Here is a 72,089-nt window from a genome sequence, read left to right as displayed (position 1 = left end):
CCTCGGTTGGAAAAGGGTCTAATCTTCCGTCTACGAACATATTTAGCCAAGAACAATATAAAATCATGAGTTGTATAAAGGTCCGCGTTTACACACTTCGTCCTTGTTTCGTAATTTTGGAGTAAGTCGCTTTCATCTAAAGCTTAATATACACAGTCGCGAACTCTGCCCTCGATTACCCAGTGGAAAACTTGGAAAGATATGAGTACTATCAAAAACGGTTTTCCTGAAAAGTGGTGACAGGACAATTACCCCTGCCCCCCCCCCCTTCGGTCATTTACTCCCCAGTCAGATAACACCCGTCAATTACCCCGAGTCAATTACCCGTTGTCAATCAGCCGCTGGTCAATTACCCACACCCACTGTCAACTACCCCCTGTACAACTACCGCCAGGACATTGTTATTCCCTTGTATAAAATACTGGTTCTCGTTTAATATCTATAGAGCAGCATACCTGTATTACTATTAATTCAATTATGTCAGATCACTTCAGGCTTTAAATAACATCAAAGGTCACAAAGCTTGATTAACTAAAAGCTTCTCGAATTATGTATATGTGATATCAAGCACTTCGACGCAAAATACTGGAAGTACTTATATCATTAGTACCCGTTAAGTATTATTTTCCCAGCAGCATTATAACTAAAATAGGCACATTAAAGACATAATACCTAGACAATTACAGTTTTGGAAGTTATCCAAACTGTAAGGAAGATCGCCACATATTAAGGTTATATATATATATATAAGGTTTACAAGGTACGGTACATGTATATTCAATGAGAACATTTTTGTTCACAGGTAATAAGAATTTGTTTTGTTCTGATGGCGGTGGTTTATTCAGAAAAGTATTTACCTTTGCATGTGAAAATTGTTCACACTCGAGCAATAGCTCACCAAACAGGATCAATTACTGTGATTACACAAAACAATCTAATCTCTCAAGGACATATCTTTAACATGACACAAGGTCCCCGTGATTTATTCAGAAATGTTTGCCTTAGCGTGTCAAAATAAGTCGAATGCACGAGCCAGCCCAAAAATAGTATAAATTTTCGTAACAGTTCAAATATCCTTACCAACAAGTAGGTCCCCCAGGAATTGTCATGCAGCCAATTAACAAATTACACAGATATACGACCTGGATACGATTGAAATCAATCTTCTTTATTAGAATATTAACATTTTTCACGTGACCGTAGCATTGACATGTAACAAAGGCCTTTGTTGTGTAGATCTGATAATTTAGATGAAACAACTTTGGGATTGCTGTGGTATTGTTTCGTACTGCAAGATGTATGTATATGACCACATCACAAATCACCACGTAATCGTGCGTAAGGATTTATTGCTATAAATACGCACTCCACCATATATGTTGTACGGAGAGACTGATAGGCTTCCTACAAACATTTGTCTCTAATAAAAAGCTGTAAAATGTGTGGGCTTGGCTTGTTAGAGGAAAATAATGAGTGAACTTTTACAAATTTATATAATATATATTACGTAAAATTTCTCCATGCATCGATGGACGCCAGTTAATTAGTAATATATGTAAGAACTCTCTCTCTCTCTCTCTCTCTCTCTGACTGCCTAAAATATGTTAGCATGCATATACTTTCTATCCCCATGTGCAGAGTTATGTGGTTACAGTGTTGGTGGTGAACAATGTTTAGCTTAACAAAACTGTTATCTATTTCATAAGGTGATGTTAACAGAGCAGGAAGCTGCCTGTTTAATTTGGGCCGACTTAACTATTTGTGGCATATGAGTGTGTTACAAGTAAGAATGGAGTAAGTTATAAATTGGCACTCGATGCAAAATTATATTGACATGCAAAATTATAGAAGAAAAAATACAATGGAGGATTTTAGTTGCGAGTTTATTTCAATTAAACTCTATGAACAAACAAGTTGAATGATTCAATACACGGAAAAAACTGAAACTATTTAATGTATTTCATACATTTCCTTATACATAATCTCAACTGTAAGTTAATGGTATATGAATCACATGATAAAAGGTACCAATGATACTCAGTATGAACCGCAAAAATAGCATAAAACTGACTTGAATTTACATTCTGATGACTAGTCATCATGTCTTACCCTCATATGTCACCATGCCATTGTTAGTTATGTGACTAGGTGATACTATACGTGCGTAACATTGAAAAAAAAAGATGGGTTTATGGATCTAGAATATAAATCACACAGGTCATGTGTGCACATTTACTCGTTTTAAATTTAATCTAATTTGTTCTTTTAAATTTTAATACTAATTTACATTAAACAATGTATGTTCAATCCTGATTATTGAATTTTCTGCACCTTAACTGTCATCAAGAAACTTCCAGACGAAAATTATCGATCTCAATGGTCTCTCACATTGGTGACCATGCGCTAAACATGGGTCAAGAAAGGGCACTTCGAGTGGAATCGTCACCAGATAGGGTAAAGCGAATTTGTATATCAATTTGCGTAGCGTTCATTGTGACATCACAGCGCGTGACATTCAATCCGGATTATAATGGATCACATCTTTAGCTTCATTTCGTCCAAAAATGATTACGTGATTTACATTGATGTTGCCTTATGCACTAAAGCGTCTAAATAATGACCTTCCAAAGGAATGGAGACGTATAAGAAACTAAATCAAGTGAATACTTGCAACTTAAAAGTATGTAGAACCAAATTCTAAATAATGACACCTATTACTGAAATAGTCGATGTTGAATGCCTAGATGACCTGTGTGACTATTACAATAAATAAGAACGGCCGTGGTTCAGTGGTGAGATTCTTAGTCCCGCGACCAAAAAGGATGCGGGTTCGAATCCTACCAACTCATCAGTCTGTCTTAGGCACCGTAGTACGTTCTGGGAAAAGGAACTTTACTCTAATTGCCAGGGTATTAAACAACCTATATGCGTTTATGTGACCTCAAGCACCAACCAAACACTTATAAATCTAAATAACGCAGTAGACATGTGGTAAAGTCGTATCTTTTTTAAAATTCTAACTGTATAAACTATTTTAAATGTATGTATTCTAAAAGACTCAGTTATCCCTTACCCAAAAAAGCTAAACGCAATCTATTTTAAAGCATTGGCTAACATTTTATTTAACTTTTGAACTGAACAAATTAATACTTTGTATCTACCATGGTTTTCATTGACACGATGTTTGCTTTCACTAAACAATCATTCCTTGCATACTTTTAAACAAATCAATCTCGATGTTCATTTTAGTTTCTTTTATGATAAACTTGTTGACTATGTAAGCTATCTGTCCAATCTACTTTATTCAATACAATCATGATTTGTACCGTTATTTATGTTATCCCAAAAAGCCAAGGCCGTTTACTGTCTTCATGTTCTAACTGTTAAAGGGAACTTTGTCGATCTAAAAACACCCCCATTTCTTACTGGTCTGATAGGTTTCTAAATTTTTATTTTAATGTCCTTATACAGAATGTGAAATCTCACAAATATGAGTGGACCACACCTCTCAATAGTATTCATACTATCCTAGTTGCACTAAGCACCTAAACCATCTATAAAAGCTAATAGCTAAATACGGAACATAGTTACTCGGCAATGTCGATCACAAAGATTTGCTATATTGCACCAATCATCGATCCTCCTAAATGTATTGCTGAAATTATTAAAACATTAGACCAGTAATAAAAGACTAAGTCAGATACCGGGGCCTATGGGTCATTTAGTCTATAGCCTTGCTGTTTTGCTTTGTCAACATGTATGGTACCTGCCATCCTTCAACGAAGGGTCGATTTCTTTAAAAATAATTCACACAGAGAGATCCACAAGCATAATAGATACACAGTTTGACGTAAAGGTTTTAGTTTGGATTTCTGGACTTTATCCAGTACGCTAGGTTATCAGAACTACGGGTCGATCAAAGGAACACTGAGTGGCGGTCTTCATAAGGCAGATATAATAACACATGTCATGTAATCAAATGCAATTTGTAACATTATCCACATAATGTGACTTGAATATAATTAAACATGTAGGAGACTTTAAAGAAAAAGGAGAGCAAATAAGACGCTTTTAGGCTTTGAACAACAATGAACCTAAAATTCTCCAAGAATTGATCTTGTGTATTCTTATTCTTATTCTTATAACAAATAAAACATTGCATTCGCTATTCCACTGTCAGTGGACACTGCCAGAGTATACTGTCTGGTCGATATTCAGATTTCACTAAATCATATTGGTACAAAGGGCCATGAAAGGGCAGATAACGCAATCAAAGCTACCAAGCAGCCACCTATTTCCGAATGGAAGATTCCATGTACGGAATTGATAAATAAATTTGTATAAATTGACATGTTTGTCAAATTTGATAAAATATGTAAATGAAAACTCGAAAAATTTATAATCATCAAAACCCCTAACGTAGAGTAGCATCCTTAGTATAGAAAAAAAACTGTTTCCTCATATATATATATATATCGAATTTTCTAACTGTTAAAAAAATTAGGTCTTTGGGTCATGCCTGGACTCTTTCTTAGAATATGACCTGCAAACGGATTCGAAGAACTGTGTGCCACAAATCTCTTCTTCGATCTTTGGATATATTTTAATATACCAAGACAAGTTAAAAGCCTGAAAAGATCTTTCATAAAAACCTCTGATATTAGAAAGCGTTTCTCACTTTCTCTGTGATACTTTTCAGCCGGGTGGCAAGTATGAATGAAAATGTCATAAGGTGCTAAATGCTAATGTTTATATTTAATCACTGAATGATAGCATGTTTTCTAATTTTTACTAATTATTTAGACGCATGGTATGTACGTAGTTCCCAACATAGTGGTTATTCTGTTAAGATATGCGGTCTTAAAATGTGCAACGGAAAGAAGCGAAATCAACAATTTTAGTACCTTCTACAAATAATTTATCTCTTTATGTTACAAAGTGAACAATTAAGACGAACTTAGCATATTGTGAATTAAATTCCTATCACCCTAAATGTCTTATTTGAAATCCAATAGTATTTAATGTTCCGAATGAATGTCAGTTGTCTTGGATGTCTTGAGGTGCCAAGAGTCTTGAATGTCCTGACGTATCAAAATGATATAATCCAGAATATATATGAACGAGTTCTCAAAAATCCCAAAGTACTGTTTTAGTCCGAAGGTCTATGAGTACTTTGAAATTTCTACGTATAATGTAAATAAAAAATTGCTCTTAAATTATATCTTAACACAACAATACAATCTGATCATAGATTCTCAAATACGAAACATGAATGAAAACGTGTTTACCAAAACCTTTATATACATATTTCTCTTGACCTCTGTCACAGGTGAGTGTTCTGGAAAATCCAATTTTCCAGTTCTGGAAATCCAATTTTCCAGTTGGATACTTACACCAAACTTGAACTCCGATTTTAGCAAATATATTGTTTAATTCTTAGAATCATGCTAAAATTCTAGTAATCAGAAACTCCATTTTCACAACCCTCAATCACGTACATGTTAAAATTTAGGCTTACAATATAAAGTAAAGATGCATAGCAACTCATTAAGTACATATACAGTCTGTGACAGGAGATAAATGCCAGTACACTTTCTTCATATACCACATTCATATCTCTTTGTCGTAGTATTCTATGAAATGTAAGAGGAATATTGAGAAGTTATGATTATTTTCTTATACCTACTTTGTTTCTTTGAACCTGTCCGTAAATTTAACAACGATCAAAAGACAAAACGACGTTTTATAAAATTATTTCACCTATACTTGTAGCACGCCAGAGAAATGCGGATATATATATATATATATATATATATATATATATATATATATATATATATATATATATATATATATATATATATATATATATATATATATATATATGAGAAGTAAGATAAATACAAGAGACTAACCTAGAAATGTTGGAGGATGGCAATTCTGATAATGAGGAAAGAGAATATTATAAACTCCGGTTATTCTTAAGTTGCTCTCTGACTGACAGTAAAGTCTACACCAACAACATTCACAGTTGTTATCCTATGTCATATCCTACAATTATGAAGTGACCTTTGCCTTTAAATGTAGTCGAGAATGCGTGGATGATGATCCCTGTTCTAGAAGAACGTTTACAGTGGTTGGTGAGCTGGCTGTCATGAAGAGGACAACTTATTATGATGCTCCATACATACCAAAGTTATTTGTATTATCACGGCCATTAACCCATCACGGGAATGTAATATATAGACAATTTCAAGCTCAGCAAGGTTTGAGGAAGACGAAACCATCGGTTGAAATTATAAATTATTCGCCGAATATGAAAATAATGGACAGAAACATGTATAACAACCTGTCTCAGTGAATGAAACATGGATTCACTATTTGAAATAGTATTATGGGAATTATTCAGGGTACAAAACTGTACACTCTGAGTGCAAGGGAAATTAACATTAGGCTGTCATTTTGGAATGATGGGAATCTGGGTAAAAGGGTGTTACGACTTTATTGTCCTTAACTAAGTAACATAAAGAAACAAAACAAACAAGCTTTGTTAAACTTTACCAATTATTTATTTCGTTAAGTTATGAAATGAAAATTAACAAGAAATAAATCCAAAATAATCATAACATGTTCTGCAAAAAAAAATCCAAAAGAAAAGAGTGTTCCAAATGAACATCAGGTCCTCGAATATACTGATGTTCAAACAATCAATTCATTTTCTTCCTTACCTGAAATCTTGATTCTGCTTTCATAAACATGTTTTTCTCAATCTGAGTCTAGAACCTTGGAAATTTACCATGAAATGTCGGGTCTACCTGTTATTGACTACATTTTATATTCTAATTTTAGGTACAAACTTCTAACTATAACTAAAATTTTATATTGTAAACATTTGGAGCCTTCCAGAAAGAAACATGCCATTATTTAATACTTGTTTTTAGAAAAAAATATTTATAACATGAGGTCATGTACAGGACTATATAACATTGTTTTATGAGAAATTATTAATTTGTGTTATTTTTGTGTCCAGTAGTTCATTGTCCTCGAATTTTGTTTATTGAAATTACCTATCCACTGGAAATACAAAATGTTCTTTAAAAATAACATTCTTGGAAATAGAGACTTGAATTTGTCGTGAAATTTCAAATATTATTGCACTGTATTGTTGTGACCCAACAAAACACTGTTGGAACATCACCACTATACGGGCCACCATAGACACATCAACACTTCCAGCGTTGAATTTTATTTAGATTTCCACTAAAGATTACTCAGAACTTTCATCATGAGGACTTGTGTCTATAATTATAGGATTATTTGGATTGTAATTCGCAATACCGTAAGTTCCTTCAATTATATTTTCACTTTGTTTTTATTTCTTGAATTGAACGAAGATTGTTGCTTCACCATTCTTTTCTGATACTTATTTTAAGACCATAGGGTCTTAATAACCCACAAACATCCATGTAAACAGAGATCAATAAAGTTTGCATAACGTGACTGAACTGCCGCATTGTATTATTATGAGATTATGTAACTGGCAATAATCAAATGTCGGTCTCAGTAGTGTGTCGTGTAGAGATATATGTTTATATATGGCGAAAATCCCCAACCCAATCTCATCGAGTGGAGTGAGATATGTGACAGTCATTGTTTTTCGTTCTATAAACGTTGAAGGTTACTCTGTGTCACGCCTTGAGAAAAGAATATATTATGTAGTTTGGGTTGATATTTTAATAACACGACATAAATTATTTCCTTATCGTGTGTGCCAGCTATTGTCTTGGCCTCTATTTACATTAAATTATATCAATAGCAGCAAATACTTATGACAGTTGTACATTATTATGATCTTTTAATAGACTGTGTTTTAAAGTTTCAGTGTAGAGGTCAAAGATATGATCTGATTCGATATGTATTCATTCACAATTTGACGGATCTGAGAACATTAAAAGAAGATTTCTAATATCATTCTTTAATAAAATATCATGTCACATGCCTTGTTTCGAATCTTCAGATAACCTTTATTTCTTAAATTGTGAATTTAAGTCCTGCAAGTCTTTCCCACAGTCAAATCATTGCCTGCAAATTTTAAGCAAAAACAAACTACTACAAAACTGCTTGTCTTTTGTGTATTCGAAGCGTTTTATACCAAATAGCAGGCATTTCTGCGACTGTTTTCATCGACTCATTCGAATAACGTGTTATTTAATGTTAAATTGAAGACGTCAACAATGTGATTTTACTCGATATAACGCACATACTTATTCAAAATTCGATTCATCTGAGAACTGTCAAATCCCGATTTTTAATATCACCCATTTCCTGACAAATCATCATTGCAAACCCCTTGTATAGGATATCGAAATACAACTTGTTGTAAATGGTTTACTCGAGCATTTTCTCGTGTCGAAATTATCTGAAAGTTTTTCTTTAGAAGAATAAACAAAGTTGTCTACTTAAAGCTGTCATAACATCAAAGCTTGTATAAAGACAAAATAACAATTGCCACTGCAAACGTAAATATTCATGACACGAAGCTTAAAATTAATTTTGAAACATTGTGTCATTGTTATATTTCTGCAATGTTCTTTGAGAACAAAATCGGATCTATATTTTATATGGAACAAAATAAATGTAAAATGATGCAATAATTTGTATAAAAAAGACGATAAAGGTAAACCAAGGCGAAATAATTTTGACTGACTAACCAAGTTATGTACTTCCGTTAGTTGATAAGCAGGCAAAGAGACCTACGTCGACAATAATGTCTGTCCGTTTGACCATTTCATAGAATATTCATAAGGGTATGGTTCACTGGATAAATATGGATTGCAGTGCAACCAAAATGTGTCAAGACGAAACTTTATTGTCCCTAAGAACATGTATATTTAAAAAGTATGTATATCTTTTATCAAATTAGAGTTAATTAAATACGCTGAACTGCTTATGGATGATAGAGACTCCTAAATGTCAGACAGGATACATACGTTTAGTATTGTACATGAATATAATCTATAACAGGTAGTAAGGTCTGAGCAATAAATTGCGGTAATTTTGTATTTCTTAAGATGAATTTGTTTTGTTTGGGGTTTTTTTTGTGGTTTTTTTCGATCATCTAATAGTGGTTTATCAACTTAAATCTAGTTGTTCGGTGCATAGCAGTTATATTTTAACAGGGCAAATAGGTATATTTAAGCGATTTCTGATGTTAGGTACTACGTAGTAATTGGAGTTATAGGAGCCAAATCGTCACTTGAGGTACGGGAAGAATTTCAAATTTTCATGTCATTTTGGGGTACAAAGAAAATTTAATATATATTTGGTATTTGGGTTCAAAGGGTAAATTAACATTACGCTTTCATGCTGAAAACATATATGGATATAAATGGAACTATAATGTTAGAACTGTAAATAGATGCAATATATACTTTTACTTATCAATGCCCACACCTACTTACCAGTTGCAACAACTAGTGATCAGCGCTCACATCTACTGCCCAGTAGAAAATCTAAGTAACTAATAAAGTGTGATACGAACACCTACTATCCAACACCCACTCTTACTAAGCAATACAACAATACTGAAGAAAATTTATTTCTAGAAACTTCCATGGCCATAAAAAAGGATTGTTGAGGTTTGAAATGTTGTGTTTGCTGATACACGCTTCACCTTTTAATGCAACCGTTTGGAATGATGAGGACTAATGTCAATATATTATCCCTCTAGCTGTCTTACATTTGATTTTTTGACAGTGAGAAACTCTCCATCGACGTTTTTCCTGTTTGTTTGCTGTTCTGGGATTCTGGGTGCAAAAATGGCTCTCGCATCTACCATAGTCATCCACTGCAACGACTGATTCTTCAAGAATTTTCGACCTACTTGAATGAAGGACTGTTAAACTCATGTTAGTGTTCTGTGATATTGTTGAATCCAACGTCGTAGAAGCCATATACATACGTTGCTGAGAGTAATTCCTTTCAAAGTGTATTTTACCATAGCTTTTCACGATGCAGTAGGAAACACAATCACCCAAAATGTTTGCTCCCCCGTTATCTTCCTCATAGTAAATCGTATTATGTTCCATTGAATACTAATATTTAACAAGGTCATCAATTCTCTATAGGAAAATTCACCTTGAAACTCTATTTTCGAAAACGATTCTCAAGTGTATTGTAAATATAGTAACGATGATGACAATGCAAGCATTACATTAGGTATAATTTTGTGCGGTTTTTCCTTGACCACCTCAGGTTCTATCGAGATTAAAATCAAACGTCAAATAGAGGATTACATCGATTTGCATAACTGATATTTGCACCTGAAAGTCAAAGTTCCCAAAATCGACAACACCAATACATGCGTAGATGCCAGAGTGACTTCCAAAACCAATAAGTTACTTTCGTTGTTCAGGAAGTGGATTCTCGCCTGAACAACAAACTGGACTTACTGACCTTACCTTGAGAATAGCTTGACGCACGGAAATGAAGCCATGAATACACACCTCAGTTGATCAGTGGTCTGGAAACCTGGTACCTTGGATGCCTTCCGTGACACAGAGTTGACAAACGTTGAAGGTCCTCACAATGTTAGATTTAACGACTGTCAAATTAAATCAAACAATGGCGGGATTTGGAAATGATGTATAACTTGTGCTTGGACATATGACTGTACGACATGTATTTGTCTAATGGTGTGGATTTAAGTCTAAAACTGAATTGAAATAGTACCGAGTTCTATTTGAAGGCTGTTTCGAAGCTATACTCGACGTGCGTTATCTAGAAGTCTTGCCTTGAACGGGAAACGACATTAATCAAGCTATGACCAGAACAACAACCAACTATCGTCTACGACGTTTGGTAGTCAGAAACTTCAACATTGCCTCTGGAATCAGATTCAAGATCGAAGATCAGTTCTTCTAAAGTCAACTGCCTGAACCTTTATTCATTGGCATCGTCACTGATGACGTGATCACAATGCTTTATATTTCCAACACTTCAACGTGTCGAAGATAGAAGTCAACCGAGACGTCCAAACGTTGTGTACCACATCTTGTGAATAGAAAAATGCCCAGAAAAAAGTTTCCTGCAAACTTACATTAATCTGTTTAAGGCCACATGATAATTATGAACCGAAATTACTAACAGAATTGTGTAGAAATCATGTCACTCCAGACCAAAGCAGCAGAGATAGACTTTTCGCCCAATAATATGGGACCAACTCCGCGGGGAAATTCAGTTTGCAAGTGCCCTTTTGAACACAGTGACCTTCCATGCATAATTTAACAATACTTTATAAATCAAATATCTGAGAAAGGTGATACTAGATAATTACAATAAAACATCGACAATGAAGCCGGGGACTTAAGATGCAGGTTATGTTTTCCCTCTTGAGTAGAAACTACATCAGTCATTACCACCAAGAAGAAGAAGAAAAGGAAAATGAAAAAGACGGTAATTATGTCACGATAGTTGGAACATAAGAACACTTAGTCTCCTGATTTGCTTGTCTGAAAGGAACGCACTCTTGACCCGGGAAGATGTTCATGTTAGTAGAATGTATCGTACTTGTCCGGTGCAAAACAGAAATGGTTGATGAGGAGTCAAGAGGAAAGGTTAGAAGAGAATCTAGAAGAAGCATCGACCATGATCTCAGAAGAGAATAATCGAGGAATTGATATAAAGACTTTGGTGACCGCTCAATAACTTTATTGACGTTCTTGAAGACGAAATGCATCGACGCTTTAGTACAACAATGGAACGAGATCTTACCATACTTCTACAGATCATTTACAAAGATAAAGTAATGTTTAAAATCCAGGCCTATGAGAAACAAGATAAATACCTGAGAATTTCAATGACATGTAAATGACGCATCTACTACTTTAACCACATGAAGGTCAGAGCGTATCAGAAAATACATGGCAGTACGTCCCATAATGTAGCTAGACTACATTCCACCGTAATCAAATAACACTAGTTACAGGACGGATACTCTGGCAGTAACTATTCCTCCCTTTCCTCTCCCAGACATCTTAATTAAGTAGCATACAGTACGTGCATTTTAGTATTGAGTGGTGGTTCATGTTTCCCAGTCTATTCATAATTAAGAAGTTGGTATATATCTACTTTATCCAGTAGTAAAAGGCTAGATAGTCATAGCTACTTAAACTACTGAATGATTGATGAATCTTACAATAGATCGACGATCCCGTTCAGAAGATAAATGTGCTAGCCAGTTTAAATAGGTAAAGTGAGGGAGGAATCCTCTTCTTATTTACAAAAAGTAAAACACTTCCTTGGCAGTGTTAAGGACCACAACTCCACGCAAGACATATCGAAAGGGGAAGATCTTCTTCGGTATGGGACAGAACTCAATCGAGACGTAAAGGGCGAAGAAGTGAAGAAAATACAGACGACTTGGGCGGATGAGAAGAGGGAAAGGGAGTGAGACATTCCCACATTTCAGCGGTAGGTGTATAAGGGTACAAGAGATGTTGAAGTAACGGGAGGAAGAAAAGAAAGAGAGAGTAGAATGGGGCAGCAATTTCGGCGCAGAAGTGACCCTAGTTCCGCAGGTTTAGAACTGGGAGCTGTAAGCTGATCAGCCTACTTTTAGGCAATATGTTACCACTAGCAGGTCGAACAACTTTGCATAGATGTACCCTTAATGACGATCCCGGCACGGGAGATGATGTTGTCCTGAATATCAATAACATCAATCACTTAGGACACAACCCAAAGGCCATTTTCAATACCTCACAGCTATCTCAGGAACAGACATATTGTATGTCACTATTGAATCACCAATCATTGTCAGTATTTGTCTTTATGTGTTATGTCTTTCAAAATTAAAACTTAATCCCGTACGCCACTCTTCTATCTTGTATGTGATAGCATGATAGTATCTATGTGTATCGTATGTAAGCACTCCGACTGTTTTCAAGGGTGATGGCACGTTTGTGTATATGTACCGTTTTCATGGATTTTTCTGTATATGTTTAAACACTATCTTTTTTATCATTGAGCTTCATGCGTGATAGTGTATAAGTTAGTTGGTGTGGATAGTGTCTGTATATTTCTATCCTTTTCGTTGGTTGGTTGGTATGAGTGCGTGTCAATTGATTACTGAGTGTTTGGTCAGTCAAAACGGTGTATCGGTTAGAAAGTATAGTTTTAACTTTACACTTCCCCTTGTCCCCAGACAGTTCCATTATACTACTCCGGACTACATGGAAAGTAAAAAAGTCTTAATCGGAGAAAATGAGCCTACAAATCGCTCGACGTGGTCTATGTGTTGTTAAAGTTGTATGTCACTATTGAATCGCCAGTCTGCTCACTGGTACCCAATGTATCAATTTCCTCCATGCCAATGGCAAAGATATTTCATTGTCTTTTTTACCCATGATGTTGTGTAAATTTCGGTTAAGATCCATTTGTCATAGATGTAGGGTCAATTTACTGTTTAACGTTGCTTCTCGATTTTATACTTGATGAAATACTGAGAATACTTTTCTAGTGAATTACTGGTAGCATGCTGGTTTGCATAGATGCGAACGTGCACTGACTATCAGTTGTGGCATCATTATTGTTACGGTTTGGTCAATAAAAACGAAAACGTATCAGCATTTTACTTTTGCGAATATGAAGAAGAAAGGAGAGAACTAGTGTTAATTTCTGACGTATGTAATAAATAGAATAAAGCATTTATGCATAGCAATTATCATGAATATCACTGGCGGATCCAAACATTTCGTAGGAACGGGGGGACGATGGCTTGGCGTAAACAAGTAGGCAAGGGATCTGAGGGACGGAACCCCCGGGCTAAGGGGGTAAAGTTCTCTCAAGTTTCTATATAGCGATAATTTTAATCACGTAAGTGTTAAGAAACTAACTCCGGAAAATGTGCATTTTGTTTTGAGCTGTTTTTCTAGATCATCCCTGCATAATTCACTCGTTGAATGATCGATGACCTGACTCGTTTGCTCCTAAGGTGATATCCGGGATTTTATGAACTAGTTACTTATTCAGCAAAATTGTTTTGCTAACATGCACTATCCTTTATGAATAGAATACATAATATTTTATATCCTTGTGTAGACACTATGTTAGATGTTAAACATATATTAACAGTCTTCCTTTTTGCTAGTTTAATCGACATTTACCGCCCTGACCTATATATCCACGATTCAGATTATAAGAGTTAATTTTACTAGAGTTAGCTTTGCACTGACATAATCAATCCATTTGATATTCTGCTTTTTATGAATTTGTGTCCTCCTTACGTGATAGTGTTAAGGTTATTGTGTATTTTAATACTCTTGCATACCAATGAACCTTTTATCAGTACTCAACATTCTCAATGTAATATCACCTTCCTATAGTTTTGTTTATTCGATAGCATTTGACTAATTCGAAATGTACAGAGTTGCTTTGGTATAGAGCACAACTACTACAACTGCATAAACCTGAATGTGGCTTATATATAGACCGGTGATACATTTAATTTATTCAAGGTAGATTAGCCGACATTCACATACCATATTATTCATCTTATCCGGGCATTCTGAATTCTTACATTTTTTGTAAGTACGGTACTGAATACAATATCAACAACAAACATAAAACAGCAAGTAAGATATGAACTCCATCTCAGCCTACTTTTAGTCCTAAAGTGGTACTTTTGCCTTTAATTTAAATTTAAATTTTAAAAACTTTAATTTTTTGTAAGATAGCCTTTGATTATTATTCAAATATTTTTTTCATCCTTCAGATCATCGTAACTTGTATTTTATAGTTACCTAAATACTCGATTCACCTTTAGTTACTGTTTTTCAAAATAATGCTTTTCCTTGCTTATGTTTCAAGTTATGCGCTATGTCTTGTATGTTTTGTCCAACTGTATTTATGTAGTAGGTAGTGGTCGTATGTCTTGCAAATCATGGTTGTTTTTATTTATGTATTGTTTATGTCACCTTCGTAAAAGAACCCTCAGAGCCTATGTTGAAATGCTGTTTTATATAAAATAGCTTACCTTACCTTACTGACAATTTAGTGGATATTGTTAACCGACGTTTCCCAATGTCTTGTCATTTGGACACAGTGATAAGGCATATAACTCTGGTCTAATTTGTAGTGTGTAAGTTAGATTTATATCCTACAGCTACTTGTTTTTTCCAGTCCAGGGTAATTAGTTTCATCTAAAGCTGACATCATTTTTATCTGGTTTATATATTATTAACATATTATTTTCCTCGTACTTCAAAAATACTCTTTTCGAATATTGTTCTTCATCTAATAATATTATATATATATATATATATATATATATATATATATATATATATATATATATATATATATATATATATATATATATATATATATATATATATATATTAGTTTTTAAAGTTTACCTCGCTTGATGCTAAGTGCTACGCAGTTTTCGATTCCTAATTCCATGTGAATGCCAAGATCTAAAATCATAACTGTTTAGACTAGTGAATATATTACAATCCCAAACGTCGAAGGATTTTATAAGCATGATCGTAAAATCTACAATCTCTAATTCCGTCTTGACATTTCGAACGTAATTTAAGAATCTTGGGTTACATTTTTTGATAAAAGAAGCTATTTGTGATAACGTTTTCTATGCTTCTGGCTTCACAAAAAAGCGCTTATTATTCACAAATGGGATAATGCGTCATCGAAGATATTGTGGATAACTGATGACAAGAAGTGCCTTTTTGGATCCATCTTATAGATCTATCTTCTTACCAAGGAGTATACCTTTCTTATTTAAGTGGCCATATACAATATTTGCGATCACTAAAGTAAGCTTGTGTCATGAATTTGCTAAACAGCCTCGACAAACAAAGTCTGGGTTCGCTTTTTAATATGTCTTGAGGTAGAAGTAGTGTAGATATATGAAAGTTGTGTTGGTACTACTATTTCTGTATAATTAATTCTGGAAGGACAAATGATATCTCCGAGAAGGAAGAAGAAACATAAGTTCTTTATTTAAATAAATACAAGAATAAGTTTTGTTTCACTTTTTAATTATGTTTCATTTTATTTTTGTCTTGTCTACAGATTTGAAATTTAATTTAAATTCAATGATATTGACTTTAGTTCATTACAACATCATAAATTTTACAAAATAAAGGATTTCACAGTAAACTACAACTCTTAAAATAACACATTGGCTTATTACATATATAATGGGGGCTTGAAAATACGTTAACACGATGTTGCCACATTTATAATTAATCTAAATTACATTTGCTAAATGAATAGTAATTTATATTTTGAATAAGGCACAATCATCTTAATTTTGTTTGCTTAAAGATGTTATATAAAGATTCTAAAAATCGGGTTGTCAGACCTTTCAGGGTATAAGAAACTCCACTGAGTCCTACGACTCCCCATCCAGACGAAAAGACCCTTAGATGAGACAAGGTCAAGTACAAATGCAATAATATACGTTACACATGCGCGCACATGAAGTTGCTTGTTACATATTAAATCATTTCTTCTGAACTACTGTAGGAGAATATTATTATAATAACCACGTTCACACAAGAACATTGCACTCTGGTCACGAAACTTGTTCTCGTGTCTCGGCTGAGGATAGCCTATCAAAACTTATGCTCACCACTAGTGAAGACCAGTAACACAATATTGATGTAACACAATGCAAACAATTTGGGTTTCAAAATAAGCTATATATACAATACCGTATAAAACATGAAGACTTTTCATATCCAGTCTATGTTTTAAAACAAAATATCGGTGAAAATATTCTTGTAGTAAACGTGATTATGGTCATTAGCATATCCTAGTAAATTATTGTTCTGTTTAACGTAAAGTCTCTCTGAAGCAGAAGCAACAAAATTAATGGAAGACCTGATTGTTGCATACTACAATCGGGATATTATAATTTGTTAAACATTTCACTGTTGGGAAGACTTGATGCATATTCTTTCAAGGGGATCATGAAATATGGCTATTTAATTACCACCAAAGTTTGACGTCTACAGAAACATCAGAGCGATCTTTTCCATTGCCCAATACGCACACGAGATCTTGTGACGTCAATGGAGGAACTGTGCTCACTGTGCCTTTGATGCCGATTTTTGTTTTCAGGAAAACGTTCGCTGACGTTTATGTTTATAACTGACTTGTATCAAAATCTTACCAGAAACGTCACGAAAGGGTCTATTTATGCGTTCGTCATTATTTTGTTCGCATGAAAGATGTGTAAAGCATTTGCACAACAGTAACAGATAGATACGAAATAAGGAATCAAACAACAAATGATACTCTTATATCGATCATATTTTTGGAGAAAAACTATTTAAATCGTCTTGTATATTCAATAATTTTGTGTTTACTTGACATTCTCATTATTCAAAGTAATCTGGCATGGACCTTAGTATTCAACATCCCCAAGTATATCCCAGTAATTAATCACCATCGGAACATTGATAACTGGACAGTTCACAAATAGATCATTTCAGATTAGACTTGGGAAAAGTGTCATTTATAATATACGAAGCCATATATATCAGTGCCTCGTATTTAACAATCCTAATTGTAGTCCAGCAACTGAAAACGGAAGAATGATAAATGATTGATAATTATCCACACACACGTAACTATGCTTCCTGCTACAAATAGAAATCATGTGAGATTAGTACGATATTTCACCCTGTCTCAATCCACGGTGTATGGAAGCTGTGAGCGTTTCTGCTGAAGCTCGAGGTTTTCGGTTCTAGGTGCTAGATCGCCAACATGACCCTGCCTTGACCTCATCCTCCCTCTCTCTCTCTCTCTCTCTCTCTCTCTCTCTCTCTCTCTCTCTCTCTCTCCTGTGAGGATTTGGCATAGTTTAATTTCCTGTTGACTTTTAACAGATAAAAACTTCAAAAGCTTTTTTATATCTTGTTCTTGTGATGTTGAAACTGTGCGCATCCACTCGTTAAGCCTCCTAGTTTGATCATTCTCATTTGATATTCAGACCGTTCCGCTGGCCTACGTGGTTAGAGCGTAGAACATCCGCTTCGGATGCGGAAGGTCACGGGTTCGAACCTCGGCCTTTTCTTACCAAAGAAAATTAAGAGGTTAGTGTTAGCACGGGATGGCCTAGCGTCAGGATAATGTGACTGGGTGGGACATCATGCTACATGTCTGTGGCATCCTACCTCAGTTCTAGACATCACTATAAACTGGCATAACGCGAACATAGTGATATGACTAAAATTGTTAAAGCTACTTTAGAACTCCAATCACACACACACTCTGATGCCTATTGTACCCAGTGCAAAATGCTTTAATGTCCAGTGGGTATAGCTAGATTGTAGCGGCTTGTTTAACTAGTGCAGTTGTCACCAAACATAAATAACACTAGCTATATGATATACAAAGGTGGACGATACCTAAGATTGACACAACTGTAATTAAAACTGCATATATACATAGGATACAATAGGATTGTCACAGTATACATATCAAATTTTACAATATTGTGCTTTGTCCTAACTTAATGGTGCGTGACTAAGGGTAGATAAGACCCACAGTTAGTTAAATGTCACTGATCTGTATATTATGTATGTATTGCCATTCTTTCTCTTGTGGGGACTAAACTAGCTTGTAACACGATAGTATGTGCAATAAATGTCATACAATTATCAACACAACTTCGAGTTGAGAACCGTGGTTTCTTTTTCTTCCTCCTTTCGTAAAGATAACATTTCGATATATTCATCACTTCCTTCTTCTACTTCAATGCACAGTGTTAGATATCAGCTACTACTCACAGGAACGAAAGGGGAAATACATTGTATATCAGTTTACTTTTTTCGGAGTGAAGGGATTGTGATAATCGTGAGACAGTGATTCCTCGCCACCATTGTTTACTTACTGGATTAAATGGAATATTGTGTCATTCCACTATTATGCATCAGATATTAGTTAGTGTACATGTATATTTCTTGGCCTCGTTCTGCTTGAGAGGGATAACACTAGTAACATGTCTTCAGACATGATATATTATATAGCCTTTGTACTTGACGTGGATGATATCTTCAAACATTCAAAGAAAGTTGAAGTCAATAATGAAAAAATATATCATCCCAGTTCCTAAAATATTAAACCAAAAGTACAAGAAGAATGTATCAAAGGAAACGCAGAACAACTTTTGGTACATTATTACCAGTCACCTACAGAATTCAAACTTCCGAGTGCGCGGAAGAAATATGTGGTTAGTAAAAACTGCTGTAAAGGAGACATTACTTAGTAAGTGAAGCATTGTTTGGTCTCATTATCATGTTTCATCCACAATATCATTTACTCCTTCATCAAGTATCCTTAGTCATATAATTTGCTTTTTAACCTTTATTTCCGACTTATAAGTAGTAGACAACGACCCTCGATTACCAAACGTATTTCCTTATACGACTTCCCCATACACTACATTAGCATGACATCGTTTGAAACATACGTAACCAGATTAGAAACTAATAACTGGAAAGCAGGAGGGACTTCTTGTGCGTGTCTTCTTCTGACTAGTGTGAGCTGGTCACATGAGTATCACCAATAATTGTTCTTGGTCCTTTTTCAATTCTTTTATTTCTTTTTGTTGATTTTTTTGTCAACGTTATTCCCGACATGATGCTGAGTAGCTTGGAAATAATTGCAGGTAATACAAATCTGGGCAGAAGTCAAGATTGACTGATTGTAAGATTATTCTAGATGATCTCAGCAGGTTATATGGTTCGTTATCATGATTACTCTTAAAGCGTTACATGGGAAAGTGGTCAACTGTATAATTTTGATATAACGACTGTCAATATCACTAGTACACTATGCAAGGTGTTTCAAAAGACAAAAGTGTTTAAAAAGACAATCAAGAAAAGTGTTTAGGAATGTTGACAATATCAGACCTAAACAATTCAGTACCGAGTCATGTCAGTTATGAGATAAGTTAGGAAAATGCTTTCAATTCTTAACAAAGAAAATTGTCCTTTCACTGCACAATATATGTGTTAGACTGTATGAGGGTATCATTATCATACTTTGCTAAACCTATAAATAATATACCTAAATATATAGAGAAGCGAACCAGTATGTTACTTGAGGTATTAAAGAATATACACAGTGGTGAAAGATTTGCAGTTTGAACGTGTTAGTTCATTTTCAACCGTCACGGGTTAAATATGAGTTTATAAAAGGTCAACGAATATTATCATCGTCCATCAAAGCAAGTTTTCTGTGGAATTAAAATGTAGGAGATGTGTAAATTTCCGCGATCGTTCGGTTCACTTGGCACTTTGAAGTATATTTTCCTTAATCGATTTTCAACATGAATATACTTTTTCAGGATATAAGATGTATATTCATTATTTAATCCTTAAAAGAACAAATAACTTCCTCTAGCTCAAGTTATATTTTTATATGCTAAATGTTTATAATCAAACCGTAAATGTACGAAAAGGGATATCACCAACAGTAGTCGTTATCCACATACGGAAGCATCCAGTATTCATAAAAATGAATTTAAAATTATATTTCACAGTTCTATCAACAAATGATTATGCGTTCAGATCAAATGCACACTAATTATGACCATAAACTGTGAGTATTTTGGCCGATTTATCATGACAGGTATGTTCTGAAGACGATTATATCTATGTTGTTCTGCTGTTTTTTGGTAGGGGACAGGGATTGGTTTCGTGGAGCTCCCCACGACACTCATCCGAGGAAATTAGGAATAAGTTACTAAATTTAAGAGGGGATGCGGTGTCAGGGATGGATACAGTCTGTAACGAAGGGAACGCTGCATGTTGACGACATAAATATGCTTTATTAAATAAAACAAAAACTTTTTTTTTCTAATATTTTTTATGAAAACAAACATTAAATTATTCCCTATATCATTATCAGCTAAAAGTCAATTCATAATATGATTTACCGAATCCTCAAGGTCCTTTGAGATATGCAGAGAGAGCAATGTGCAGAATTGCTACAGACCGACGACTACCACAGCATTTGAATACTGGACAGGGACGGACTGGCGGTCTAGGTCCCCCATCATCCCACAAAAATCGCTGACATTTTCAGGACCCTGGACAGCGATAGAGACAAATAAGTTAGCTTAAATCATGGCAATCTCAAACTTTTGTCATTTCAGCAATAAACATAATTTCGGTTTTACGGAAATTACCAATCGGTTATAAAACTTCCGTTGTTTACTTCCAAGTTACAAGTTGGTTGTTAAATGTGATGCTCCAGAATCAGATATCTTCTTGTAATATAAATGACACTTTTCCCAAACTGTGATCTAAAGCTAACAATTATTAATTGTCCAGTTACCAAACCTCCGCTGTTAATTATTTTTTGGGCTACAGTTTAAATACCACATTGTATGTCATATGACACCTAAATGACACATAAACACACATGCATTGAATCCTCAAGATTCTTTTGAATAATGTTTTGTCCAAAATATATAATCAACATAAAGACTGTTGGTTCTATATTTGGAATGCGGTTATTAGAAAAGTGCGCACGTCTAATGTGAAGAAAATTATTAAAAATGACCTAACAGGTTTGACACGCGTCAGTGCTATATATAAACATAAGCTAAACTTTATAATGGAAACGAAAGTTTGTGCCAAATGTAGTCAGTGATACTTAATGGAAATTGTACACAGCATTATAATAATTTTGAAAAACAAAACAGTTCAATAGGTACTGTCATTGATTGTTGGATATAATGTGAACAGAACCTCACTGACTTTACATCAGAATCTGATTCATGTTGAAAACTGTTTTTGTAATATGAAGAGTGAACCTCTTTTGTAATATGAAGAGTGAACCTCTTTTCTAATATGAAGAGTGAACCTTATTTGTAATATGAAGAGCAAACATTTTTTGTAAAACATTGCATTTGCTTTGTTCCCAAACTCCTTTAAAACTAATCAACATGTGTCAATAATGAACCCTACTTATTTAACGCCAATCTACTTATCAAAAAGTCTGAAATCTACTGATTTTATGTCCTGGTTCAGCTACATGTATGTGGTCCATTAAATGAATGTCGAGTCTTCTTAGTGTAGGTGCTATGTCTAACAAAATTCAGATTCCCGATTGTATTATATAACTTTCTGGTCCATCTGTATATGGATGTGGTTAGGAGTAAAAGTACCAAAAGTGTTCTGAAGAACGACTGAATGTTGATCATGTTCAAGTAATAGACAATAAGAAAACAAATCTGTTGTGTCTAATAAAAGCACAAAGAACATTTTATTACTTGAGTGAGAGTACATAGATATGCATTACTAATCAGGCATAGGGAGTGGCCAGAGAGAAGGATAAATAAGGTTAACAGAACAGTAATATTTAAAATGCATATATACACAAAATACAGAAAAAATCTTACAGTAAACATTTTTAATGCATTGCTGTAATCAACGGCTGATACGACTAACTGTAAGTAACCAAATGTCATTGTTTGATACATGTGTACAGTCTTTGGCAATGTTTGGTTAGTACAACCTGTCATAAATGGAAAAAGACAGGAAATGAATTACAGTACAGTCTCATTATCATGTCCCATTGGCATAATCAGTTATGTATTGATCAGGTATGTGGGGGCCCCGAATGGCCGAGTGGTCTAAAGCGCTCTCCGTTACGGATCACTGCTATCTCACCTCTGTCTGCGCCGGTTCGAGTCTCGGATTCAGCCAATGTGGGTATGTGAGAAAGCTTGCCAGTAGCTTCTCGTGGGTCGGTGGTTCTTTTGGGGGTTTTCCCTGGTTCTTCATCCACCATTAATACTGGCCGCCATGTATAGCCTATCGTGTGCTTAAAATCGCTTTAGACCCTACAACAACAACAACAACAACAACAACAACAAAGCCTCTGTCATTCGCCCATCCGTAGAAAGACACGCACCTGAACTGGAATCATTTTCATTCGAAGTTCAGAGTATATGTGTTTGTTTCCTATTCAGATTGGTGTTAGTGGAACTCAGAAGGAATACAAGCATATATTCTTCGCTCCTTCTTGCTGGTAAGTACACTGAAGCGAAATACCTCGTGGATTTGATAAATATAACACGTTAACTGACTATATTATTTCGCTGCATTACATTACTCACTCAACCGTGTATAGTCCGTATGTATACGTAGTCAATTTCTTTCCACTTTATTTTCATGTTTTGGATAAGACTCCCGAATGTGCATCTGTCCATCTGGTTGACTTGTATGTTACTGTTGTAATATCTGTATCAATAACATGGTGTCCAATATTGTACAAATTCTGTAGAAGACATAAAAGTCCGAATGTTGTATATGCTATGAAGGTAACATACTGTACAAGTTTGAGAAATTCTGGTGGGGAAAAAAAAAAGATTTTGGCGTGAAACGTAAAAAGTAGTTTTATTTGTAAAATACTTCGACAGCACTTTATATGTCTGTTCTTGGTAATTGTGAACGAAATAAGAGACTTGCCTGGTTATGAAAAGGTAACATGAAATGCGTTCATTGAACACTGATCTCAAATAATAGTTTATGAAACTCGTGCAAACCTCAAAATCTTAATCCACGCGTGACGGATATAAGGATACGTGTAAGCCCAACCACTGTTGTTGTGCGTCTTAAATATGCTCTGGTATAACCAGACAAATACATGTGCTAATCCCGTCTCTCATATAACTTTCTTTGGTATAATAACATTTCCGAAACTAGTTCTCATTCGTTAGATTCATATACAACATACGGGTCTCTTTATTGGATGTATATTGCAGATGTGACACTTTGAGGTATACCTGGGAAAAAGAACTGTCGATAATCGCAGATAATGCACACATTCAGCAAGTTTATACTGTCTTCTACGTAAACCTGAAATCGATATCATAAAAACAAACGTGTGCACACTGGTATTTATAATTCGTCTAGAACAGAACTGAAGAAAATGCAGCACCTCGTTTATTTCATTAGATTACGAACTACACGGATTCGATTTAAATAGTGTCAGGCAACCCTTTATATAACAGTGAAATAAAATGTTCAAACACGCAACATATATGATTCAACCACAGAACAATGTGCAACATAAATTATTCAAAGAAATCAATGAAGCGGCAAGAGTTATATTGTGATATGTTATTTTTTAACATAAGCCAAGTATTCATGAAAGAGTTCTTTCCCTTTGCTCCTTCTGTATGCAATCTACATATACATTGGTAGGACTCTGTGTGTGTGTGTGTGTGTGTGTGTGTGTGTGTGTGTGTGTGTGTAATTTGGATTTTTAACGTAGCTTTAAAAAATGTTCAGTCAAATCTCTACGACGTCTGCACTGAGACAGCTTTATTGTGATGTCTAGCACTGAAGCATCATGCAGCAAACATGTAGCATGATGTCCCACATAGTCACATGATTCTGACACCAGACCGATCAGTCCTAACGCTAACATCTTAATGCTGAGCGCCAAGCGAGGTACTTGTTAGTATCATTTATTGAAGTGTAAACCACTGTTATTTATTGTTTGCGTGCGTTTAGTATCTTGGTGTTACAGATTCAGTACAGTGATGTCCAGTGTCCATATATATAGTGTTCTGCGGTACGCATGGTGAGATTATTTAGTGATTTGATTGCATTACACGTGCCTAACATGCAACAGCAGATTACATTAACAAGTTCCCTGGTCTATTGTTCACTCCTCCAGCGACTCTACAGGAGTCAGCTTCAACTTCTGAGTGCAATATGTTATTCAATACTTTGCAAATTGTATCGAAGAAAATGACTATTGCACACCAAAATACTACACTGCGCTGGTCTTCGTCATGTTATGGACTTCATCTTCACGGTCTTCATTTAGTTATCGTCAAGTCTTATTAAAAATACAAGAACCCACGGAGGCGTAGCGTTGTTATTTCTCCCGTATACTAGCTACACCTACTAAAGAATTCTTTGGTTCGACTCGGCCGGAGTTTGGAACCCGTGACCTTCCGCATCCGAGGCGGACTTTCTAACCACTAGGCCACCGGAGCTGTCACAGTGGTAGGATGTCTAAGGGTTCCTGACATTTTCCCCATAAAAAGGGACACAAAAAGATTGTGTTGGCAGTGCGGACTAGACTGGAAGGTGGAAGCCAGAGAAAGAATCAGTAGGAAATATTTTGATTAAGTCAAATAACTATTTCTATATTTTAACCCACCATAAGGAGATTATGAGTGTAAACGCCATTCAAACCAGTTTTATTCTTCTATATGTTAAATTATACATGTTTTGTCAACAGGTTTACAGACACTGTTTGCACCGCTTGCTGTTTGTTCCACTGTGTCACTGACGGAATAGATCCGTAAATTCGGACTTCGAATCACGTTACCAACACTACTCATGTCGAATATTATATTTTCTGATTAGTTACAATAAGTGTCATTACGGTTCTTTTCATTGTAAATAGTCTTTTTTATCCTGACCTTTTTTGGTATTACACTGACACATTTGTGGTGAGGTGCCGTAAAATATCACTAAATACATATATGTATACGCAACTACGGACTGAACTGTGGAATTTATTTTCCATGTTGGTGGTATCCCTTGTTGGTTACTGTAAAGCGGCTGTGCAGCTTTAATAACTCTTTTGCATAATAAGGGATGATACTTCTGTTTTTAAGTTCGCTATTTGATAAAATCTCAAAGAGGGAATGGATTATTTGATTGCATACTGACCTATCATTTTATAGAATAGACCAGCATTTCTCTTTTTACAATTGTCTTGATTTAAAATGCTAGAACTGAACGTCATGCGCTCTCCGTCCTAGCTGAAATTACATATATTTTTATAAATTTAGTAATTTAATTATGTTAGTTTGGCTCGAGAATATTGCAAATACCACAACCGATTTTGAACTTAGTAGACTGCTGACCAATTATTGGTTTAAGTAGTTGCATACTCACAATAATAGCTGCTTGTCAAAACCTTTTGAAATAAACCTTGGTCACCTTTTGAAGTTTTTTCATAACCACCCTTTTTTTTGTTTTTTTGATTTTAAAGAAGCCTACATTTAAAATTACTAGCGTCGTCGAAATAAGTTTTAAAATCTAACAAAAATGGGATCTAAACAGCGTTGATGTATATATATATACGAGTGTCATCGTTAATATATCAATTTTATGAATGTTAAAATAAATCAATATCGTATGTCAAATATAGCTCATATGTCCTATTTTCTTAAAAGCTATTGGAACAAACTGAACGGAACAAGTCACTTTAAAATGAAATATGTTGAAGAAGATAATATCTTTTATTCAAAAGATGTATGTAATAATTCTTCAGTAAGAATCCTTGGTATGCCTTGAACGTTATAAATACAATGAGCAAAGAATTAATGACATACTGAGCAAAAATGCTTACAGATCGGTTAAATGCCATTCAAACTCGTACGCATTTACATCCAGCTCTCTAAATGTATACAATAATTTGCTTGTTAAGACAAATGCAAATGGTCGCATGGTTTTAAATTAGGGAAAACTTATAAACTACCTCTGAAAACTTAAAAGATTGCATTCAGCATCTTAAGAAATGCGAATAATGAAATTAGATGACATGCGAAATATGCTAAAACACGAAAGGAACATCATTTACGAACAGAGTCAGTGTTATAGCAATCCTACAGAGTGAGTTTAAATATAAAAGTCGCCTTCACAAAGAAGAATAGACAAATGAAGTTTGTTCTTGGTTTTTCAGTAACAAATACAAAGCATCAGGCAATAGCCTGAGTTGTGTGTGTGCGTGTGTGTGTGTGTGTGTGTGTGATTTGGATTTTTAACGTAGCTTCAACAATTGTTCAGTCATATCGCTACGCTGTCTGCAGTGTGACAGTTTATAGTTATGTCTACCAATGGGGCATCATGCCGCAGACATGTAGCTTGACGTCCCACCCAGTCACATTATTCTGACACCAGACCGACTAGTCCTGGCACTAACCTCTTAATGTTGAACGTCAAGCGAGGCAGCTGTTAGTACCATTTTGTAAGTCTTTAGTATGACTCGGCCGGGGATCGAACCCACGACTCCCCGCATCAGAGGCGGACGCTCTAACCACTAGGTCACCGGATCGGCCAGATATGGTTGCAGTTAGATGGATAAACATTAGCTAGATGAATAGATAGATATTATTTGGCATGAAGTTTAATATTGGTGAAATTTTATTAATTCAGCGGCCTGCAAGTGACGTCGTAAAAATAATTCTGTCAAAATCTTATCTTTTATATTCCGTCATAATTTATATGGTATATGTTGAAACCTCCCTAGAGCTGCAATCTTCAAAATACAACGAGCCAAATGTAAAATCGACACTTCGACATTTTGTTTACAAATCGGTACATTTATCGTCAATGGAAAGAAAATTCAGTATATGATGAAAAGTTGTATAGTAAAGTGGTATCCGTATACTATTTTCACTCAGTACAGTTTGAATTTCACAAAAGATACTTATTTTAGGAATCGTAAAGTCTATCTGACTTTCTCTTTAATTGTTTATTTTACTTTTCAACTGAAATACAAAACAATTTTTGGGGGTCCTTTTGTAAGAGAAACGTTATCTTAAGATTTGTTTTTTTCTCTTCATGTCAACATCATTGTTATAAAAAAAAAACATAAATCTGGGCAATACTGAGTCATCATGAATGTTTACCTCATCAAAATAAGGAGCCAAATAAACTATTTCCAAATTATCATATGTCTTGCATCACGATAAACTGCAGGTTCTATATCAACAACTTTGTTATTGCCATTGTTCTTTTCTTCCATAACGGTAATGAATTGCTCTCAAAATATTGTCCAAACTAATTTAAAGGCATCAATTGACAGTTCACAAAATATGAAGTATGACTAGTGACTCTTATAAGCAAATCATAGAAATACTTTCATTTAAAGTCTAAAATCATCAAACAAATGTAACAAAACTTATAATTTCACTTTGTTCTTGTATGAAATTACTTTAGTTTTTCCTTTGTCGGAAATCGTACTTAAAATCCCTACCCCTGGGCACTTTAGCTGTTGATAAAACAATGATTATAGCTAAATTACAATGCATGCGTAGTCGGTGTATATACAATGGCCGCTACCTGGTGTCATATGTCTAAATGTCATGCTGTGCATTGGAACCCAAGCACGATACTATCTCATTTAAAGCACAGGCATTGTTTTCATTCGAGCTTAGCAATTCCTTTGTATGCATAGATGAGGCTGTTTCATTAGTATTTATATTAGCCTGCAAGAGATAATGTAAAGAAACTAAGGAAAAAAAACGAACAGAAAATGTTAATTTGTTTATCTTGACACTTTTAAAATGTACATTATTGAAGGCATCAATATGGTTGTATTTACAGACGCTATGAACAGAAGTTTGTTCAAGACTTGTAATTCTATCAGAACTATATGTCTGTCAAATCGCAATAAAAGAATTATCTTACCGTGCACGGTAAAGGTACAAAATGGTAAATGTATTCAAGGAATATTTAACAAAAACATTACATATAAATAACATTATTAAACGAATGTTGTGCCTAATGAATTGGTTAATCGAGGATGGATAGTTTATCCAATATAGTCGGAATTTCTTCTTTAGTAATATAATGTGTATGTGTCTCGTCAAGTGTGTTTAATATATGCAGAAAAATTAATTCAGCGGTGGCACAGTGGTACTCGAATCCTGATTGGACAATCCCAAATTAGTTGTTTTCGTGTATCTCTGGACAGATTGCATTGCCTCTGCTTTATGCCTTTTGTGCTCTGATCGACCAACGTTAGTTTCATAACCATTTTTATTGTATTTGGATCTAAAATGCATATCTGCACAACGGTTCCAGAATTTTAATCCACCCTTGGATGTGAAGCTTGAGGAGTATGACACTTTTGTAATATGTAATTGTATAGTTTTCTAGTTAAAGATACTTTTGTAATTTGATTCGCCAACTGGGAATGTAACTCGAGGGAAGTGTGTGTGGGTGTGTGTGTGAGGGTACCTAGGTATGTGTATATCTGGGAAGAACTTATTTTTATAAGTAGGGGGACTTATATTAATATCTGTGTGTATACATGCATAATGTGAGTGAGGCTTGTCGTCTAGTGATCCCTGGTAAAAGCATGGGAACAATGCTGCTTGTAAATGACTTTTATTTGTATATGAAATGTCTAGTGATTTTATAAATTATGTATGCCGCACCATTGTTACAGCTTTGAAATCCGAAACTGAAAACTTTGGGATATGATTGACGGTGGTCTGCAGATGTTTATAATTTGTGGTGCCAGTAACATCCCTCCATGGCGCAGAGATTGGTCGAGCTCGACGTTTATGCACATATGTGAAATAAAGGGTTGTGTATATAATATAGAAAAATGTGGGAAAATGCTGCTTCCATGCAGACTTTTAATAATGACAATAATAATAATAATAATAATAATAATAATAATAATAAAGATGATGATAATGATGATGATGATGATGATAATGTCCTGAATAGTTGATCAAATGTATAAATACAAATATTACATGTTTAATATACTTTCATCTTTTAAATTCTTTGCATTAAGGTTAGCAATTTATTAATGATTACTTGTGCAAGTAATCGGTGTTCATTATGCGAAAAATAAATGATTATATTGGATCGATTTGTGTCGATCTATCTGGCACTGATAAAATAAATGCTGAATGGTTTAAAGTCTGAACGCAGTCTTGTATACGCATGTTTTATTTGTTTTCCATCACACGCATACATACATATACACATATATGTTTGGAACTGATTCATCCGACTTATAATTCTTCATCGCATCCAAAGTCCTTGAATGGTATCCTGTACAGTACCAAGTGTATTTTATTAGAATTAGTTTATGCAACTTGGTGCATTCATGAACGTTTATTTTATTCAGATTTACGCTGGGAGAACAGTATCGCTTGTATACTAAAGTCCATCTAGAGCATTAGCTGGGAACTAGCTTTTAACTTTGAGAAGATCCCTGGATGCGTTACAAATAAATAATGGTGTTAATAGAACCGGAGAAGTCACGCCTGCCTCCTACACGTGCATCTAAATGTGCGCCCTGAGTTTGAATGTTTTTTGAGATGCACAAAGCGTATATAATATCTGTTAATTCAGAATGGCGACATCAATAGACACTAACATTGTAATATTACATTTGAAAGAGGTCAAGAAGAATTATCGGATGGACATTTGTATAGGAAATTTTGAAATGATTCAAAATGGCGCTGTCATCATTGATAAACTATTTGAGACAATTTACTACTTCCCGGAGTCATTTTCTAACCAAAATGTTCAGGAACTGATGAAAACCAACAGTTGCATAATATTTCCTTCAGTTCGTAAATGTCTTTGCAGTTTGAATCAACAAAAGCGGAACATTGTCCTTGCCGACAACAACTATGTGTATGCTACAGAACGAACAGACAGTTTGGTCCAGATATTCTTGGATATTTCTGATAAATATGGGGAAATAGTTGATTTTGAATACGATGCAATTGGAAACAGTTTGAAAGGAAAACCCAAATCAATGAATGGTGTGAAAGATGTCATCCGTTTAAAACAAACTGAAACGTTTCACATTTCAGAGGACTGTAGCAATATGAAACGTAAGAGCCGAAACACTAGGACTAGTACCCGAAAGAGAACGACCGTTCTTCTTAGGAAGATGCAAAAAGATATAGATAATAAAAGGTACTTTCCTGATATAGAAGAAAAGGTTGTTCTTTTCACTCGGCCCATCTTTCGTACCAAAGATAAAAATCCCCCCTCGCTCATGGAAGTAGTGAATAGCAACATAGATCCTTATTCTCTTAGTAAAGAACAATCAGCATTAGGAGATATTGTGGCCGATTGTGCAGGACCAGACTCTGCACATTTGTCTTCAACTCCGCGGCTACAGCCATCACACCCAACCCATACAAGAGATTATGCCGCACACAATGCTACAGCGAGTAACATCAATCCCACTGAAATAAGGCGACTGGAAGATGAGACAAGCTCGGCATCAATGTCTGGCTCTGTTCATTGTGCACAAGAACAGAACGAAAATCGGCAGCGATCACCTAAACATCCAAGATACAGCATTTATGATGCCAGAATAGCATCATATTCTACCTTCAGAGAGTTTCGCAATCTGGACACCAAGGAGATGGCCAAGTGTGGATTTTTTTATACGGGTTTGTGTTACATCTGTACTAATCCTGTTAGACTATATTACGTGTGAAGTTTCAGCCAGTCAAATGTGTAGCATTGTCAGATATAAAACAAAAAAATATCCCTCTTATATTTGAGTCTAAAATTCTAAATTATGGGATTGCAAATATTTCAGAATTTCATTTGTATACACAATTCGATGTGTTTTAATATATTATTATTATTATTATTACTATTACTAGCGCTACTATTACTAATACTTCTACCACTAGCAGTAGAAAACTACTACAAAAGAATTTTTTCTGTATGTTCTGCTATATCCGGTTATATTATAAATGTAAAATAACACATAAAGATGAAAGTCATGCAAAATATAAATAGCTTAAAAACCGATGTTTTCTGCAGGCAACGCGGATGAAGTACAATGTTTTCAGTGCGGAATTAAACATCAAAATTGGAGACCTGACAAAGATCCCCTATTACAGCACATCAAAGAATCTCCAGATTGTATATTTCTCGAAACGCATCTTGGTGTGAACACGTTGAATCAATACAAAGTAAGTATTTTATTTGTGACTGAATTTGACACCATTGGATGATGGAAGAGAACTAAGGGTTTGATTTACGAAATCATATATATATGTAACACTAAGAGGGAGCAATGCTAAACTATTACAAAACCATCCCAATCTCTTTCAAAATGAGTCGAATTCTTTCTCATTTGTTCAGAGCTACAAAGCTCGATCATACAATCGAAACAAGAACAAAACACACATAAGTCATTATTTTGTAGACTATGCATGATGTTTGGCTGCTAATAGTTACATACACTATACAATTAGAGCAAAGGAATCTAATTAATGACTTAACAAAGTGAGTCAGCTATAACACGTTTGTTGTAGGTTTGTCCACAACAGTCCAATACAGTTTTTTTTCTTGAACTGCCAATTACCTCAATTAGTAACAGTTTTCCTTAAAAGTAGTATTTCAGAATTGATTTTTGACCAATTAAAAGTTAGAATAAACCAAAACACATTGTCTGCATTTCTTACATATATACATATATATATATATATATATATATATATATATATATATATATATATATATATATATATATATATATATATATATATATATATAATCTACTTAGCATATTCTGGTCTTTGGTCATGGTTTAGTTCCTGGCAGAATCAGACATTGGTCAGCCATTTGCCTGCTTCTTAGTCTTCTCCATCCATACCAGCGACCGTAGATAGTTTATCCGCTCATTTAGAAATGTCGTTAGTTTTATTTTTAGCTATGTCGTTAGTTTTATTTTTAGCTATGTCGTTAGTTCTATTTTTAGCTATGTCGTTAGCTTTATTTTTAAGTGACCTTAAGACATTCTTTACTTCTTACTTTAAGTTTGATATATTCTTTGTTCGACGTGAGTTACTTGATATTTCACTATCGACAGATGCAAACAAACATCATGGTTGAGGAATGAACTCTTTAAAGTAACCCTATCACCTAGTTCTTGGCATTTCGGTGCTTCAGTATAACTGACTTTGGTTTTCCCTCTCTTGGCTTATTAGGTAAAGAGGCTTTAAGTCGCATTCTGAACTCTTCTGTGTCCTTAAGTAGGATAACGTTGCCATACATTCTGCGGACAGGTACAAAGACTTAGAGTTCTGGATTTCATTTTCTACTTTTTCCAACCCACACTTCTTCAGATATATACTTTTCTGTATCACATTGCATAGTCTACATTATTTCTTAAATATACTATATAAGTTTATCAATATATATTCTGTATTTCAGACTCAAATCAGATCGAGTGGGAAGATATCTGGAAGAGAAACCTTCTCAAGATCGTCCACCGATGGTTCGTTACATTTCAAAGACATCATTATCAAATTGAATGGTTCCAAGAATACTCGCTTCAAATACACTAGATGTTAATCACGATAACAAAAATAAATCATCTGCTGATATCACTAATCTGTAGACTGACAATGCATCCATCTATATTCAGCATTTTATTTACACCTAAGGGGTATAAATACAATACACATAAATCCTATTCTCTTCAGACCATCTATTTGACTACAAGTAGATATACAGTCATGCATAAATACCTGCTTATCTAACTATATATCCATCCGTTCAACTCATAGATGCACGCAAATGTAGAGCTTATAACTATTTTCTACATCAAATATTTTATACTGATACACAAATTCTAGAAGGAACAGGGGTTTTTTTTACATATATTTGCTGTTTTTGTACACATGTTCTTATCAATAGTGTCTAGACAACGTGAAAGTAAATATAAAAAGGGTGATATGCAGCTCTTCTGTGATACGTGAATGTTTTGAATATTACTTTCTTCAGTTTGTTTGCTGTTTTGTGGGGCGGTCGGAGAAACGTTTTTCTTGCTTAGATAAAGCATGCAATTTTGGCGAATATATCTCAAAAATGATATAGAATTTCGTCAAACTGAAAACATTTCCTGCATAATTTGAGTATATTCTTTGATGTTAGGTGGTCCGCATACTAAACTGCCTCAACATTTATCAATGATCATAATAGTGAAGAGATGTTCTACCTGGCAACATGTACCCTAAGTATTTACCTCTTCTTGTGAAACATTAATGTCATCTATACAAGAGGGAAAGAAACATATTCAAGCACATGAATATCGAGGTCTAGCTTTAACTGTCACAAAGTAGTTTTAATGGACCTATTCATGAATGAAAATAAACTCCCTGCAGAATCAGGTGTTCTATTAAACGAGTGTGGTTTATTGTGAAATGGTTTAGAGTGTATGGATTTGAACAAAATTCCTGTAGAGTATATTACTTTTATGCTGGAAAGGCATTCATCGGTGTTATAATTGACTGTAAATCGTTGAGGAAAAAAAAACGAAATCTTCGTTAAGAAAAATTATTATCTTTCACGCACTACAATGAATACTTTCAAATACAATTTGTAGCTCGTTTTATTTTACTTCAAAGGATATACAATTTTGTAAAATAAGGAATCCTTCTGAATAATCGTAAATGATAAAATAATGTAACACGCTTTAGTCAGTAGATATCAAGTGACTTTTTGGGCAGTATATTTTTGGATCACCAGATACATCATTTTTTTAAAGCGGTATTAAGACAAAATGGGTCGAAGTCAAGATTAGGGAAAGTGACCAAAGCTTATACATTTCAAAGTTATTTCAATGTATTTTAAATGAAAGATAAAATTGCAAAACTTACTCATGTTTTTCTTTCACCTTTTAAATTCAGGTTTATATATAGTGCTTCAGTATTAAATTATTCCCACTTTTTACAAAAAAGCAATCACTCTTCATTAAATTGTTTTTCAGAGGGAGCCACTAGTGAAACGCCAGTCCAAACTCTTACAGCTAACGATCACATTAGAAGTCCACAATATCAGGCTTATCGAGAGCGCATATCTACCTTCACTCGATGGCCTCCAAGTATAAAACAAACACCAGAACAGGTTGCTCAGGCAGGGTTCTATTACACCGGTAAATAATGCGTCTGTAATTATTCAGATAATTTCACACTTTTAACATTCTCCTATTTCATCTTCCCTAGATTTGCTGAATTTAAACTAATATGCTGTTTTACTAAACCCAGATTGGCTAAGTACAAAAGATCTCCGTACTTTTCACACCTTTTTCAAAACATATTCCTGAATTTAACACTTGAGCAGAACACTTCAAATTCTTCGTTAATGATTAACATGGATATACTACACAGATGTTACTTACTTATTATAGGTATTGTGCATATTTAATTTAATTGTTTGTCTGTTAGTTTTAAAAACAGTTTTATTTCATTACATTTATTGTAATGTAACATCGTTTGCTGGATTTGACCTTGTCCAAAACTGAGTTTATTTCTTCTTGACCTGATCGACTTTTTTATTGTATTTCATTTATGTAAACAACTAAACAAAGCATCATTATACTCTTTGTGTGTGAGCTCATTAACCTAATTATTATTCAGGTAAACAAGACGTGGTAATTATGTTGATCACGGTCAGGGTTTTGGTGATTCCCACGTGAATTTTTTAGGTTATTGTGTTGTAAGTAAACGAGGCTCATTAGACCATTATAGAAGGTAATGTTCCATTAGGAAATGGTTGCTTTAGAAAATGTTAATGTGATATGTGGTCAATCAGAGACCTACATTATCTTGTCCAGTTTGGGCTGAATTTTATTTTATTCAAATTATTGAATTCAAGTGATTATTTTCTCTATAAATACAAATGTGCTCTGGCAAAATTCTTGGATAAAGACATTCCTTAGAATTTATATTGAATTCGAACCTGGAATAATATTTCTGTGATTCAACAAATGACTGTCGACACATCAGCACTTCGCTGACCATAATATACACGACATCGCCTTCAAATTTGGATCTCTTTGGGACTTAAACTGAGCTTTATTCAGGATTTTTAATTATTATTAGGACTTGTGTCTTTATTTCTTAGACTATTTATGGATTTAATTCGCAATACTCTAAGTTCTTTTCCTCATTTTACAGTTTGCATTCTAGGTGGAAAAAATGTTTTTGTTACATTTGACAAAGCTAGCTTTGTTTTCTTCATTCTTTTCTGTTACTTATTTTAAGAACATAAATTTATAACATAGGCCATTCAAAGAAACCTTGTTTCGAGAAAACCCCAAATGGGCGCATGATATTTTATATGTTATGAGTTGCAGTTTGCACATCTAACCTTGTTGGCGTTATATTTAACTAATAAATTGATACCAAATTAGTACTAATACAAATCACCTGTTTGCAGAACAGTACATGAACCTGTAAAAAGAATGTGTGGGTGTAATTAGAATTGTTAATGTCGCTTTAACAATTTGTCAGTCATATCGCTACGATGTCTGCAATGTGGCAGTTTATAATGATGTCTAGCAATTGAGCATCATGCCACAGGCATGTATCATCATGTCCCACCCAGTCATATTATCGTGATACCAAGCCGATCAGTCCTAAAACTAACCTCTTAATGCCGAGCGCCAAGCGAGGCAGATGTTAGTATGGTTTTTGTAACTTTTTGGTATGACGCGGCCGAGGTTTGAACCCACGACCTCCCGCTTCCGAGGCGGATGCTCTAACCACTAAGCCACCGGAGCGGTGTAAACATTATGTAAACAAATATTTTTTTTCGCAGGTCTCGATGATGTTGTGAGATGTTTTGCCTGTGATGGAGGTCTCAAGAATTGGGATCCAGAGGATGAGCCCTGGATCGAACACGCACGTTGGTTCCCACAATGTCCTTTTGTGCAGAAAGTCAAGGGCCAGGAATTCGTCGATCTCGTGAGAAGACTGACAGAAGAGTCCGATGAGGTAGGTCTTTATTAAAACTTCACAACCTTTCAAATGTTTTCACTTTCACCAATGTATCAATTTACGTATTTGTATATTTGTGTTGGAGATTTTCACACAAAAACCAGCAACCATAAATTATTCAGCATAGCACTTAAATCATTCCGGGGCCTTTCAATGTTTATTAGTGACATTTTGTAATAAATTGAATAATGTCGATGGAGTCATCCTCATATATAAATTTATTAGTTCCCTTGACAAGTTTACGTAGTTTTGACACATGAAACATACAAAACGTTTAGAAATAACGTTATTATTTTTTTCTGGTATATATCAATATGTTTGTCATGTGGTTGCATGATTTTTGCTTAGAATCCTATTATTTTACCAAACTGAAAGATGTAGGTCGGCTAGTTACATAGGTATAGCTAAAACCGACTTGCTTAACAAATTTAATTTATCATAATAGAGATGTTATTTCTTTCTTGCTGAACCATTTTGTCATATTTGCTTCAAGCGTACATATTAATGCTCACCCTTTTCCTTCATGGATTTATCACTTCTATGACAAACATTTTAACAAAATATGAGACAACAAAATCTAACTAAATCCGCTATGCGCCTACTCTAATGTTTTACATTTCATGTATAAAATATATTTCATCCGATTTATCTTCAAATTTCTGCAAATGCACTCGCGGGTAAAAGCACATGTTAAACAACTCCGCACAATTTGGAATCAAATAGTTTTATATCTGTGGGTAAGATCGTTGATTATTGCTTCTCTAACAAAACATCTTGAAACTATAAGACCAAAGGAAAAGGTCTATAAATGGGATTGTTTAAATGCATATAACTCTTTTGGAGTATGCTAGGTGGCTTTTATTACGAGAACTTTAAATTAAATGTACCCGATTCGGTCTATTGTATACTTACTTTTCGCGATTTTGTTTGCAACATGGCTATTAATCCTATAAACTTATTATTGCTCAGGTCTTGTAAACAAGTATATTAAATTGGATTTGCAAAATATCGCTTATTTAACAGAGTGGAATTTTACCAATATATGTTGGATAAATGTTTGCATCACGTTAGGCGCGGGAGTATAAATATGTTATATGAGACTAGGCGTGTTTGAGCAAAGTTAACGTAATTTGACAATTTTATAGCATAAAAATGGGTCTAGTGATTTAGAAAAATAGATATTACATAGTTGTGCTTGATTGAATCTGAATTTGTCTCTTCGCCAACATTTTAGGATACCGACAACGTAGTTATTTTTGTTTGTTACATGATGTTTGTTGCAGGGACTATTGTTCATGGCTTCAATACCCATTTCATTTAAATGAATATATGAATGACAACCTGCATTTCAGTTGTGTCATCTGCAAGATATTGTTACAACTACTTGCGAAAACATCATAGGTTAGATTTTAGAGTCAAGAAACCTTATTTGATTAACGAATATACGCAAACGACATTTTGGATGTAACCTATCTTTAATCTAGTCTGCTTTGCCCAAACTTTATACAAAACGAATATAGTTGCATTATTTTGACTAGTTGTAATCAACGCTTTAGTCTCATGGGTTTGATTGCATTTGTTGTTTTCATCGTGAAAAAATAAAACAATATAAATCATCTGCGCACTATTTGAAGGTCGTCGGACAATGAAGGACAGGTATTACGTTTTTTAGGAACAAGATGCTGTGGTTCATTCAACATTTCAGAGGAACAATCCAATGGCTAACCTACTAAATTTGCAGCACCTCAGTGTAGGAAGTGATACAGGTAAGAGTTGTATCTAAGCAAGACATTGCATTGCATTATGTTGACCATTACCGATATAAATGGTTGTCGTCATAATTATCCATTAAACACTAAAAAGAAGTTTGGATCATATTTATATTTTTACTGCGTGCATTCACTTTTAAGTTACTATTATATCGTAAGCATGTTTAAAGAGTGTAACTTCAGATACAAAATTTTGAGGATTTATGAGAAATGATGGAGAAAATGTTAATTACAAAGCAAACCTAGTGCACATTCCGAGTTCATCACGAAACATAATCCTAGTCGCGCCAATTTATTTATTTTCACAGTTTTGTTTTATCTTAGATTTTTTCAGATCTTATTGGAAGGAGAGTCAAATAACACGTGAAAGCCAATATTGTATTTATTACTCAAATGACACACCTGAGTCAACAAGAAAACAAGAAACACCACACGAGAAAGTGTACCGATAGTTTATCAGATAGTTAACTAGATGTTATTTATGTATTACTTGTACACACGTCCTCTTACCCTACAGATATGTGTACAGCGTTGTTGGGTAAGGTTTTGAATATTTCTGAATCCATGTATCAGCATCATATTGCATGCTGCGTTGATGTCTGCTTGTTTTGTTATACTCATTCCTTTTCTCGAAAGCAAGCAAGAAGCGAATGACTTTACAGTCCACATTTCAGGTGAATTGGATGAAGGAGTACAATAGTGTTTTTTTCTCCGGTCCCAAAGAAGCAAGGAACGTTACGAGCACATGCATTTGAAGTTCTCTTTTCCACCAGCGCATATTATGCACCCAAAGCGATAGAAACACCGAAACATGGAACAATCGTTCTTTCGCAAGTTCCAGAGTAAACACTTTGTATATAATCAAAGGGGAAAATGAACCGTGGCAGACCCAAAGAGACCTCGCGCCGAATCGTGGAGCGAGAACTCAAGTCCAGAGGCCTCACCCTGCAGACCGCCCCCATAACAGCAGTCGACAGACCAAAATAGTGCTCCCTTGCTGTCGCCTCAAGCACCAGACGGCGCAGAGAGGATAGATTAATTGACTGATATAATCATTTTTGCCTTTCGATTATAATATCGTTAATGTTTGTAAATTCAAGTACTTATCTGTCGACATTTTGTAGATGTTTTATTCCCCAGGACTGACATATATTCTGCGGAAGTGATATTTATAACCTTCACAGATAGCACTTTTTGCAAGGATGCTCGTGTATAATATCATCTTTATATCGGTTGATCCGGAGCATGAGCAGCCCTATAGAAGGAAGAAGTAAAGTCAACGTACCTTGGGACCTTCAATATGAAACCATTAGATTGGAGTTGTAAACATATAATTTTGTTCCTTGTCTGTCAGAATTCGGCATATAGCTTCAACTTTATTTTTACATTTATATAGTGTCAAATATGCCTTTAGTTTAATAAAAAGGAGTATAAATTTACTAGAACATGCCCAAATTTAATTCACGCCTTTTGCCGACTCTCCAATATTTGCTGCCAATCTTGGCACATAGTACAATATATGTAGTTATTTTATAGCAACGCCACAGTATTTCTCAGTTGCTCCTTTTAAACTCATTGTGGTCACCAATTGACACATTTCTGGTAAATCGTTTGTAATATATCTTTTTACTCATATTAGAAAAAGATTTAAATCCAGTTTTACTGTCTTAAATAGTAAGCACTCATAGGAATCGCATAGTGTAAGCTGTGATCCAAGCTTAAAATAAACTTGTGATCAAGTTTCACGCCAAAAAATATAGACTGTATTTAAAGTAACAACCTTACATTCGGAATTTTTATATATATTTTTTAGTTCAACAACATATTATATTATACAAATCTCTTTGATTTTTCGAACGAAAAATAAAATGAATTTCCCTCAAATTCGGCGACAATTTAAGTACAATATTGTGCAGTAAAATATGTGAATTTTGGGCAGCGGTTGTATGTGTTATTTAAATAGTTGTCAGTTGAAGTTGTTTTTTTCTCCGGTCCCAAAGAAGCAAGGAACGTTACGAGCACATGCATTTAAAGTTCTCTTTTCCACCAGCGCATATTATGCACCCAAAGCGATAGAAACACCGAAACATGGAACAATCGTTCTTTCGCAAGTTCCAGAGTAAACACTTTGTATATAATCAAAGGGGAAAATGAACCGTGGCAGACCCAAAGAGACCTCGCGCCGAATCGTGGAGCGAGAACTCAAGTCCAGAGGCCTCACCCTGCAGACCGCCCCCATAACAGCAGTCGACAGACCAAAATAGTGCTCCCTTGCTGTCGCCTCAAGCACCAGACGGCGCAGAGAGGATAGATTAATTGACTGATATAATCATTTTTGCCTTTCGATTATAATATCGTTAATGTTTGTAAATTCAAGTACTTATCTGTCGACATTTTGTAGATGTTTTATTCCCCAGGACTGACATATATTCTGCGGAAGTGATATTTATAACCTTCACAGATAGCACTTTTTGCAAGGATGCTCGTGTATAATATCATCTTTATATCGGTTGATCCGGAGCATGAGCAGCCCTATAGAAGGAAGAAGTAAAGTCAACGTACCTTGGGACCTTCAATATGAAACCATTAGATTGGAGTTGTAAACATATAATTTTGTTCCTTGTCTGTCAGAATTCGGCATATAGCTTCAACTTTATTTTTACATTTATATAGTGTCAAATATGCCTTTAGTTTAATAAAAAGGAGTATAAATTTACTAGAACATGCCCAAATTTAATTCACGCCTTTTGCCGACTCTCCAATATTTGCTGCCAGTCTTGGCACATATTACAATATATGTAGTTATTTTATAGCAACGCCACAGTATTTCTCAGTTGCTCCTTTTAAACTCATTGTGGTCACCAATTGACACATTTCTGGTAAATCGTTTGTAATATATCTTTTTACTCATATTAGAAAAAGATTTAAATCCAGTTTTACTGTCTTAAATAGTAAGCACTCATAGGAATCGCATAGTGTAAGCTGTGATCCAAGCTTAAAATAAACTTGTGATCAAGTTTCACGCCAAAAAATATAGACTGTATTTAAAGTAACAACCTTACATTCGGAATTTTTATATATATTTTTTAGTTCAACAACATATTATATTATACAAATCTCTTTGATTTTTCGAACGAAAAATAAAATGAATTTCCCTCAAATTCGGCGACAATTTAAGTACAATATTGTGCAGTAAAATATGTGAATTTTGGGCAGCGGTTGTATGTATTATTTAAATAGTTGTCAGTTGAAGTTGTTTTTTTCTCCGGTCCCAAAGAAGCAAGGAACGTTACGAGCACATGCATTTGAAGTTCTCTTTTCCACCAGCGCATATTATGCACCCAAAGCGATAGAAACACCGAAACATGGAACAATCGTTCTTTCGCAAGTTCCAGAGTAAACACTTTGTATATAATCAAAGGGGAAAATGAACCGTGGCAGACCCAAAGAGACCTCGCGCCGAATCGTGGAGCGAGAACTCAAGTCCAGAGGCCTCACCCTGCAGACCGCCCCCATAACAGCAGTCGACAGACCAAAATAGTGCTCCCTTGCTGTCGCCTCAAGCACCAGACGGCGCAGAGAGGATAGATTAATTGACTGATATAATCATTTTTGCCTTTCGATTATAATATCGTTAATGTTTGTAAATTCAAGTACTTATCTGTCGACATTTTGTAGATGTTTTATTCCCCAGGACTGACATATATTCTGCGGAAGTGATATTTATAACCTTCACAGATAGCACTTTTTGCAAGGATGCTCGTGTATAATATCATCTTTATATCGGTTGATCCGGAGCATGAGCAGCCCTATAGAAGGAAGAAGTAAAGTCAACGTACCTTGGGACCTTCAATATGAAACCATTAGATTGGAGTTGTAAACATATAATTTTGTTCCTTGTCTGTCAGAATTCGGCATATAGCTTCAACTTTATTTTTACATTTATATAGTGTCAAATATGCCTTTAGTTTAATAAAAAGGAGTATAAATTTACTAGAACATGCCCAAATTTAATTCACGCCTTTTGCCGACTCTCCAATATTTGCTGCCAATCTTGGCACATATTACAATATATGTAGTTATTTTATAGCAACGCCACAGTATTTCTCAGTTGCTCCTTTTAAACTCATTGTGGTCACCAATTGACACATTTCTGGTAAATCGTTTGTAATATATCTTTTTACTCATATTAGAAAAAGATTTAAATCCAGTTTTACTGTCTTAAATAGTAAGCACTCATAGGAATCGCATAGTGTAAGCTGTGATCCAAGCTTAAAATAAACTTGTGATCAAGTTTCACGCCAAAAAATATAGACTGTATTTAAAGTAACAACCTTACATTCGGAATTTTTATATATATTTTTTAGTTCAACAACATATTATATTATACAAATCTCTTTGATTTTTCGAACGAAAAATAAAATGAATTTCCCTCAAATTTGGCGACAATTTAAGTACAATATTGTGCAGTAAAATATGTGAATTTTGGGCAGCGGTTGTATGTGTTATTTAAATAGTTGTCAGTTGAAGTTGTTTTCTTCCATCAGCATTGGAAAGGATCATGACAGCAATCCAATAAAAGGAAATATTTACATTCAGTGATCTTTTATCCATTTGTGTGGCAGTGTGAATAATGATATGCATACCTTTTGTATGAATGCAGATGAGCCAAGTCAGCTAGATACAGACGCTGCAAAAACAGTCATTCAGACAGGATATTCTAGAAGCGCTGTCGCCTTTGCTATTGATGTTTTAATAAGGAAAGGTAGATATAAATGTTATTTATTTGATTTTTTAAATTTTTGGATGAGTCATTTTCAACAATCTTTGCCTGTCGACCAGTTGTAAAATATCCGCTCACATTAAAGTAATGTAACATAGAGCTCTATGTACTTGAAGATCAGTAAGGTAAAGCTGTGTTATGGATTTCCAAAGCGGGTCTAACAATAAAATACATTACAATCTAAAGTCATTTTCACACTGATGTCATTCTTAACAATGTTAAGATTGCCCTACATGATGTGTAATCATGATTATGATATTCATTTCCTCGCCCATGCGACAGAAAAATTGGTGCAAAAAGTTCAATTCAAGGTGCGAAATTTTGAGATATTTAATAACATCGTTCTCACTTTTATAGAAAGTAAATTTGTCGAATAATCTGGTAATTAATTTCATCACAAACTCCAAAATAAATTGCAACAATGGTTTATATAGTTACTTAAGAAATTAAAAGAGAAATCAGTTTGTTAATTTGATATCTTTAGCATAACTTTCGGACAATCGCTCGCTGTATGTATATGCAGTTAATACTTGTACAAAAGATTCTTACTTAGAAGTGTAATGCCTTTTCACTTCCTTTTAAGGAGAGCCTTGCAAATAAGTTTTAGTGAATTTTGCAAGTTCTTTACTTTACTTCCTGCTTATCAAAATGGTTCTTATAATATTTCTCTATGATTTGGGAAGGAGCGATATTGCAAGAAACCTTTACATTAGTTTAATCGTTTGATCAGTTCAAGGGGTATTTAATTACCCGATAATCTACTAAATTATAAAGAATGTCAATGCCGGCTTCTGTCCAGGATTTATGCTGATAGAAAATTCTAGGACAAGAGTCTCAAAAACTCAAACCACCCCAAGGGCCGCATGAGGGCATTTTCGATGGCCCAATGTCCGCATAACCTTTTTGTCCCTCATGACACCTTTAAACGCCAATCATTTTAGGGCCACATTATACGGCTTAGCGGGCCGCATGTTTGAGACCCCTGGTCTAGGAAAGTTTACAACTTTTGGGACAATTGAATGATTGTCATTATCAGTTTACCTACTCAGTTTATACTCACTGAGATCAAGGATCAGTCCCCGCACATACAAAGTTTGCTTTAAATTTGTCTCTAGTATCTCACCACCGACAATAGGAAAACAAGGAGCGATGAAGCTTAGAGGACAGCTCATAATATAGGACTTATGTTCATTAATGATAATATAACTATGAGGGGTTTACAAAATGCTTAAACCACTTTCAAACATAATGGCATAATTTTAGAGATTATGAATCTTTTCCACAAAACTCCACTTAATTGAATCAAGGTTGTTTTCAAATTTTATTATCAATAATGAAACATATATATTTTTCTTTAGTTTACCTCTTTCTCTCCGTCTTGATTTTCATATGCGAAGAATGGCTGATACTAGAACGAATTTAAATTTAAACTGACGTTTAGACTTCACAAACTAATTCCGTATGAATCTTTTAATTCTATGTGAACCCTCGAAGGTTATTTGGTTCGTTAAGACAGTATTATATGTTATTATATGCTCATTTATTTCCCCGTTAATTTTACATTGACAGAATCGTTCAATATTCCCCGATACTGAACGCGCGCGACAATACACATATAGCATTCACGTGAATAAAGGAGCTACTTTCTTTTGTAAATAAACAATGCACTCAGACTCCAGTACTTTTGATTTCTAAACAAATCATGTACACTCGCATTAGAGGCTCTTTACGTTGTGGTTGTTTATTTGTTTCTGAATGAACTAAAACATGTTTCGTGGACTGCAAAAAAGCCCAGCTGTCTTGACATTTTGCGTTGATACAATGTTACGGATTTAGGCTAGCTACCTTGTATAAATGACGGATTAGGTCCTTACAAATAACAAGGCATATACTGTTTTCTTTAGCTGGTGATAAGAATGGCAAAATAAAATATACTTACAGTTTTGCATCCTGAATTTCCTCAAAATGTTTTTTCTTAATTCTGCAAATCCGAATTACATGAGCCATTCATAGGTTTTCAATCTGGATTACACATTTCGAAAGTGTGCTGTAATTTCGATTATAAGTGCAATTGCATCCTCCTTACTGCACTCAAAATGAAATACACATTAAACTCTATAGCGTCTTTTTGAAAATTACAATTGAAAGACTTCACAGTTTTCCCACGTTATGATTTCAAACATTCAGTGACAGAAAAAGAAACACATTTGCAGACGTAAACACGCTTCTCCCGCGCCACTTCAGTCCGATGTATTTCATGTATAATTTGCACAGATGAATCCAGTCCAAAATCACAAACTTTCGTTGAATCGAAACTAAATACCAAAATACATTCACTCCATATCAAATGGAAAAGTCGTTGCAATGCCCAGTCATTCACAATATGACTGCATATTTCAATTTTAACTAGACACGCCATTTTCTTTCGAAAGTTCTGTCGACCGCGCGATTAAGTTCAAATTTATCTGGGTGGAGCTATGTGCGCATTAATAATGATGTCATTTTGTAATGTTAAATCTGCGCTTGTGTATTTAGTTTGGAATGCGGCATTCATTCATTTACGTTGTTTCTTGTAGTGTATTTTGTTTATATAATTAAACCTTAGGTTGAATAACAAAATGAGCATATAATAAAAAGGTTACTGCATTTGTATGGGAAAATATGAACTCGTTTTGTCGGAAGGATATACTGCACTCACAAGTTCGTGCAGTATTCATTCCGAAAACTCGTTCCTATTTTCCCATACTAATGCAGTAACCTGTAATTATCTTTAGTTTGTGCATATGACGTACTATTTGTGAACTGCATACACTGGTTAGATTGATATTAATTTATTTACTTTAATTTTCCAACCTTTGTGGTTCTATTTTTTCCTCTTTATACCTCGCTAACGACAGATGCGGGATATTATAATTTTCAATTGACCGTTATGGAAGGTGGGTGTTCCTATTGGCATCCGAATGATGACTTAAGGTTAAGTATTTGATATAAAAAACTTAACACAACTTGTTAGATTTATTTCCTTCCGTCCAAGGGAAGAAACCCATTGAGTGTAAGGTCAGCAGCTCTGAGTTAAAGAAATTGTGTTTAAAAACAGATTTTGTGTAAGTATTTCGTTTTCAGATGATATACTAACTTGTCATGAAGAACACGTTGCAGTACAACTTGATACATTTGTTACCTTTAACCAACGAAAGAAACCTGCTGGTTTATATATCTTCTCATTTAAAGTCTTTCGGTTGAATGACCTAAAATTACTTACATGATTTAAATAACTACTCGGTAAAGTTTGTAAATTAGCGTTTGGCAATCAATGTTTTGTATTTCTCAAATTTGACTGTTTTATCCATTTTATATTTAGGCTTCAGAATGTATATGTTGTCATTTAAACGAATAAATTTTGATCTGTTTACTGCTTTGCATAGTGGAACAATAATCACATCTATTTGATCAGTGAACAGTGTCATTGTGGACACCATTTTCTGCTTCCCTTAGAGTAAAAGACTTCCACATGCCTGTCTTTATGGTTATCTGAAACTGTTCCCCTACAGATGACTTTCTGTCTTATTAAATAGAAAAGTAAGCAGTGTTTTCAATTTTGGGTAAATCCCTACATTTAGTACTAAAATTTCTTTCCATCATTAAACTGTACCTTTTAATGAATTTGTTTGAAAATGTGTCAAAAGGCATCGTGCATGTTACCTTCTTTTTCCGTTTTTCACTCTTTACGGCCCAGCGTATTTTGAAATATGTATATTACTATCAAACTGAATGTACTTGTATCCAGTGGTGTACTTTTCGAATGCTTCCATGTCGATAGATCTCTTTGACACTTGTTATCCACGTGATTGACATGTTTGTGTCATGTATAAGTATATTAGTGAGTGAACCATTCGTTCATATCAGGGTATTTTTGGTAACGTTTAGTTTGTTTCCACCACAGCTAAATAATGATATAGGTTACTGAACTTTTGGAACCATGGCAAAGAGGTCTTTAATCATGTTATTTGTCGATTGCCTCAGACGTACATATTAATTTGCTACCTGGATTGAAGTTACTTATCTCGTTGTTATCATCATTAAATACTATACCTAGATCAGAAATATATATATCCGTGAGGTATGACTTTCATTATTTTTGAAACAAGAAAAGTAACCTTGTTATTCACTTGAATGTTATGTTGTAACACAAATACCTTCCACCTCAATTTTATGCTATCCAAACTTGTAAATAAATATATATTATCTCTTGATACCGACAATGTTGTTTTTTATGTTAATTTTTGAAATATTTCAAATCAACTCTCTGCACACTATATATCATTAAATAGTCATAGATGGATATTTATTCAAGCGTACGTGTCATCTAATGATTCACAAATCATTAAAGGTCCAAAGGCTTTTATGTCAGTTTTGTGAGTGATTAGATCAAATTTTCTCACCCATGCAACAGAGAAATCTACTTGCTTTGCTAATCTTACCTTTCTTGTCTCAGTCTAGTCCTCTCAGACCAGTCGTCTTAGTCAAGATGTCCACGCCCTAAGAACTACTTTTATAAAACTAAACCCGTGTTGTCTTCTGCTATGTCTGACGTAATAGTTTTAAAATCAAACAACAACAAACAATATATAACAAAAACATAGGAACTTAGGGTCAGTCCATCTTTGAGAATACGCCATACGGAAACAATTCGATAGAGACAAAGACACACGCATACGATGTCGATCTTTTTGCTATTATGCTAGTTCGTTCCACACAGCATGGTCAGTTTTATTCTATATACAGGCCTAGCTCAGTACATTTTCAAGTCAGCGTAATGTGATACAGATAGGATAAAATTATCAATGATATTTGAAATGAACTATGACAGAAAACCTTGATCCATGCACTCGTAAAAACTACGGAAAAGTAACAGCCAGAATGTGGTATATCAAACATGCCTCATTCTAAATCTTTTAAGCATGTCCATTGTGATTCAGTTGAACCAAAAATATACTTACAATATTTAATGACAAATAATATACTTACCAGCCAGAATGAATAATTTATTCTTCAACACATTAATCTATAACCATTACTGTTGCACTTGCCATATTTCAAAGAAAGAATCTAACATTTCAAAGAATTCGAGAACTTAAAAGTGTAGCACATGGTTATCTTCATTGGGTTCATGTTTGAAGGCTCTTTATACACGGGGGTAATTTTACAATCAATATTAAGGACAACACAAGTATGTCACAAAGAGTTTCACCTCCTCCAAAGAAAAGGACAGATATATACTATAGTGACACAGATCACTAATTATCCATGAATAATCTATTGTAACATGTTACTCTTCGTTACAGCTTTTACTAAGTATAGCTACAATAGAGCTAAAAACCCAGTATCGTTTCATTATTGACAATATAACTTTTCAAAATTGGAACTGATGAAAATGAACCAGTTTCTTATAATCAATATTAATTATGTATTGCCAATTTTATATCACTTTCTTATTTTAAATATGACCATATCTCATTACTATGCCACGTTTCATGTTGTTATTTTTCTTTGCTCACGCGTATTTGCTGTGTACGTCGGATGCAACAATCACACCACAGTCCTCATTAACAAATTTGTATTATTGAGCCGCCTGTAAACATTTGCACGTGAACTATATTACACTAGTGAAGCGTTCTTTTTACTTTAAAGGAAAATATTGGGTAAGAAAATTAATCTACATTGGGTTTTGAACGAGACATGGAAATCCCAGTCGCGGAGTTACACTATATGTCTCCCCACTTGGCAAGCCTCGTGGGGTGACAAATAATATAACCCCTGACTGGGATTTCCATGTCTCGGTCAAAAGACCAACATAGATTCTATATATCCAGAAGAAGATATATATTTAAAAGAGGCTTGGCTTGGTATATTAATGCAGAGTCTCTTTATAATGTCCTGCATATTCCCCCATATGTTATCATTTTCATAACGTGACCTATAATGGTTTTATATTTATCACCATCAGTGGACGGTGTATATCAAAATTAACGACCGAACATTAGTTATACATGCATTGTGCATATTTGGCAATTATAATCTGTAGTACTTATATTTGTATTATTGCATTATTTAAATGTTAAAGAACCAACATGCATTCAACTGTACTGCATAATAACTAAATATGTTCACACAAATAGTTAAAGCTAATTATTTTGTTTATCAGGCAAGAGTGACTATACAGCACCTGACATCATGGAAATTATATTCGAAATGGAGGACAGAGGAGAAACAATGCCAACAGACAGCGATTTACCCCTAATTCCATCCACGCCATATGTGAATGAAGGTACTGTAATTTATCGTATAAATATATTAGATTTCTAGTATTAAACATGCCGCGAGTTTATCAAATTTTGTATCTTAACGAACAGGTACTATTTAGAATATATTAATCATTTTCTCTTAATAGTTTGCAGATGCAACCCTTGCACCTTGTTTGCCTCTTAAAATATCTAATATAATCTTAACTCTTCTACGTTATGGTTTTACAACTGCAATGAAAATCAACTTTTAATGTAATGAGTCAAAAGTCACGTAGCCAAGGCCAGCTATTCACTTTCTTTTTGTATTGAAAGAGAGAGCCTGAATACAATCACATGACCATCGTCACGTGCCTCCTACGGTATTATTTCTAAAACCGGAGAAAGTGTGGACAATCAAAATGTAAATAGTCGGAACCGTCAGTCAGCAGTGCGGATTATCTAGGTATATTATTAATAACTCAAGGTGCAAACTATAACAATTTAATAAAATGCAGCAAATTGATTAAATAATTACAGTGACATATTCATCATTCGCAATTTCTTTCGAACAAAGACAATATATAACGTATAAACAATTGAACATTTATTATTCCATCACATGAAATTAAAGGTACTAAGTGAGAGTGGTTGCTTTCGGCGTTTTCTCTGTTACTCATCTGTCAAACCCCGTCGGCCTCTTGTTTCTCTTTGGTACTTCCGGTGCCCTTGACAACGTGCTTCCTGGTACATCCGAATCCATTCCTTCAGCACTTCTGGTGCTTTCAAGCACGCACTCCTTCTGGCATTGCACCTCCATACAAACTGCTAACATCACTATAAACGCCTACCACGTGTTCTCCGTGTCTTTTTTTCTCGTCTCCGATATTTGGTTGTCGAACTCTAAACACACCCTAACATCTTCATGTAGAATTAAAAGGAGTATATATTCTTGTCTCTTTGCTCTAATTTTAGAGAATATTCACCAGTCTCGCAGATCTTTTATGAGAATAATGGCGAATAAATTAACAGGTCCACTCTAACACTCTTATCTAAATACTCCATACACGCTTTGTTCTATAAACATTGTGCTAAAATAATAACATTATTAACGTTTTCTATACATGTATATACCTGCCTAATTGTTAACTTCTCGATATAGTAAACTATCATCATCAACATCAATAATATGCATTACCTACTCTATTAATTATTAAAAACACATGCAAAATTGCAAATGCCTAATTATGTGTGCATAAGTCCAACAATGACTACCTCTGCACAATTCACAATCTATATATTCATATTCTGAGAAAGCAAGCACAAATTCCAACACAATTCTCTGATACATTCAGTTATGTATTTCGATGCAACATATGTGTGATTTACAAAATCCACTTCAATTGAAGTACAACAATCTACTATACGTTAAGATATGTTGATATTTCAGCTATACGTGGAAGATTTCATTTCTAATAATTTAACTGTACGTAATAATGTATTAACCATACATTACCTATTTATAAAAGTAAGTCAATATTTGGGGAGAGATATGTATCCTCAGGAAGTTTTTGTTCGCAAATCCAAACCTAGAATTCCAACTACAATTTCATTCCAGTCTTTAACGAGTGTGCAACTCGTGCCACTCGGAGTACAGTCTAATGGCTCTCAACTTCTTTATGATCCGCCCCTGAAAAATAGATTTCTTTAAATAAAACCGATTACTTGTTTAGTCTCCGCCCTAGATTTGAATCTATAAGGTTTGATGGAAACGGTCTCATGTCTTTGAAAACTGCCATGTTTAATTTAGCACTTACTTGTTACTCTCTGGTTCCGAATTTGCTTTCAAGTAGGTCGTGGCATTACTGGTGGGTTGCAAAACAAACATCGAGGTCTTTGCACCGTCGACCTGATTGTAGAAGTCTCTTTTAAACTTACGCCGGATGGGTCGTTGCGTAATGTTTAAACAAAAGACAGTTCCTTTTCATCCATAATCGGATCCATACTCGTAATCAAACATATTACATATTGACATTATCCAAGTCTCGCAGTTGTTTTTAACTACAAATTAATTATAAAAAGATATGTATACATGAGGCATCTACAAATAAATCCAAAACAAACGTTCCCAGCTGTAAATCGCTTTATTGCTGCTGATGAATTACTGAAAATAGTATGCGAGTGCCACCAAAAGTTTCAATTAATTATCTTCTTTCTACTAATTATTTAGAAATATGACACCGAAATACCCAGTTTTGTCCATGACTCTAAACCTCTTTGTTCTCGGGTGTTCAATCATCGCATACCATGTGTCAAACTGCATTCAATCCTGTTAAAAGTATGCTCATATCTCATATTTAGATACTCTTTATTGTATATTCTCTTTCATTTCATCATTAACTATTTGCAAAATACATTATGACGAAAGCAACATATCAGAAAAGTTTTGAATTGTATTTTTACAGAAAAATGCACAGAACATGAAGCTGGCGGTAAGTTTGCATAGAGATAAGCGCGAAACTAAAGAATTTAGACAAAGAAGCATTTAATGTACTATGAGCAGACTAAGAAAGGAGAACTAACAACTAACCGTGTACCTACTACATAACAACAAACCTACCTTTATACCTACCTAATACCTACATGCATATATACCTTATGATGAGGGTTTTGTTGTTAATAACGTGATTTAGTTATACGCACGTATAAAATGGACCATTTAGTGCATTATGAAGAGCATCATAAGTGATTACAATGCTTTTAGAATTGTCCTTTTAAATGAGAAGTATTCACGGTTAAGTGTATGCATATTTTGGCTTTTGTTTTAAACTATTAACTGCAACCTTTTTTCTCTTGTCAAAGGGTAAAATGTGTTGTATCTCTTGGATCTTCAACCACGTTATTAAAACTAATATGTCGAATCCTACAATGTTTTATTTATCTCTTTATCAAAATTTTAATTTTAATTTTGATCTCATTGTATATTAATTCTGATCACATAGTCGGTACACTTTGTCTACAGTGTGTGCAGTTTCAGATTTTTGATAGTGCACATGTGAACATATCACTTTATGTGATTCTGATTGGTCCAAATAAGCCCATGAAATTATTGATCAGTATTCTCTTTGCGGATTGGCTGCGATCGTGCGAAAACGTTTTTAACCCCGTCTTCTGGAATTTTTTGGTTACATTGAACATTTTTGGCCGACATTTTTTTATTGGACTCACGAAAGGGCATTGGGAAAAATTGTCTCGCCTGTTTCAATATTGCCAAGTTATCCCCACAAGGGTTTGTTATGTCATGTATAACATATCATTACATGAAAAATGGCAAACCCCTAAGACAAGAACAATAACAAGTAAAACTACCGGTATTGCTTAGATGATAATGAGGGAGGGGTGGCGATGGATGGGCCGTATATCTGTAGCATATAATCCAGTGTGAACTTACGGTAAATAAACTCACCTTTGTTCACATAAGAATGTAGACATAAACCGGTCTCCCCAACTGAGAGAACTTTATTCAAACACAGCATATTTACGCGGTAAATATGTGATGCAAGTCCGTTCCAAAACAGATTTGTATACGTCTTCTACACAATCTAATGTTCCATATAAAATACTGCAAATATCCGGTCACAAATACATTATAGTAAATAAGTGTATTTCTATCTCCAGTAATCTTCTTTTCACAATAAGATCGCAACAATATAATGTTTAGTCGTGTTGTAGAATTTCAACGGAGACACTGTCACTGTGTTGTGTAGGCCAACTCAAACCGTTAGTGTTCACCGTATCAAACAATGTGACATCATAAACATTGGACATTTTGTGTTGACAAATGTTTTGTCCTTTGTAAAATGTTCTGGTTTTTTTTTGGGGGGGGTGGATGCTTACTCTTTGATTTATAGTTATCAAGAATGTATAATGTACTTTTACAATTTCAACTTTGGGACTATTTTTTACGCCCAACAAATGTAAGGTACAGCGTCTGTCAGGATGAACGAAATTATTCGTTCTTCTTTCCATCTAAATAATTTCCACTGAAATAAAACTATGTGATAAAAAGAACCTCAAATGGGCAATGATTTAACATTATATTTATGAAACTCGTTAAATAATGTCCAGCTGATCATATTGTTTGCTGACATATTTTATTATTTTTCGTAGATAAAACGTTGCTAGCTGATACAACAACTGAAAGCGTCAGCTTTTCAAATCGGCTTGTTTCCTGAATACTTAGCTTCCTTACTAGAAAGCAATTGATCTATAATGCAACAACAATATTTGACACTGAAACCTAAAGATATTTGAAGGAGTTGAGGACTTTACACTCTCTAATTTTCCTATACAACGATCGTTTTCAACTTCGAACGCTGAAGAGCAAAATTGCGTTTCTGTAACTGTTTTTAAAAGCGTACCTGTTATGTTTTCAAAGGAAAATACCTTCGCTGAGATAACAATGTTTTCCAATACATTTCAGATAATCCCTCTTTTCCTACGATCAGTGGAGAATAAGTTAAAGATCAAATTTCTTTTTGTGATTAGCAAAATATGCAGAAAAACAAATTTATTTCGTTGTCATACGGTAGAATGCAAAACATATGAAAATTTAGATTGTCATTGCCCCCTACCAATAACATATTAATTGTTAGAAATATCATTGTTCAGCATACAATAATATTTTCATGGCAAAAAATTATTCGCATTCACATTGTAAAGCGGGAAAGGAGACACTTAACTTCAACTCCATCAGCACACACTACATGCGTTTGATGCAAAGAGATGTGCGTGTAAATACAGTTATATAAAACATTTATGCCATCACAATCTAAATACAATAGCGAATGATACATAATCACATGCAAATCCTGTCAAATGTGTTTAAAATTGAACATATATACGTTTTCTTTATTACTTTACATAATGTTCTATTTTGTTATTTTAGTCTGATTTCATGGTACTACTTTGATTTCATTTTCAAGGCATACTCTTTAGGAATAAATGTGACTTCTGAACATATGAGATATGAAACTATATTGTTCTTTTCAGACACAGCGACAATTCTGCGAATGAACGAATCTCTGAAAACAATCGTCACATGTATAAAGTGCAAAACTCAAGCAAGAAACACTCTCTTCTTACCCTGCACACATCACTGTCTTTGTCAGATTTGCGCCAAAAAATGTTCACTATGTCCAGTATGTTACAAAATCATAACGCAAAAGATAAAAACGTTTATGATTTAACACTGTGGCTACAGACTACGGCAAGAAAGTTATTATATTTGTTTTTATATGATAGTAACAAATGTAACAGCCATCATACATCACAGTGTCTTCAAACAATATTATATATATATCAAGGATAACAGTCTGAATATATCTGTATATTTATGATAACGATGCACGATTTGAAAATGAATACGTAATGGAAATAGGGGAAGGTAGGTATATATGCCTTCAGTCTAGTCCTTCGAAATGTTACAGACTGAATCCCGCTTGGGTTGGACAGACAGAAAACGTACACACAAGCATCTCTACTGGATACTACAACTGAAAAGTCATGGGGTGTTTGGCCTAAATTAAAACATCTAACCTTCCCGTTGCAGTCTTATCAAAATTATAGCCAGTAATAAATTTTCACTCTGCGTAAACTTTGCGCTAAATTCTACCCACGCAGTTGCATTTTATGATTGTATTGCCTTTATAACTATTATTATTATTATTACTATTATTATTATTATTACTATTATTATCATTATTATTATTATTATATAACTCTACCTGGATATAATTTCTTTACCAAATGTTGTAGATCTTGTAGATGTGTTTAGTCCTCTGTTCTCAGCTTAGATTTCATTCAAAACATACTGCTTCGCTATATGATAGTAACAAAAACTTTCTATTGCTGTATCTCTGCTTGTACATTGCCCCTGTGAGTCTAACATGTAGGAATATAGAATTGTTCGTACATTTGATGTTAAGGGTTTGTACCTGTAAGTTCTGTTTTCCTGATTTTGAATTTGATCCCTTGCCAACTTTTATCTAACCTGCATGATAATGCTACTTATTTGTATTTTTATGAAATTATGTTCGTTTTGTCAAGCATTCTTCTATAAAAAATCAAGCGATAACACTTTCTGTTTTGTTAGGTGTATATTTCAATATACGCTGACTTCTATCTTAGTAACCCAGAATGTCTATGTACATATGAGAATTAAATACTACGTCGACGTGTGGGCGTGTCTGCTATGCACTGATGACTGTACCTCCGACATCTGTAACATACTTTTTTGTGATGTGTCAATGGTCAAGATGGTATTGGGGTCAATGCTGTCAGGTATGGCAATGGGTGTTGTTTACTCCCGGATCCAGCTTCGACTCTGTGTTGCTAGGTTAATTGGATAATACAACAAACTCTATCATTCAAGGTTTTGTATCTGACTTTTAAAACTGCTACGATTATCTCTTAACCGAAGATAATTCACGGAATAAGAAATACTAAACATGGAAATGACAGCAGAACAAGGTTTTGAAGGTTTATATAGCATGAGGTTTAAACCTAAAACGTGACATGTAAGTTATTGTAAGAACGGGAGAGAATCCGTGGTGACAAATCGAATTCTCCACAAGAACACTGTCCACAAATGTGATAGCTGCTGTCAGATTGAAGTATGTGTTAGTGAACTCAAATAGGTTCAAATACTGAAGCTACATGATAAGCTAAGAATGGAAAGCACAATTACCAAAGGTATGCCTGATAAAAGTCCAGTCCGTAGAGGTTAATGCAGGCCGGAACTATTAGTCGCTATGCAAACTGCTTGAAGGGCCAAGGTATACGTGAATGTTGTGAACGTGTCAGCAAATGAAAATGACTGATGGAAACTGTATTGGAACAAGAGGTACAGGGAAAATGAATATTGAGATACACGATGTAAACGTTAAGCACACGGTGTGGTTTTCCTGAATTTGACAATGATATCGATGAATACATGGTTTTGACTTTCCCCAAACACATCAGTTCCTCATATATGCTAGGACTAATGTATTTAGGTTGAATGGCCAACCAGTGAAGTCTGGAAGATAATAAACTTAGAGGATACACCTCTTGTACATTACTGGTATCAATCGAGATATTCGCCCAGAGGTAACAGCTATTGATGGCGAAGTCAGTGGTTAATGCCGAGAATGACTGTATCCCTATTCGAATATTCAGTTCGTCAGAATAATCAGTTAAGGTGTATGATATATTCGTTGCAGCAATGTTCGAGGATGTGCCGGTTGATAGCGAATTCACAGTGTTTCAAATTCTCATACTAATGTGGTGTAGCAGCATCTAGTGGACTTACTCGAACGGCCATGCTCAAGATAAGTCAGCCTTACGGAGAACAGATATAGTAACATACATAGTAACACAGCCAACACTGACAGCGTAACACCCATTCGCCAGCATCATCGACGATTACCTCATGCACAATGTTGAGAAGCAAAAGACTATATTAAGAAACGTTGAAACAGGGTGTGATAGCGCCATCTAAATAAAGTGACGAAGGAAGACCCCTCCCCGGTTCCAGAACTCTCAACAAACTGCATGCTCCTCACGGATGGAAGTGGATGTGAATCCTAGGCTTACAACGTGAGTATCGGCAGGTAGCATTGAACCGTAGTCCTAAGGTGGCATTTGTCACATAATATGGCCTCTCTCAGATCAGTGTTATGCCACCTGCCGCCTTTGTAAGTCTGTACATACTTTTAAAGTTTGATGAACCAGGTCCTTGATGGGCTTTTAAGTCCATCTGGCTGGTCTATGTGCATGACGGAATTGCATACGGCTCAGTTTTCAAAGCGATACAACAGCATTTTCAAAATGGTTACCCCGATCGATTCTACTCTGACTTCAATTTTGATAATGAGGCAAGTACGTTTTCAGTTGGCGCAGTGCTATCCCAAAATCAACATCGACAGGAGAATGTTATAGTCTACTACAGAGAGACACTGGGCATAGACGAAAGGAAGAATTGCATCACACTTAAAGAATTCATGACAGTATTCCGCGCTATCAAACATTTCCACCGCTATTTTTAAAGGAACAAATTCATCATTCGTACAGACCACAACCCATTAAGATAGCTCACTAAAGTCAAGGACATTAAATGCCGACTCGTACCTTGGTTGGAAAAACTTGGAAGATGTCGTTGTTAAATTTTTTATGGAGAAGGTCTTGCGGGGACTAAAATTAAAGCTCTGAGTGTGTTCCGAAAACTAGAAGAAAGGGTACAAACATTGCTGATGTCATGGTCTGAGAGGAGGTAAGAGAGAATGGCACAAGGAGTACTCGTGGAATGCAGAAACAGTGAGATGACAGGAACATCGGATTCATAATCAAGGCATGGAAAAGTCTAACGATTACCCACACTGGCATGCGATGGCGTTTATAGCAGTTACGGCCTTATGGCTTGAGTAATAGGGATCACAAAATTCAAATAGTGTTTTGTACCGTAGATGATAAGGCGAGACGGTGAAGCCCATTTTCTGGCAGCTAGTGGTCCTATTCCGCAAGGATATTCTTGAGTCCTTGCATGATGTTGTTACTGCTGGTCACCACGGAGCGAACAAGACACATACGAGAGTGCGGAGGCAATTCTACTGGCCTGGAGTTGAAATAATTATGAAGGAAATAGGTTTGTAATTGTGATCAGTATTCCGCACGAAATAAAGTTAACAGAGGTCTCATGAAAATCCTGCAAGTAAGTACGTCATTGTTATGGATGACTACTTAACATAATGGATATAAGCGTTTGCCAGATCAGGAGGCAGAGACTGTCTCTAAAATTCTAATGGATCAGTTCACTAAACAAATCCGTGTTTCAGTGCAGATTCATGAAGATAAAGGCAATAATTTTGAGCCATTTTTTGCTTAGACAGATGTGTAATCATTCAGGGGTAGACTAAACTCCAAATTCGGCTCTTCACCCGCAATCAGATGAAATGATTGATCGTTTTGAATCAGACTATCACGGTGCCCCAGACCCAAGCTAATTATGAAAATAATGGTTGTCACGTTGACCCAGATCTAATTTAATTATTAAGCTAATTAGAGCATGATCTGAGATGAGAATATACAATCATTAATACTGGGAGCAGTGGATTTAGAGTAGAGCAGAGATAATGATCATTTTTGGATGAAGAAGATATAAGTGTTTATGTTCAGTGTTAAATGCATAGCCTTGCAACAGTAAATAAAGAAATAGGAAGCGTATACTCAGTGAATTCCTGATACCAGGGAGAATAGCATAAGTGAACGTTAAGACCCCATTGACTTCTGTGCGGTCAGCAGTGAGATGATTAAGAACTTAAAACTATTATTTTTGTGGGCTATGGGAAGATCAAAAAGTAAAATGAATATTGATTTGCGCTTTGAAAAATGAAACTGAAACATTCAACATAACACCGCCAAGCTTACACGGAGAAATAACCGATGACCTTAAAAGATGGCATCAAACATTTGAGAGGATATCGACAGCAAATACGTCTAATAGTGCTATAAAACTGGAGATGCTTGTATTTTAGTTAAATAGAATGACAACCATATGATGGACTTATAACAAAATTGAAAGAAAGATCTTGCCCTGAGGATTTACAGATATGTATTTCTCTGAATTATTTCAAGGACAACAACTGAACGATGAAAGTGTAACGATTAAAGAAATACATTTCATTCAAGCACTGAGGTCAGGGCCTAAAGAATTTGTTATGATAAATGATCCAAATTCGTTTGAACAAGCTTTCCGAGTAGCAATATGTAATGAAAATATGAACGGGCTGCAGTCTTCAAGAACACCATCCGGGACCATGACATATACTAGCAATTATTGCAACCATCAACGAATATTTACTTCAGTAACGGCCAGGGGCACTAAAGGACTATTTACTCCAGGGACATTGTTTGGTCAAAAAGCCAGTTTATATCTTGATACGGTCATTGACGTGTCTTAAGTAAATGACAGATGTGTGACAACTGCGGTCAGACAAAACCATTAGACCCTAAAGGAGAAATGTGGTTTCGGCAGCATGGCAATCTCTGGACATTATCAGTGTTGTGCCATGCCACGTTATTGTTGCTAATGATAGGTCCATTAAGAAAAGTTATGCTATAAAAAATTCAGCACGACGCAATAATTTGAATACATATTTTGAGACAGATTAACTTTGTGCGTGAAAATGCATTATACTTACACTATCGTTACTTGAAATTAACATCAAGTGAAAATGAAACAAAAACTAAGAAATCCTGGTCACTGATAATAGGATTCTAAGTCTGTTAAATTCAGCTACGAAACGAATGGAACTCTATGAGAGCACAAACATACGTTCATTTGAAGAAACAGCAGAAACCTGTGAAAACGAATCAGAGTAACAAATGTGTGATGCAAATTTTCAGAATAAAATTGCTGAACCCAATGACAAGGACTTTGATATTGACTGAACAAATATTTTGCAGAACAAAATGTCAAAATACGCCAATAGTTTTGTTTTACTCGTATAGTGATATTTTTACAAAATGGATGAAGATCTAGGAAGAAAGCAAAACACATCATATCACGGAGGTATCCACAAATTAAACAGAAACCGTACAAGTTCCCCTTTTTCTCAAAAACAGGAAGTTATAAAATCTTTTGCATGTTATATAAAACAATGATGTGATACGACCTTAAGCCAAGGAATGGGCAAGTCCTATCATACTAATAAAGAAACCACTGGAATATATCGTTCATGATAGACTATTGCCTTTTATATTCCGTGTGCAAGAAAGATGTCAAGATGTCGGTTCACTCTAAAACACTGAATAAATATTACAAGCTTTCAGCAACTGTCAATACTTTTATTTGTTTATAATGCTTATCTAGATACCATCACGTTCCAGTTAAAGAACAGGATAAAGATAAAGCAGCAGTTGCTTGCTCTGAGGGCACATATGAGTTTAACACAATGTGATTTGGACTGTGAAATGCTCCCTTGACCCTCCAACGACATATGAATCTGCTACTGGCAGGAATTCAGTGGAAATTTGTTATTTTATACATTGATGATATTACAATCTTTTTTTACAACTTTGATAATCAAGTGCTGCTTTTACAGGAAATCTTTAGGAGACTAATATGAGCAAACTTGATCTTAAATCTTGCCAAATGTCTATTCTGTAAACATTAATTGCAGTTCCCCAGATATGTTTTAATTATTTATGGGACTAAAGTTTATGGTGACAAAATTAAGGCCCTGTTGCAGTTTTCAACAACCATAAATCAACAGACCGTATGTGCATTTATATGTCTTGCCTTGCTCGTGTCACCACAAGTTTGTGAAAGGATACACAAATATTGCACAACCACTGAATCGATTCCTGAATAATAATGGATGTAGTATGTGAGTGGAATGAGGATTGTGAACTGGGCTTTAACATTCTAAATCAAAAGCTGACCATATCTCCAGTATTATGTTATGAGGACCTTTCCAGACCATTTACCCTGTATTGTGACAGTACTGAATTTGCTTTGGGATCAGTTTTGGTCCAAAAGGATAAAATAATGTCGACAGAACAATAACATATAGTATCAGACAACTGAGGAAAATCTAGAACAAATACCCTGTAATTGACAGAAATAGTTGCAGTAGTTTGGGGGTGGATATAAATATTTTCACAATATCTGCTTGGCCATAATTTCACGGTAGTCACAAATCAGTTCTAATAAAATGGTTTATGAGAAGGAAGATTCCCAGTGGTAGGCTAGCCAGATAGTCCGTCTATGAATATGACAAGAACGTTGAGTACAGGGCTGGAAACGCCCATGGAAATGCAGATGGTATTTGTCTTGGAGAGCAAACGCGGGTGACGGTCTGAATGGAGACGACACAAGAATTCAAGAAACAAAAGAACAAATTACAGGATATTAAACCAGGCTTACAACCAGAAAGTTTGTCTGAATCACAGGAGAAAGACTCACATTTAAAAACCATTATGGGTTTCTTGTTTGACAATGCGTTACCATATAAGACAATAAATGTCGGTAAGGTGGCTACTTTGGTTCCCGATTTTGAACTGATAAATGGTGTCTTATATCCACTATAGTCACCATAGACAAAAGAATGACTGATAAGTACTCGTGTCTTTATGACGTAACCGCTGGATATATTGGATTCAATAAAACTTACCAAAAGGTGCAACAAAGTTCTTACTGGTTTGGTATGTTTAAGGGCATAAACCTTTCGGGTAAATAATGTGTAGACTGTGCCAATTAGAAAACCCCCTGGTGCTGGAAGCCAGTCCTCATTACTCCGAATCCGCAAAGATGGATCTTTTGAGCTGGTCGCTGTGAACGTTTCAGGCCTGTTAACACCTATTTGTCAGGATTACAGATATATTGTTGTTTTTACATTGTATCTGGCAAAGTATGCACAAGCATTTGCAGTCAATAATGCTGATGGAAACACAAATGCAATGCAGTTTGTTGAACACATTGTGTATCGCCATGACTCTAGCCGGTCCTTCTCTCATGTTGAGTGAAATATTTTACTGGTCAACTATTGAATGACATATGTGCATTAGTAAATATCTAAAAGGTATTTAGCACAGCTTACCACCCTGAAACAAATGATCTCGTTGAGCCACTGAATGCCACAATGAATAATATGGTATCTATATTCGTGTCAGATCAACAGAAAGACTGGGAACAGATCATTTCGTATTTTGTTTTGTTTGCCTATAACATTGGCATTCAGGAGTCTACACAAGAATCACAAAAACAGTTATGTCTATAGAATAATTGTGAAAACGTCACCAGTGAACTAGAAGTGTGACAATAAACACATTAAATTAAATATTACAAGCAAATCGAATGAAATTGTTTATAGACCTGGTAGCTTACCCGGCCAGATCATTTATTGTTTCCAGAAGCACTAAGTGACAATAAAGAACACTATGACCGTGATAATGAGATTAAAGAAAATTATGAAGAGGCAGAATATTCCATAATTGCGGAAATACGTTACATATTCTGCACAAATGTCAAAGGTATGAGGTCAGAAAAACCGTATTTTGTCTGACATAGACATAATTCAATAATCACAGCATGTGTAGGTCCAGAAAAAGCAACGTCTCAGCTTATCCAGGCCTTTGAGGAAAACATACAATTGCCGCAAACGTAGTGATTACATATAAAATAGCAGTTATGGTGGATTGAACCTATTCACACATGGTGTTAAGTCAGAAGTTACCTGAACACACGATTTAACATGGATGTATAATTTTGTTCTCTTTTATATAATGTTTATATCTACCTGTTTTAGTTATTTTAATATTCTCTTTGTATTATTTTTGCTATTTGTGTCTCTGTAAGCTAGTAAATAGGTAAATTAATGAAAATCCAGACAACGTTTGCAAATACTAACGCGTGGAAATATAATATTAATATAGCACAGGGATAATTGATCAGATTTTCTTTTACAAAAAAGGTGGGACTGACTGCTTATGAACCATTCAATGTAACTGATCTTTGCTGAAAAACGTTTACACCTCTTGCAAGGATGAACTGTATTATAATTCACACTTTCGGGTCTCAAACAGCATTGACTGTGAATATGCATATGATTTTTGCTAGGTTGATTTAATTAATATTATTGTACATGTAAATACTTAGAATTAACTGATTGATTATCTTTTATTGACTGCATCATGTTACCGATTGTATTTATCTTTTATGCATTAATGATGTATATACTGTCAAAATTAATCTTTTTTTCAGAAGTATACATAGAACTATGGGGAGAAGCAAACAGCATGGGGTACATTAACATGTATAATGACTGAACGTTATTTCTTTCTTGGTGATGGGGTAGATATGTATCGATGCCCAAGACGCAAACTAATTATTGAGCTACTGTGGGCATGATCTGAGATGTGAAGATAAGGTCACTAAGACTGGGAGCAGTAGAGTTAGGAAGAGAGAACGGTTAAGATCAGCTTTGAATATAGAAGGTAGATGTGCATTGGTTAATTGTTCCATGTATGGCTGTGCAATAGTAACTAATAGAATAAAAAACATGCATTCCTTGAGAGACCGCTCCAGTGCCCTAGTGGTTAGAGTGTCCGCCTCGGATGCGGAAGGCCTTGGGTTCGATCCCCGGCCGAGTCATACCAAAGACTTACAAAAATGGTACTAACCGCTGCCTCATTTGACGCTCAGCATTAAGAGGTTAGTGTTAGGACTGGTCGGCCAGGTGTCAGGATAATGTGACTGGGTGGGACATCATGCTACATGTCTGCGGCATGATGCCCCAGTGCTAGACATCACTATAAACTGTCAAACTGCAGACATCGTAGCGATATGACTGAAAATTTTTTAAAGCTATGTTAAAAATCCAAAGCAAACACACACAAATAAACAATAATGAATCAAGACTATATGCCTTTTCTGAAACTGAATTATCTCCCTTGCACGGGAAGCCGTACAGCGTCTACAATCACTTCCGGAGTTTATGCGATCAACAATGGCGTTCGTGGATAAATGAATCGCTTAACGAATATAAAGCAATGTTTCAAGCGTAGGATGATAGTGAAGATTATATAATTGAAATAATAAAAATTAGTGCCGCAATTAGCTATACTAAAATCGATTGGAATGATATTTAATCCTGCAACTGAGTATGTCATAAGTTACCTGTTGAAACAATGGCATACAATTCTATATGAAGAAAGAAAATGTATCAAATATTCAAATAAAGTGAATTCTATCACCTCTTTGAGTATAAATTATTTAAGAAGGATAGAGTGAATTTGATTTATAAATAGCAATACATACGACCGAATAGTTTGAAATAACAACATTTAATGAACTCAATACTAGTGAAAAAGATAAGCATATTAATTGGCACAGTTATGAACAAATTAGAAAATGAATAGAACACTGGATAGTTACTTCTGCTGATTTCACATTCCAATCGGTTGCGTCTCTTTTACGTATTAAGAGACACATATCATAATGTTTGATAACTTTTCTTAGATACGTTCTTGATTTGTAATATCTAGATGAGTCATTATCAATCTCATCCATTGTCTTCTAGCTTGTTCTGGCTTCTCCCTCGTGTTTATATTACACCATGATGGCTTCGTATATAATAATAATGACAGTACGTCACACATATGCCCTATATGTATGGCCTGAGTAAGATTTCGTTTTAAAGTCTTGATCTGTTGGGTTTTTTTCGGTAGTTCTACAATTGTTTAATAAGTAGAAAACCAGAGAAGTATAATACACCTCTGTGAATTCCGCCAAAATCATGTCTAATTTGTAGCGCTTTCTTTGTTTTCGTTCTTTTCTGACACCTTTGATCATGAACACAGTATCTGATTTACGCATACATGATTTTGCCAATATCATAACGTCTTCACGTGCATTGCGTTGATCTTTGCGATAAGACTAATTATCATAACAAAGCGTGCTGATCGACAATTATTTACAAGGGTCTCCTTATTAAAAGGAAAGTTCAGAGGGTAAGATGATTGTACATTATCAACTTATCATTTGTGAACACATGAAGGAAAATCAATCTAAAACCAGACACACCAATTTAGATCTTACGGAGAAACAGTTATCAAATGACATACGGAAAAATTTTAAGTGTCCTGGCTTGATTTAATTTGCGTGTTTCTGGTTTAAGAACTGCTTATGTTAACAATGTGACAGATTTCAGGTATCAATAGTCTCCGAACGTTGAGGTACCAAGGTGGACATGCACACTGAGTGGCTTGAAGAGTTCTAATGCAAGGAGATTAACTAGTTATGAAAAGGCCTATAGAAAATTTTCTAGCTACTTTAGTGTCCAATATTAGAATAACTGGAGTGATAGTGTGCCTCTCGTACTCATAACATATCGTATTGCTGGATATGACTCAACAAAATTATTGCCAAACTTAATTATGCCATTTCAAGAAGTCAGATTACTTGTCTATTCGATTTATGCAAGTGCCCCCATTGAGATTTATCCCTGGAATGTAGAGTAATCTGTTACTGTATGTGATGATGTTTTGACCGTCAAATGATTGAAATTAGTAGAAAATGTGTAAACGTATAATTTTCCTTTGAAACCCTTGCGAATCATTTTTTGGACATAATTATTTCGTGTGTACATAAATTCAACCTGTTTTAGCAAAATGAAAATTAAGCTTTATACCTCACATTTAATTTTCTATGTATATAAAACTAATTCTAGCTAAAGGTTACGTAAGTACGGATACAGTTAACAATCCTTGCAGAGACAATAGGTTTATTTTAAATTACCTAATGAAATTGAAATGACTGTTAACATAAACATGTGCGACACGTTTTCAAAGAGATCAGTGTGCTAAAATTATGTAGTTGGGAGCGTGATGTTTTTATGATAAAAAGTTGTCTTTTTCATAACAAAGTCAAATGAAAATAGGTGGTTTTAGGATATGTCTGCAATATCATTATTGAATGTAATTTATAAAACAATAACTGGTTTCAGTTTGTATTGCCAATAGTATTTAAAATAAATTGTTTGGGATGTTTTATTGCACGAAGAATAAAATGAATTTCTTTTTGGTAGATTTATTTGAGAAAATATTAGAATAATATTTTGAAAAAAGAAAATACTATAGTCCTGGTCTAATTTTGTCAATGTATTTTGAAAAGGCATTTGAAACAATTTGTGAAAATATATAGATAAACTGTTAAATACTTTAATTTTGGGAATTAAATGCCAAAACGGAAAAAAAATATTTTATCAGGGATTTAATAGATGTTTTCTCAAAAATGGAAATATGTCAGTCATTTTTAATGTTTAATAAGCTTCTATACAAGGAGGTTTAATTTGTTCATACCTATTTCGTTGTTGTTGTTGTGGGTTTAGCGTCATTTGTCAGCCCACGATAGGCTATACGTGGCTGCCAGCGGAAATGGTGGAGGAAGAACCTGGCAAGACTCCATTAAGAACCACGGACCAACTGGAAGCTACAGGCAATCATTCTTACGCGCTTGCAATAGCCAAGCCCAAGACTCGAACCCACACGGACAGAGGTGATATGACAAGTATCGATACAAGCGAGTGCTTTAGACCGCTACATATCCGGGGCTCCGATAATAATAAGAAACAATAAAGCAATCGAAGGAATCATTGTTAATAATAATGAAAATTAATTAAGGCAATATGCTGGCAATACTTAAATGCATTTAGATGCTAGTAAACTATATTTTAGAGACACACTAGACGTGTTAAACATTTTGTATAGAATGTTAGGACGAAAGATCAATGTAGAAAAGACTAAGGTAGTTCGAATCGGGCAATTATCGAAATCAAATGTACGACTCTGTCAGAAATTTAGTGTACATTTTGTAAAAGGACACTTTCAAATTTTAGACGTAATTTTTTATGTTTATGATATTTGATATTTAAGTTAGCCATAGGTAATGAAGAAGATAGTAGAATATAAGAAAAAATTTGCATTAAGTTACAACTTCTATTTATCGTATTGTTAATGAATAAGAAAGGATGCATTATTTTCCATAACTCCATTTCTGAAGAAACAAACAGTAGTCTACAAGTTTGATATAAAACATTCATGAAAAATATGTCATTATTGTTCTCTATTTGTTCACATTGTTGATATGAAATTTAATGTTTTTTTAGTTTGAAATGATGCACACAATTTCTTGTACAAACTCATTTTTAGATGAAAACTAGATGACTGGATAATGATAAATGTATCTTTTGGAAATTGGTGAAGGAATGAATTCTATATTTAATATTTGAATGTTGAAAATGAAATTATATATATATTAAGGTAGACCGTTCATCAAAGAAACTCGTAATATTCATACGAATGTTGAGAAAAACTATCGTATTTGGTACTGATATTCCAGACGTTCTTTAGTTTCTAACTACTATTACAAAACATTGTATCTATCGATAAAGGTGTTGGAACTCACCTTTAAAATTCAATGTTTTTATTCAGATTTTGTAGATATGTTTAACTTAAAGCATATGTTCCAACGGTAAAGCAGCCCAGTAGAACAATTATGTTGAAATGGTCAATCATGTGTACATAATCTGATACCTAGATTATAAGACGTTCACTGTTTAAAGTTTCACATATTCCGTATCCTTCTGATGTAATATGTTGTATCACGAAAACTTAAATTTCACTAAGGTAACTCATATGTCACAAATAATGATTATATAGTAGTAGACATTCATATGCAAGTTTTATCTCTGTATGTAAAATATATGGTTATCAGGATTTAACAATTTGACACATATTGTAATATTCAGCTTCATATGTATGTGAATGTATCAGTTTGTATCTCCATATATATGTAAAATCTTCCTCTATATCTTTATTCTAATAAAAAAGTAAACAAGAATACTAGTCTTCATCACCATGCTTGGAAACACTATCACTCAGATCCTACCGTGTCTAAACCACCGTCCGTATTGACAGGAAGCCTTTATTGAGAGGGTTCTATTTGTGTTCTTTTGTTTTCGCGCATGGTATAAGGGACCTGGGTGTGCTGTTCGATTTCCGCCATTATAATGAGTATACCGAAGATTTTCAAGTGGCTAATTGTGAAACTAACGTGACTATAAGAAACTGTCAAACCTGTCAATCACTTTCCTCCTGTCCATTCAATTGACGAGTAATGGCTTTGCAATGACTAATTATATTTTAGCAATAAATACTTTCATTGCAATGAATGAACATTGTGTTTTCATTGGTAATTTCCTCCATTTATTATTTTCAAAATTACTAAATGTGGTGTATTATCAGTCCTCATAAATGAATATATTGGCATATTAGTGGTTTTAAACCCTAAAGAATTTAACTGTGTATTAGAATAAACTAAACCTAGAGTCGTTTTGTCTGCCACTGAGTTTTACATGCAAGGTCAATTTAGTTGAATATTGTGAAACATCGCTTGTCATAATTTCACTTGGTGAATTAATGAATATGAGTATAACAGGTCACACAATGTGTGTCATAATTGCCAATCCTTTGTCGGAAATTACTTGAAATGAGCGGACAGATCTATTAATCAATATTTCAATTTTGTGGCTTGTCACGATGCGCATATTTTATTTTTAATTTTGGCATTAATTTTTTTTTACGGTTTTAGAAATCAATGTGCTTTTTACTATATTGCCTAAGAAAAATAGAGTAGAAAGCTCGTACTATTTCATGACGTATATAATAAATATCATAATTAATGCATGTTTGCATAGATATAGTGTTGAATATCAGTGACGGATCCAGAAATATTGCTAGGAGAGGCATAAACAAGTAGGCAAGGAGTCTATATTACGGAAGCCCAAACCGGGATCCATTGGGCGAAGTCGCAGGAAACTTCTGCAATATGATCGTTTCCAGTGCATAATTTGAACCATCTCATTGTAAGAATACCTACTCTAGGAAATTATCAGGCTGTTTCGCGCTCACTCGTGTCTAAGATCAGTGGACTCACTCATTAGTAGCTGTATGCGTCACTTGGGTGACGTTGTAGGGACAAAATTAACCCATAGGTTAACATGTTATAGCCGTTTGAGGGACAAGTGGATATTGATTCATGGGTTAACATGAGGGCGCCACTATAGAGACAAAGGAAATCCTGTGTTAAATGCGTCGATATGTTTAATATAGAAATGGCATTATTGTGATAAAATTGTTTATAGTAACGAAATTATTTATGGGACAAAGGTGATTATATGGGAGAGGGAAAATGTAACGTTAACTTTGTAATTGCTGTAAGACGTTTTCATGTTGTAAAATGTATGGGGACGTAGGAAAAACATTTTAGATACTTACGACACAGTCTGGTTTCTAGAACTATCCAGCACACACGGTTTGATTCCTATCTCAACACACATCCTTACCATCCAACGAAAAGAGTATGAGTGTTTATATTTACGTACTTTCAAATAAATATACAAGCATAATATCACACACAAGGGTAGAAAGTGTTTATAGATATACAGGCATAGTCTTACATACAAACAAAAGGGAGTAAATTTGTGTTGCCAACAACACGGCCATATACCAACACATTTATACCAAAACCCTAAATAAAACACAAAATAAGATAAATATCTCTCTTTTTCATAGATCTGGGCTTCTCTGAAAGAGACCTTTGGTGGACACTACAATCCTAAATGTGGGCTCGTTTTCTTCCTTCTGCTTCTCACCCTCCTCCTCTGGCATACAGTCAGGATGACCAAATCTTTTAAATGTATATAGGTCTTTCATCCAAGATAAATACAGTATGTCAAACTCCCTCTCCCTTCTTCACTCATCTTCTCTCTCCGTTTCCGTTCTCTCTTTTTTTCATCCTCTCCACTGCCCACGCTGCTCTAATCATCTTGACCATCACCTCTTCTACCATCTCCTTGGCTATTCTTAGTGAAGGCGTCTCCATTCACAGGAGTTACCCCACTCTCTCAAGTAGCTTCTTGCAAATTGCCCTACCTTCTTAATGTACATGATACATGGCACTGAGTGCACGACTGTCGCGTTAATGAATCAAAATTGTAGTAGTGTACGATCAAATTTGATCTTTTACGACTTCACGTCAGCATAAGCTGAATTTTTAATTGGTCATCGAGATGGAACCAGGAGGCACCACTACAGGCGTTTACACCTCTGCTGAGTACATGCACGCACTTTGGGGATTATAATCTTATGTGTATGGCACACTAATTAGTTTTTCGAAGAATGGCAATGTTTTCATTCAACGCTTTAAAACATGCATATCATGCAAACGCTAAACTTGTACAAACGATCAAATTCTGCCAGTTGTCTAATTCGGGTTATTCCCCAGAACCAACTATGTGTAAGTCAAGGTCTGTGATTAGAATCACGCTGCCCAGTTATACATTATCCTACTCGGAGCTGTTTGCAGTAATCATGTCAGCAATCAAGAGGTCATTCATCGGATGCCAAAGCAGGATGGGTTAGGATGGGATCGGTCCTGTGTGATTCAATCAGCTCATTCGTAATCTATGTTACTAGGAACACAGGACAGAAGCAATATTTTCTCTCAGAGCACTGATGTTTCCCGCTGCCTGGAAGAAGTTGGATTTTGTTCTTATGTCCATCCGTCTCTCAATTTTAAGTTTCTTGAAAGCTCTGTTAGAGTCGTTGGTAGTCCGTCGCTTGAAAGAATTGGGTCAACTTTAAAAGTCACAATAACCAAGCAAAGACACAGGAAACGTGTATTCTTCTTTAATTTGTACATCTAGATGTGAGCTAGTGCAATCCGGAGTTACCTGTGAGTGTACGAGTAACATCCGTAAAGAGGCACACACACAAAATCACTTTTGTCAGTGAAACCGAAATGTCGTTCTGCATCTGGGTACATTGTACAACATCGCAATTAAGTTCATGATCGAATTGTACAACTTAATTGGCCCCCTCGGTTTCTGTGTCGAATTACTGGACATCGTACTAGGTCAGCGTTTATAGTTAAAATGAAGTTTTTGTCTTGGAAAATTCCTTTTCGTATACTGTATTTCGCCGTGTACGTACAGTAACGTAATGTGGTCTGGAAGTTCCACTCGTTTCTGGTAGAAAAATGTTGTAAACTTTTTCTAAGTAATGACTGATCATTCGGCGCGTTTTTTAAACATACAATCTTGTATAAATCTAGACTTTTCAAGCGAAGGTCTTGATCTTCTCCTGGCTTTAAATCTTCTTACATGACATCAAATTTCATCACTTGGCTCGATCGATAGTTGAGTATAAAAAATTTAACTGTGCGTGTGGTATGAATTTTTTCCTGTCGGTCCAATTTATGAGATTGCTATAACGTCGGTTGATCTACGTAGAACTGTTATTATCAAAGTAATAATTTTAAACAGGCATTGGCTGTTTTATACGTGGCAATGATGACATTTTCAAACATGTCTGGATGTGCAAACTCGTTCACGTCTTTGTAATTGTCCACAGTCAAATCTTCACTGACGATCTCCACTGTTTCATGAATTCTCCTTTGTCGTCTGCCAGATGAAGGTAGTATCTTACATCTGCCACGTGTTACGTTCCATGGAATATTGGACGTTGCGTCACATTTTTCCCACAGACAATTTAACGTGACTTTGGCAAGCATGTGTCTTCCATCTCTCTTTTTCCAGGTGTTCCAAGGCATGCTTTCTAAGAATCGGTACCGTTCTTTGGATTTTGTCTTGTCTTCCTTAATACTGTTTCAATATGAGCAATTCATCGACGTAACCTAAGAAAATCCACTGACTCGAGTCTTCATCCTTACAGGAATGTTCTGTGGTAGGAAGTTACCAGATTTTGTATAGATTTTGTAAGCTGTATCCAAGAACAGATTATGAAATAACTCAACACTCGCTCACATTACTGTCAAAACAAGTTCTTCATACTTGTGGCAACATGACTGTTCTTTATTACATGTTTCAATACAAGTACCACATAACGGAAACACCGGCTTTCCTAAGTAAAGATGTCGTACTACAGGATGGTACAAATCAGTTAGAGGCAAGAGGCAAGTCTTTGTATTTGTTGGTCCCGACTGCAAATTCTTAGTTACATTTCCCACAATAGTCATTGTATCCACGAAATTATGTGATGCTGATGACATCTAA

At 34.8% G+C, this 72,089-nt stretch overlaps 1 protein-coding gene across 2 annotated transcripts; it reads left to right on the top strand.

Moving 5' to 3' along the window:
• Nucleotides 1–18,700: 18,700 nt before the first annotated feature.
• LOC149786491 (uncharacterized) lies at nt 18,701–67,602 on the top strand. Of its 2 annotated transcripts, XR_016424928.1 has the most exons (12): nt 18,701–19,296; nt 29,947–31,234; nt 31,617–31,768; nt 33,015–33,078; nt 34,573–34,737; nt 36,405–36,580; nt 38,256–38,349; nt 43,016–43,117; nt 49,341–49,463; nt 51,882–51,908; nt 54,469–63,450; nt 66,345–67,602. XR_016424928.1 is itself a non-coding variant. In XM_089976955.1 (11 exons), the coding sequence occupies exons 2-11, from the start codon at nt 30,175–30,177 to the stop codon at nt 54,663–54,665; spliced, it is 2,160 nt and encodes a 719-aa protein (XP_089833081.1). In that variant the 5' UTR covers nt 18,701–19,296; nt 29,947–30,174; the 3' UTR covers nt 54,666–67,602. The 2 variants fall into 2 exon arrangements, 1 of the variants encoding a protein (XP_089833081.1); XM_089976955.1 differs by having other exon boundaries at nt 54,469–67,602.
• The last annotated feature ends 4,487 nt before the right edge of the window (nt 67,603–72,089 follow it).

Source organism: Sinohyriopsis cumingii, chromosome 12 (assembly GCF_028554795.1).
Source record: "Sinohyriopsis cumingii isolate HCF-2022 chromosome 12, ASM2855479v2, whole genome shotgun sequence".
Classification (NCBI taxonomy): domain Eukaryota; kingdom Metazoa; phylum Mollusca; class Bivalvia; order Unionida; family Unionidae; genus Sinohyriopsis; species Sinohyriopsis cumingii.
This window is presented reverse-complemented; position numbering and strand designations above follow the sequence as displayed.

Coding starts and splice junctions, on each gene's coding strand:
- LOC149786491 (XM_089976955.1), top strand. CDS start 30,175: ATGGCGACATCAATAGACACTAACATTGTAATATTACATTTGAAAGAG. Junction 31,235..31,616: donor GTGTGGATTTTTTTATACGG/GTTTGTGTTACA, acceptor TGTTTTCTGCAG/GCAACGCGGATGAAGTACAA. Junction 49,464..51,881: donor CACGCCATATGTGAATGAAG/GTACTGTAATTT, acceptor GTATTTTTACAG/AAAAATGCACAGAACATGAA.